This window comes from Gossypium hirsutum, chromosome A07, assembly GCF_007990345.1.
Source record: "Gossypium hirsutum isolate 1008001.06 chromosome A07, Gossypium_hirsutum_v2.1, whole genome shotgun sequence".
Lineage (NCBI taxonomy): Eukaryota > Viridiplantae > Streptophyta > Magnoliopsida > Malvales > Malvaceae > Gossypium > Gossypium hirsutum.
This window is the reverse complement of record NC_053430.1, coordinates 48,611,458-48,683,546: the sequence shown is the minus strand read 5'-3', so window position 1 is coordinate 48,683,546 and position 72,089 is coordinate 48,611,458. Positions and strand designations below refer to the sequence as shown.

Genomic DNA, 72,089 nt, shown 5'->3' with positions numbered 1-72,089 from the left:
TTGACCGAAGCTCCAATTCTAGTGCAGCCCGAATCAGGCAAAGAGTTTGTCATTTATAGTGATGCGTCCCTACTTGGGTTAGGTTGCGTATTGATGCAAGAAGGTCGAGTTGTGGCCTGTGCGTCGAGACAATTAAAGCCACATGAGAAAAATTATCCGACCCATGATCTCGAACTAGCTGCCATCGTATTCACTTTAAAAATATGGCGACATTACTTATTTGGTGAAAAGTGCCATGTATTTTCGGATCACAAAAGTCTCAAATATTTGATGACTCAAAGAGACTTAAATCTGCGACAAAGACGTTGGCTTGAGTTGTTGAAAGATTACGAGCTTGTCATTGATTACCACCCGGGAAAGGCTAATGTGGTTGCGGACGCCTTAAGCCAGAAATCATTGTTTGCTTTACGAGCGATGAATGTACACTTGTCTGTTCTACCCAACAATGTGTTAGTAGCTGAATTAAAGGCCAAACCATTATTGATTCATCAAATTCGTGAAGCTCAGAAAGTCGACGATGAATTGGTTGCAAAACAGGCTGAATGTGTTCCGAATATGGAATCCGAATTTCAAATTGATGATGACGATTGTTTGAGGTTCAGAAGTCGGTTGTGTGTTCCAAGAAATTCAGAACTCATTTCGATGATTCTGAACGAAGCCCATTGTAGCCGAATGTCAATTCACCCGGGGAGTACGAAAATGTACAACGACCTGAGACGCCAGTTTTGGTGGCATGGTATGAAACGAGACATTTCTGATTTTGTTTCGAAGTGTTTAATATGTCAGCAAGTAAAGGCGGAACATCAAGTGCCTACGGGTTTACTCCAACCAATCATGGTACCTGAATGGAAATGGGATCGAGTCACGATGGATTTCGTATCTGGGTTGCCAGTATCGGCAAGTAAGAAAGATGCGATTTGGGTTGTTGTGGATAGACTGACTAAGTTGGCTCACTTTATCCCCGTACGTACGGATTTTTCATTGGATAAACTAGCTGAATTGTATATTTCTCAGATTGTGAGATTACACGGGGTACCTATTTCTATCGTGTCGGATAGAGATCCGAGATTTACCTCGCGATTTTGGAAGAAATTGCAAGAAGCTTTGGGTACCAAGCTGCATTTTAGCACCGCTTTTCATCCACAAACCGATGGTCAATCCGAGCGGATAATTCAGATACTTGAGGATATGTTGAGATGTTGCATCCTCGAGTTTAGTGGTTCATGGGAACGGTATTTACCTTTGATTGAATTTGCTTACAACAATAGTTTTCAATCAAGTATTAAGATGGCACCTTACGAGACTTTATACGGTCGTAAATGCCGTACACCATTGTTTTGGACCGAGCTCGGTGAAAGTAAAATTTTCGGAGTTGATTTGATTAAAGATGCTGAACAGAAAGTAAAGGTAATCCGTGAAAGTCTGAAGGCAGCCACAGATCGTCAGAAATCGTATGCGGATTTGAAACGAAAAGACATTGAATATCAGGTGGGAGATAAAGTGTTTCTTAAAGTTTTGCCTTGGAAAAAGATACTCAGATTTGGCCGTAAGGGCAAGTTGAGCCCGAGATTCATTGGGCCGTAAATCTCCGAACGAGTTGGTCCGGTTGCATATAGATTGATTTTGCCCCCTGAACTTGAAAAGATTCACGACGTCTTTCATATTTCGATGCTTCGACGTTATAGATCCGATCCGTCACACGTGATTAATCCATCAGAAGTTGAAATTCAATCTAACTTGAGTTATGAAGAAGAACCGATTCGTATCCTAGCTCGTGAAGTGAAAGAGTTGCGAAACAAAAAGGTTCCATTAGTAAAGGTGTTATGGCTCAAACACGGAGTCGAAGAAGCTACTTGGGAAATCGAGAATACCATGAAAGAACGATACCCAAACTTATTTACCGGTAAGATTTTCGGGGACGAAAATTTCTTAAGTGGGGGAGAGTTGTGACAGCCCTAAAGCGACCCTAGTAGGAAAGCGGTTTCGGGACCGCTAAACCGAGTCACCAAATTATTTGAATATGATATTTATTGTCTAAAATAAATGTGTGAAAATTTTAAGCTTCGATTTAGTAAATTGCATGTGAATTTAGTCAATAGGACTTATGTGCGACACTTTTGAAATGTGATAGATCAAAACATAAGGACCTATTAGTGCATGTTGAAAAAGGGGGGACTTGCATGTCAATTTTTCCCCCCATCTAGTAGTGGCCGGCCATGACATTAGGGTGGACAAAGGGTGATGGCCAAAACATGTCATAGACATGTTGTGTTGGTGCATCATGGGAGGAAACAATAAAATAAAGTTAGTAATAAAGAAATGGAAAAAAAAAGAGAAAGAAAATGATGAAAACAAAAGAAAAAAAATGTGTCCATCCTTTTTTCATTCTTCTTGACCGAAAATTCAAAAGAAAGAAGGGAGGAAATGTTGAAGAGATTCGGCCATGCTTGTAGCCAGGTGAAGCTCAAGAGCTTAGAGGACCACAGTTGGATAAGGGGAAGGAAAAAGTGATCGAATAGATGTCGAAATCGCTCGACCACATCCGAGGTAAGTTCTTGAGTAATAGAGCTTAAATTATGATTTGATTAGATCATGTTTTAAACAAATCAAAATCATGCTCTTTGTGTGTGGCTATTGAGCCGAAATTGCAAGAGTGATAAGTGTCTTGTGTTTGAGTTTTGCTAATGAAAATGAAATACGAATGTGTCATGGTTTATTGTTAAATGTGCATGGTTATTCGAATGATGTCCGGGCTAAGTCCCGAAGGCTTTGTGCTAAGTGACCATATCCGGACTAAGATCCAAAGGCATTTGTGCGAGTTACTAAATCCGGGCTAAGCCCGAAGGCATTGGTGCGAGTTACTAAATCTGGGTTAAGTCCCGAAGGCATTTGTGCGAGTTACTATAACCGGGCTATGTCCCGAAGGCATTTGTGCGAGTTACTATAACCGGGCTATGTCCCGAAGGCATTTGAACGAGTAGCTATATCCGGTTAAATTCTAAAGGTACGTGATTCGGGAATGAATGATCTTGCTGTAAAAATTTCAGTTAATACGCTTGTAACATCCCAACATTGAGGTATGTTTCGTATGTGCTTTGAATTAGTTGAGCCCTTACAAATGAGTATTCGCTCAGTTGATAAATGAGCTACCGGTCTTTGGCTAAGTTGATCTTTGTGTATGAATAAAAGGGTTGGTAATGTGAAGTAAGTATGATATTGAAAATTTCTGCATATGAAATTATCCGTTTAGCTACATGAATGCTATACTTTGGTTGTGTCTAAATTCTTTGCTCAAAACTTACTAAGCATTTAGTGCTTACTCCGTTTCTTTGATTCTCTGTTTTATAGATTTTGGTTCTTCAGCTATCGGACTCGGGATTTTGAAGTCGAAGTCGCCCACACTATCAAAGCTCCTTTTGGTATACTTTTGGTTGAACTTTGAAATGGCATGTATAGGACTACCCTTTTTGTTGTTGGTCATGTACCCTTCGTTTTTGTGTAAATTTGGATAGCCATGCGAAAATGGCTTAAATATACTTTGATCATAGCATTACAATCGTTTTGTATGTTGTCCGTCGAGAGGTATGGAAATGTTGGTAACGGTTAGCCATGGGAATGGTTATTCATGATCACTTTTGGAATATGTATGACAAACTCTAGTTGATCCATGGAGGATCATGAAATAGGTAAAGTTTACCTTAAAAACAGATGCTGGCAGCAGCAGTGATGTGGATGTGAAAAATCACTAAAAATAGTAGGAATGGAATTAAATAGTGAATAAATTATGTAAACGAACCTTGATGAATCTATTTTCATAGGAAAGTAATGAAACGATCATATGAACAGTATGTTAAGAGATATTCAGGTTTTCATGAGACAGGGCTAGAACGGTTTTTGGATTCCCTGTTCCGAATTTGGAAATTCATTATAAATTAACCAGAGATAATTAGAAGTCATTCCATATATGAATAGATTCCTTTTTGAGTCTAGTTTCTATAGAAACAAACGGAATCAGTAGTGAAGCCCTGTACAGGGAGATATCCAAGTCGTAATGCGCAAAGGTCAGTGTAGTCGATCCCTGTAACATGGGAGACTTTGACTAATAAACTGTACTAATTGGCCCGACCAAAAATTCTAGAAAAAATTTGTAGATGCATATATGAGTCTAGTTTCAGGGAAAAATCACAAAACTGATTTTCGAGTTGTGAAACTCAAGATATGATTTTTAAGGTGACAGTTACGCAGTTAGCCAGCTTGCCTGGAAAATTTAAAATGGTTTGTGCAAAGAAGTGATTTAAGACTGCAAACCCCTCGTGTCCGACTCCGGCGACGGACTCGGGTACGGGGTGTTACATAAGTATTATAAGCTGGCTTGAACACAAAAGTGAGAGGTCAAGGTTTTGTTTACCTTTGTATGCTTTGGAAGTTGGCTTTCATTTACCAGCCTATGACTTTATTGGAGAGGAGTTGAATTTTTATGTGGTAGCACCTAGGCAACTTTCTAGGGCTTCGTGATGGATTCTTATAGCTTTTTTCTACTTTATCGCTAGAGGGATGGGATTCCCTTCCTCGATGTGTTCCAAAACTTATTGTACTTTTTGGCTAATGATCAAGGAAGGTTGTCTGGGTTGCTTAGTTTCAACAAAAGGCAAGGCACGAAAGTGTGACCATTTACTGCTTGAGAAAATAAGCAATCTTGGTCTAGATAGAGAGAAATACATTTTGGTGGAGCATAGATTTATTACAAGCTTTCTTTTCTCGATAACATGGTTTTTTACCTCCTTCTAAGTTGTGCCTAACCAAACCCAAGCTTATATATGACTTTAGGAAAAACTCGTAACAGCTCGTTTTTAGTGAAATTGGAATAGTAGATTTGGGACCACAAATATGATGAGTAAATTATTATTATTTTATTATTTTAATATTTATGGGATGTTAGTAAGGTTGTATTAAAATTTCATTAAGAAATTTTGATGTTTGCATGATTGATTAAGTGAAAAGGACTAAATCGTAAAAAGTGTAAAAGTAGAGTTCTATTAGTTAAAGGATCCAAATAGCTATGAAATTTTAATCTAAGGGACTTGAATGGTAATTAGACCAATTGAAGTGATGGTGGATGTTTATGGACATGGTTTTAATGAAATTATTAAATATTTTAAAGGTTAATTTGGTAATTAGGTAAATAAGGTTAAAACAAAAGAAAAAAATGGTATCATCTTTATTTTCCATGCCTTAAACGATTTTGAAAATGAAAAACCTCTATGGATAAGTGCTTGTTCGGCCAAGCTTAAATTTGGTGCATGGTAAGTGTTTTTCATCCCATTTTTAATGATTTTTATATTTTTAAGGTCATTTTAGCTTAATCTAGCTAGCCCGGGGATCAATTTGTAAAATTTTTAAATATTGAGGGTTATTCTATGAATGATTTTGTATGATTCTTGGTGTTTAATGATAGATTATTAGTACTTGTTGATAAAGAAACAAGTTTTGTAAAGTGAATTTTGATAAAAATTTCATTTAGAGATTAATTTGTAAAAATAGTAAAAGTTCATGTGAAATTTATGAAATGATGATTTTTATGGGTTGGTTTAAGTCCCTAGAGAAATCAGTTAGCTTGAAATGGGGATTAAAATTCTTAGATTTCAATTTATGAGCTTAAGGACTAAATTGTAAAAAGTTAAAATATTATGGGCAAAATAGTAATTTTTCATAAATATGAAATGTGGACTAAATTGAATACTAGGGATATTAAATGGATTGAATTTTTCTATTTAGATCAAGATAGACCACGCACGGATTTAGATTAAGGAAAAGCTAAAGCCTCGGATTAGTACGACTTCGTTTCTTCACCCCTAGTTATCAAGGTAAGTTCGTATGTACGTATTACTATATTCATGTTATTCAATTGTATGTTATTATGTATTTATAATGTTATTGATCGATATATAAATACATCAATGCCATGATGGTTATCGAGTCTCGTTGAGCCTTAGGAATTTGTAAGATACAAATGACATGTCACTAAGGATTTCATGAGGTCTTGAATGTCCTATTGATAGCTGAGGTCCTGCATTTTTGTGGATACTCCACAACTCGTGTGAGCAGCATCATGTAGCTTACATTCTAACCAACAGCTTGTGTGAGCAAGCCCGTTTCATAGCTCGTGTGAGCAACGATGTAAAAGAAAGGTTACGACTATATGTTTAAGCACACTTCGTGTGAGCTTTCTCAAGTATCTGACGATATTCTAGTTGGTTCAACAGGCAAGAATAGGGATTGAAATGGTAAGTTTCCAAATGGAATTATGCATATGCTCATGAAAATGATGTATGAATCAAATGATGTATTTTCTTACAAAAATGACTTATCATGTGGTTAATCCAAATGAGTTATGTATAAATGCTCTAACTTGTGTATTGATGATGATGTTAGGCTTGCGCCAAACTTGTGGTTTGGGTTACATTATGTTTATACTTGTTATCATGCAATGAAATGGTAAGTTGTGTCTCATTTTCTACGAACTTACTAAGCATTGTTTGTTTACATAGTTTTTTTCCTATGTTTTATAGATTATCAGAAGCTCGATTGGTTTGGAAGCTCGTCAGAGACCTATCACACTATCTAGCATAAATATCGGTAGTTTTTGAATGTTTTGGCCAAGGTTATAATGGCATGTATTGGTTGAATTGTAATATCATTATGATAGATGTTTAGGTAGTAGATTGGCTTGTAAAAGTTGTAAATGTTATCTTGGTTAGGTGCCCTTGATGCCTTGATGGTTTGTGTCATTGTGCTATTTCATGTTGCATGTTTTGCAATGGCTTATGTGGTATGTTCTGAAGTAGATTGAATATGGTAAAGTTATGGCATGTTTTGATAGGCATTTGAACTAATAGTTGATGAATGAAAACATGGTAAAATATGAATGTTTAGATAAGTCTTGATGTTTACATTTGAGGTGCTTGAATGGCATATTAGTTAGATGATTTTAGGACTTTTGAATTGGTCATTATGTGTACGTTTTGATAGGGTTTTGATGCCTTGATTTTTTTCACAAAAGGTATATGTTTAAGTTGATGTTGAAAATGGCTTGATTTTGGGCAAATTTATGTCCACACGACCTAAGACACGGGCGTGTGACTTAGCCGTGTATGACACACGACTTGGCGACATGACGTGTGTCTCCTGTAGGTTCCTTTGCATACAAGTCAGTCAGTTACACGACCTACCACACGGGCGTGTGACACAGCTATGTAACCCTACTCAGAGAGTTACAGGGTACGGACACGAGCTGGGACACTACCGTGTGTCCCTAGTTCGAAGGTTACACGGCCGTGTGACCCTTGTTTCTAAAATTTTGTGAATTTTTCTTAAACTTTTCAAATGTTTTCAATTTAGTCTCGAATCATTTCTAAGGTATTTTTAGGGCCTCAAGGGCTCGATTTAGGGTCGATATGTATATGAATGATTGTTTTATAATGTGTTTATGATAATATATGAAATGTATGTTTAAATGTTTCATTTGTTTGGTAATGCTTCGTAACCCTAATCTGGTGACATATTCAGGTTAGGGGTGTTCCATTTAGTGGTATCAAAGCTACAGTTTAGTCCGTTCTTAGACAACATAGCATGTATGGAGTCTAGATACATGCCATTATATAATTTGCGTGTAACAGCCCGATTTAGAGCGTAGTCGAAATAGTGGTTCGGGACCACAAATCCTGAGTTGAATAAATTATTTTATAATTTCTTAGATGTTATAGCATGTTTTTAAGAGTGCATGAAAATTTTGGTAAAGTGATTTTAGCGTTTGTAAGCTAAATTGCGAAAAAGGACTAAATCGCATAAAGTGCAAAAATCCTAATTTGATAGAAAAAGTGTCTAATAGCTAGAGAGCCTAAATTAGGGGCCTTTAAAGGGCAATTAGACCCTTAGAAATAGGGTGGCCGGCCATAAGGGACAATGAGTTGAAATTTTTCAATGTTAGGTAAGTGATTTTTGACTTTTGACTAAAATAAGAGTAAATAAAGGGCAATTAGACATGTCTGGGACATGCATCGGCCACATTATGAGAGCCAATGTAAGACCATGTTTGGGACATAACATCAGCATTGAGACGAGTGCTAGTGTAAGACATGTCTGGGACATGCATCGGCTACGAGAGGTGCCTATGTAAGACCATGTCTGGGATATGGCATCGACACAGATATGCTAAAGCTTGTGTAAGACCATGTTTGGGACATGGCATTGGCACCTGACCCCATGTTTTAGGCTAAATGAGTATCTGATTATGATCTGAATGGTTCAACGGTGAAAGTATGATTTAAAGTTAACCAGGAAAGTATAACCGTGTTGTGAGTGGTACATGTACCTATATGGTATGTATGAAATGTGAGCTCAGTATATGCTATATAAAGTGTATTGAATACTGATGAGTAAGTTTTGCTTATGCCACTTGTGTGTTATGATACTTGTTGATGAATGGTAAAGTTATGTTGTATATTTATTTATGTGCAACTTACTAAGCTTTATGCTTACTCCCTTTCCTTTTCCATTTTCTTATAGTGCCGCCTATCTAGCTCAAGGATCAACAAAAGTCAAAGATATCGATCACACTATCAATCGAAGCTTTCGGTATAGTTTGATTTATATTTTTGAATATGGTATGTATAGGGCTTAGACTTTACTTTGTTTACGTCATTGAGAATTGGCCAAATGTGTTGGCCTGGGTTGAGAACCCTTTATTTTGTATTAAGCCTTGAATGATGGCTATTATTCATTTTGATTTATATGCAAAGATGTTATTTCCATGGATGAGTAAAATGCATTTGGAATGTTATTTATTGTGGCTGATTTGGTTGTATGAGATAGTTTTATATTGGTTTTGGTTGCTATTGAGTAGGTTGTGTAAATAAAGGTGACTAAAAGGCTTGGTAAATAGACTTAAATTGTCCACACGGGTAGATCTATGGGTGTGTGTCTAGGCCATGTGTGACGCACGGTCTGGCCCATGGATGTGTGGTTCGGCCGTGTGTCCCTTGCACATAAAAATTTCAAGTCAGTATGCATGATAGTAAACACATGGGCAGAGACACGTCCATGTGTCTCAGCCGTGTAAGGGACACGGCCTAGCACACGAGCGTGTGCCTTGGCCGTGTGTCATTTTGGGGGTGCTGACGTAAAAAACAAAATGTTCATGTTTTTGCACACGGGCTAGGACACGGGCGTGTCATGGCTGTGTGAAAACCCCTATAGGTGTGCATTTAGAATGAATTCCATACGGGTGAAGGACACGGGCGTCTCCTTGTATTGCTTAGGTCGTGTGAGCCGTACGGGCCATCAACACGACCATGTTGAAATGGTCCACGGGCGTGTTGCCCTTCTACACGGGCGAGTGCCCTATTTCAAAGTTAAAACTTATATAGATGGTTTAGGAACCCAGGTTCATCTCGAATAGTTTTCAATGGTCAATTTGGGGCTCGTATGCCCATAATAAGAAGTTTAAAGTAGAAATTGAAAGAGTTCTAAAATTAGCCCAAGTCTTGGAGACTTGGGGAATGTTTGTGTGTAGGAGATCGAGTTAAGTAATGCCTCGTATTCTGCTCCAGCGTGGGTTACGGGTATAAGGTGTTACATTGCAATAGTGTGATAACTCTTGACTCAAATTAAACTATGTTTACATATGGATAAGATGTCATCCAACCGAGTTGATTCCGATAAAGTAGAAAGTAACATGCAATCCTCCATTCACGGAGCAACATCTAGCTGTAGTAGACTCGTATCTGAGGGCCAAGGAGGAAAGGCTAAAGAAGTCATCTTCCAGATGATGTTCGAGTGGTTTTCAGAGTTCGTGCGAATGAACCTAATGGCTCAACGATGTCAACCCCCATCGCACCCCAATCAGTCACCGTAATTCCTTAGGGTTTTGAACCAGTACAAGTGAACAAGCCTCCAGTTGATAAAATTCGAAAGTATGGGGCTGAAAATGATCTAGAAAGAGCCGAGTTCTGGTTAGAAAACACAGTGTGAGTTTTTGATGAATTATCGTGTACTCCAGTTGAATGCTTGAAATGTGATGTTTCTTTGTTGAAAGACTCGGCTTATCAGTGGTGGAACACCTTGGTTGCGGTTGTACCAAGAGACCTAGTAAACTGAGAATTCTTTCAGATAGAATTCAGAAAGAAATATGTGAGTCAGAGATTCCTATATAAGAAACTCGAAGAGTTTCTTGAATTGAAGCAAGGTTGTATGTCAGTAGCTAAGTATGAAATGGAATTTGTGTGACTCAGTAAGTATGCCCGGGAATGTATATTGATAGAGGTTTCTATGTGCACTCAGTTTGAAGACGAGTTAAATGAAGATATCAATCTATTAGTCGGGATTCTTGAGTTGAAAGAATTTGTAGTTCTGGTTAATATAGCACACAAAGCCAAGGAACTTAGCAAAGCAGAAAGAAAAGTTGATTCTGAGGCTTAGGACTCTGGAAAAAGGCCTATGGGAAAATCATTCTAACCGCCATCGAAGAAATCAAAAGAATATCATAGTCGTTCATCAACTTTTATGGGTTATTCTAGAAAAGATAGAGGAAAACAACATTCAAGCTCGAAACCTCAGGCTACATCTATAGCAAGCATGGGCAGTATCAGAAACAATAAGCCTAAATGTAACACCTTTAACCCGTCTCCGTCACTGGATTAGGATTATGGAGCATCACTGTAAAATAATAAGCATTTAAACATTCAACAATTTAAATCATATCATAAATCATTCATGGAAATGCATACTGTTCCTAAATCGATCCCTCGAGACCTTAAAAATAACTTAGAAGCAAATCGAGACTAATTTGAAACAATTCAGAAAGTTTAGGGAAAAAAGGCAAAATTTGTAAAGCAGGGGTCACACGACCGTGTGGCCAGGTTGTGTGCTCACACGCTGAGACACACACCCGTGTCTTAAGCCATGTAACCTTCGAACTAGGGACACATGGACGTGTCCCAGCCCATGTCCTCACCCATGTAACTTTCTAAGTAGGGTCACTTGGCCGTGTCACACACCCGTGTGCCAGGCCGTGTAACTCTCAAAATTGCCCCACTCGCTCGTATGCCAGGTCGTGTGCTAGGTCGTGCAACTCACTAACTTGCAACCTAGAGAAATCACCAGATGACACATGGTTGTGTCACCAAGCCGTGTGTCTCACACGACTAAGACACACGCTCGTGTCTCAGGCCTTGTGGTCCCAAATTTACCTAAAATCAAACCATTCTAAGTTCATATCATGCATGAACTTTCTACCCAAGTAAGTATACAAGCATACTTCAAGGGAACCTAAACATGGCCAAAACATACACCAAAATTCCATTTCAAGTCCTAATACAACTAACCATTATGCCATTCAAGGCACCTCAAACACATATAAATATCATCTACCTAAACATGTTCATATGCCTAATTCCTTGCATACAATTCTAGGTCATTTAGGTATTAAAACATACCTCCTTTAGTCATTTCCAAATCATAAAAATCATACCATAAAAGATCATTAACAAGCCATTACAAACTTACCAAATGAACCTTATATACATGTACTTATAAGTGACCAAAATGACGTACTTGGTAAGACATTTCAAATGACCAAACTACTATAAAGTTTATAACATAACTATCCACTTTACTATTACATAACATCTTATACATGTTAAGATTGCCATTTTCCATACATACTAACCTAACTCAAATATGAACTAAAACATGTCACAAGTATCCATTGTTGCACCGTTATCAACAAGCCAAGATATCCATATCAATAAGTAATTTAAAGTAACCAAATCATATACCTTGGTAAGACTTCAAGGTGTACCAAACCAGTAAAGCTTTCCAAAGCTTATACATACCAAAACACCATGAACACGTACATCATAATAACATTACAAAGCACCCTATACGTGCTATTATAAACCTTAGTCAAATTACTCAAAAACTATCGAATTGTCCACTGGATAGTGTGATAGATCTTCGACGAACTTCCAACCGATCGAGCTTCTGATAATCTATAAAGTAAAGGAAGATAACTACGTAAGCAATGAATGCTTAGTAAGCTCCTAAAAACTTTAAACTTAATATACCATTTGAATAATGAACCATATAGAATGAGTATAAACCTTTATCGATGTTATAAGCTTAATAAAAGCCTACATAGCACCATCAAACTCACAAGTTAGCATATTTGTTCATGATACATATTAAACCAACCATATATTTGTAAACATAACATTTAATTCATCATCCTTACCATACTATCATGTTTCATTCCATTTGGTTACTTATCGTTTCCAATACCATGAGTTTAATATAAGCCTATTCAAGCATCATCAAGCTCACACGTTAGTAGATTCATTGACCATCATATAAACTCATTTAAAACATAAATAGATTTCTTAGTCAGGAAGTCATTCTACTATAATATCGTGACTAAGCTCTCTCTAGTTACATATCATTATGAAAGTTACTCAATCAGTGCTCATCCAATGACCTTGTCATCAATGTGTTATCCTCATCAGATATCCTTAATCTCTTTGAGATAAATTTTTTCTCCAAATATGATCATATTTTATTTCATGGTAACCATTACATCTTCCTACATGAAAAGTCAATTACTATTAATAGTAATTAAGTCATTTATCACAAAGACAAATGACTCTCGGCATATTTACTTTTCATCTATCATGTAATGCCAATGAAAGTACACCATTTACCCATTAATTCGGTTATGAATTCCTCTATTGTGAATGATGCTACATACCATAAAAGTTGTATACCAAACACATTAGCTTTTGGTTCCTTATCTATTTGAACTTAGGCTTTTACTTACATCAAAGCATGGGAGTCATGCACACATAATCTATCATTCATTCAGGACTAAGGTATGCCACATTGTGAATGTCACAAGTGAATAAATCCATAAAAAGATAAAGAATTTATTGTACTTGTTCCTATTCGATGTATTGTCAATCTAGTCAATCACATCTATGTCTCTATCTTTTGGGAATCATCTGCTTTGATGCCCAAGACAAACCATCTCCCCAATTGGACTTGATAGGTCATTTGTTGCAAATCGTAGTGGCAGTTTAAGTACTTGTCGACTTAACGAGCTTGTTTTCTAAGCATTTTAACATATTTTATTGTATTTTCGTATTTCTTAACTTAGATTCATTTTATTGCAAAATAAACATTTTTACGCAATTTTTAGTATTTTGACGACTCGTTAGGCCAACTCAGACCTCAAGAATGACTAATGGGTTATTTGAATGTGTAGGGTACCAATTTAGGCTAAAGAATGCAAAAAACGACGGTTGTCTTGCGACACAGAAAGGATTGTGTCGCAATACAAAACTTTAGAACGTTTAGGGCTGAAACAGGACTGATGTCACAATGAAGAGGAACTCGATATCGTGATAACAAGACATCAGCCTGACGATGCTGACATCAGCAGTCGCTTGAATAGGTTTTGAAAATATACTTTACTTTATTAGTATCAAGGTATTTTAAGAATATTTTACCCTAATGGTTGCTCTAATGTTTGCCTATATAAACACTTTTATAATCCCATTAGGGGTGTAGGCGGAGTTAGACCTAGACAGATTTTCTTTAGTTTTAAGTTTTAATTTATTTTTATGTTCACTTAGTTGGAATTCTTCTTGTTCTAATGTGAAGACAATTGTGAGCAGAAATTGCTCCAGAATCGTGCTTATATTCATCAATGAGCAATTTCTTTATCTCTCTTTTATTATTTTATTTATATTTTGTTAGCCTAATCAACTAATGCTTATATGAATATTAGAATAAATTATGTGCTTAATTTATACATAGCATGTTTTGATTATGGAACTGATTAATCAATTAAGCAATTATTTATCGATGATATGTGCTTCAAGGGGTAGACCACACAAGAACCCGGGAAGTGGGGCTAGCAGTAGAGGTGCGCCTAGAGATGCTGCTGTGAGGTCCAAGGGCTGAGCGCCTGCCAGGACTTATGCTATACGTGCCTGTGAAGAGGTAAAGTCTCCCGATGTTATTATGGGTACCTTTTCTATCCATGATAGATCTATCGTTGCTTTGATTGACCCGGGGTCTACCCATTCCTATATTTGTATGAAATTGATACCACGTATGAATGTGATAATCAAGTCCACTGAATTTGTGGTAAAAGTGTCCAACCCTTTAGGCAAATATGTGTTGGTTAATTAAGTGTGTAGAAATTGTCCCTTGATGATTAGAGGTCATTGTTTTTTGGCTAACTTAATGTTATTGTCGTTTAATAAATTTGATGTAATCCTTGGGATGGATTGGTTAATGTAATCCTTGGGATGGATTGGTTAACTTCTCATGGTGTTGTAGTGGACTGCGGATGAAAAGTTATCGAGTTGAAATGTGGGAGCGGGGATGTTCTTCGGGTTGAAATGAATGAATTAGACAATTCACCTGTAGTAATATCGTCTATAACTGCATAGAGATATTTGAGAAAAGGGTGCGAAGCTTACCTCGCCTTTGTGTTTAATACTCAAACATTTGAATTGAAGATCGAGTCAGTACCAGTACTATGTGAGTTCTCAGATGTGTTTCCGAAGGAATTACCCAGATTGCCTCCAGTGAGGGAAGTTGAATTTGGAATTGAATTAGTCCCTGGCATGGTACTTATCTCGATTGTTTCGTATAGGATGGCACCAACAGAGTTAAATGAGTTGAAAGTTCAGCTACAAGAGTTAACAGATAAAGGTTTTGTGAGACCGAACTTTTTCTGTGGGGTGCTCCAGTACCTTTTGTGAAAAGAAAGACGGGTCAATGAGGTTATGTATAAACTATAGACAACTTAACAAGGTGACTGTAAAGAACAAGTATCCCTTGCCAAGGATAGATGATTTATTTGACCAATTGAAAGGAGCCACCGTGTTTTCCAAGATAGACTTGAGGTCCGGTTATTACTAGCTCAAAGTAAAGGAGCAAGATGTACTGAAAACTGCGTTTAGGACAAGGTATGGGCACTATGAGTTCCTTGTCATGCCCTTCGATTTAACAAATGCCCCTGCGGTATTTATGGATTTGATGAACCGCATTTTCTGGCCGTATTTGGATAAGTTCGTGGTGGTCTTTATCGATGATATATTGATTTATTCTCGAGATGTGAGTAAACATGAGGAGCACTTGAGAACTATTTTACAAATCTTGAAGGATAAGCAGTTGTATGCCAAGTTTAGTAAAAGTGAGTTTTGGCTCCGAGAGGTCGGATTCTTAGGACACATCGTGTCGGGTGATGGAATTAACGTTGACCCTAGTAAGATATCGGCCATTATTGAGTGGAAACTGCCGAGAAATATGTCAGAGATTAAAAGCTTTTTGGGCCTAACGGGTTACTACTGACGGTTTGTTAAAAGGTTCTCCATGATACCTACTCCAATGACGAGGTTGCTATAGAAAGAGGTCAAGTTTGAATGGACAGAAAAGTGCCAACAGAGTTTTGAAAAGCTAAATGCCTTGTTAACCGAAGCCCCAGTTTTAGTGCAACCGGAACTGGGAAAAGAGTTTGTGGCATATAGCGATGCCTCCTTGAATAGATTGGGTTACGTACTCATGCAAGAAGGTAAGGTCATAGCTTACACTTTGAGACAACTAAAGCCACATGAGAAAAACTACCCGACGCAGGATTTAGAGTTGGTCGTCATCGTGTTCACGTTAAAAATTTAGAGATATCATTTGAATGGTGAGAGATTTTGGGTATTTACTAACCATAAGAGTTTAAAGTATTTGATGACTCAAAATGAGCTGAATCTACGACAATGAAGACGGTTGGAGTTGATAAAGGATTCCGAGTTGGTGATTGATTACCACCTCGAGAAGGCGAATGTAGTCGTTGATGCATTGAGTAGGAAATCATTATTCGCTTTGAGAGCTATGAATACTCAATTGACTGTGATTGATGATGGTTCGATTCTAGCGGAGATAAGTGCTAGATCGATGTTCCTTCAAAAAATTTGTGAAGCTCAAAAAGATAATAAGGATTTGCAAGCTAAGATAGCTCGTGTGAGACAGGATGTAACACCCCGAACCCGAGACCGTCACCGGAGTCGAACACGAGGTGTTAACAGACTTTTAAAAATTTTCCAGACACTGCCAATCTGCGTAATAGTCGCTTTAAAAATCATATCTTGAGTTTCACAACTCGAAAATTTGTTTCGTGATTTTTCCCTAAAACTAGACTCATATGCCCATCTACATAATTTTTTTTTAGAATTTTTGGTCTGGCCAATTAGTACAGTTTATTAGTCAAAGTCTCCCATGTTACAGGGATCGACTACCCTGACCTTTGCGCATTACGACTTGGATATCTCCTTGTACAGGGATCCAATACTGATACCGTTTGTTTCTAATGAAACTAGACTCAAATGGGAATCCCCACATATAAGGCATGACTTCTAATTATCTCTGGATAATTTATGGTGAATTATCAAAGTCGAAACAGGAGATCCAGAAACCGTTCTGGCCCTGTTTCACGAGAACTTTAATATCTCTTAATATACTGTCCATATGATTTTTTTGTTACTTTCATATGAAAATAGATTCATCAAGGTTCGATTACAAAATTTATTCACTATTTAACTCCATTCCTACAAATTTTTGTGATTTTTCAAATCCACACCACTGCTGCTGTCAACATCTGTTTTCAAGGTAAACTTTACCTGTTCCGTGGTTACCATGGACCAACTAGGGATTCGTCATACATGGGTCCACATATGATCATATTTAGCCATTCCAATGGCTGATCATTTGCCCAACACTTCCATTCCAAACCATAGTCACATCATGAAACCATATAAACATACATAAACACAAATGGTCTAATGCCAATCTCCACTTCTACAAGCCATTTTCGCATGGCTGTACACACATGCATCACAAAAAGTACTTAAAACAACAAGGGGTAGTCCTATACATGCCATATCCAGAGTTCAACAAAAAGAGTACCAAAAGAGCTTTGATAGTGTGGATGACTTCGACTTCGTTGATCCCGAATCCGATAGCTAACGAACAAAATCTATAAAACAGAGAGCCAAAGCAACCGGGTAAGCAATTTAAGCTTAGTAAGTTTCAAGTAATGAAATCGGCTTTGACTAAAGTATTACATTCACATAGCTAACTGAATCACTTTATTGATACACATTCTCATAATCATACTTACTTCACACTTCATCAACATATATACACACAAGGTATCAACCTATCTAAAAGCCGAAAGTTCGTTAGCCGATTGCACGAATACTATTTAAAACGAATCGACTTTTCCGAAGCACATGCAAACATACCTTATCGTTCGGGTTAGTCGAGCGTATTAATTGAATTAGTTACAGCACAAAACGCTCACATTCAAACCCAAGTCTCTTCGAAATTTAGCCGGATATAACCGCAAGCACAATTGCCTTCGGGTCTTAACCCGGGTATAGCAACTCGCACGAATGCCTTCGGGTCTTAGCCCGGATATATCAACTTGCATAATTGCCTTCGGGTCTTAGCCCGGATATATCAACTCGCACAAATGCCTTCGGGTTTTAGCCCAGATATATCAACTCGCACAAATGCCTTCGGGTCTTAGCCCGGATATATCAAATGCTCATGCACACATATATCTATAATCTTAACACATCCATATCTTATTTTCGTTACTAAGGCTCAAACACAAATCATTTATTAAACCTTTCAAATTTCGGCTCAATAGCCACTCACAAAGAGCATGATTTCGATTGGCTTTATAACTTAGTCTCTATGCACATTCGACTATCCGTCATAGTATGACTAATCATTTCAATATAATTCAAGTAGGGTCATTCCTCGAAGTCTTACCTCGGATACTTTGAATAGTTGTGGATAGACTACTCGATCACTTTTTCCTTTCCTTTATCAGATTTTGACCCCCTTGGCTCTTGAGCTTGATTCAACAAGTAGATTTTATTAAATAACTTATCAAATTAGCGATTCGATTTAATACATGTATACCATACAACTAAGTACAAAAGATGTTATTAACTAGATATTAAACATCAAACATATGCTCTACTCATGTACCAACGAACATGATACTAGCTCAATACCATGCATAATCGAATTTATTTAGCATCATTTAGTTTTATATAAATACACATATCATCCCAACTCGACACAAGAGTCAAATTCATCACTCAAACATTCACACCAATCTATTTGAATATCTTGGCCGAAACCCTCAATTGGCTAACATAGCCTTAATATTTCAATATAAACATGTATACATCAAAGGCAATTTAAAACACTTAGCCCTTATACTCAATAATGAAACCAACCCGTATACCTAATTATTTAACACATCACCTCCAAATGCATATATTAACTAACATATATCCAATCCACATGCCAAGTTACCATGAATAAATTAAACTTATATATATATATATATATATAGATAACCTTTCACACCCTTGTATCTAGTGTCATGAGAATAGCCGAATGTCCAAATTAACCAAGCTTAAAGATTTAACCTTCAACACTTTAATGATCCACAACCTATTCTTCAAGGCTTCAATTATAAAGTAATTAACATTTATACTCTTGTGCCGAATTAGCTAACACTTATAGTCCATAGCCGAACCTCTTGATGATTAAGCCTCCAATTATTCATTTCAATTACCCTTACATTTTTACTTATCAAAGCCGAAACCCATACATGACATTACTCATATCATTCAAACTCACCTTCTAAAAAAAATCATGAACAATGCCGAATCCTTAAGTGTTCAAACCCCTAATTTACTCAACACATTCTTCATCAAAACTTAAAGGAAATAATCAAATTCCTTCTTTAATAACCATAGCCGAATGCTCCATCCATCCATCAAAAATTCCAAGTTTTCAAATGGGCTAATATGGAGCTAGCTAAATGACTTAAACTAAGCTTAAAATTTCAAAACTAACAAAATTTTACTAACCTTCTCAAGCTTCAAGTGACCGAATGCTACCCTCCTATCTTCCTCTCTACAATCGGCCAAGAAGAACAAGGTGATAACCTCCCTCTTTCTTTTTTTTTTCTTTTAGTATCCTTAGTATTTCTTTTATTATTTCTTTTCTTTTACTTAAAATAATGACCACTTCATGGAAATTTACCACATAGTCTAATATATGCTCCATCATGGCCGACCACTATGCACACAAAAGGAGTATTTGACATGCAAAGCCAATATATTCACTACATGCTTAAATAGGTCCTTATAAATTAACCTATCGCATTTCAAAAGTGTCACACATAAGTCCTATTAACTAGGTTCACATGCAATCGACTAAATCGAAGTTTAAAACTTTCACACATTCATATTCACATATTCTAGACAATAATTATCACATCCAAATACTTCGGTGACTCGGCTTAGCGGTCTCGAAACCACTTCCCGACTAGGGTCAATTTAGGGCTGTCACAACTCTCCCCCACTTAAGAAATTTTCGTCCCCGAAAATCTTACCGGTGAATAATTTTGGATATCGGTCCTTCATAGAGTTCTCAAGTTCCCAAGTGGCTTCTTCTATTCCGTGTTTATGCCATAACACCTTCACTAATGGGATTTTCTTATTTCGCAACTCTTTTACTTCACGCATCAAAATGCGAACCGGTTGTTCTTCATAACTCAAGTTAGGCTGAATCTCGATCTCAGATGGAGCGATTACATGCGACGGGTCGGATCTATATCGTCGAAGCATTGAGACATGGAAAACGTTGTGAATCTTTTCAAGTTCAGGGGGCAAAATCAATCTATACGCAACTGGACCAACTCGTGCAGAGATTTCGTACGGCCCAATGAATCTCGGACTCAATTTGCCCTTACGGCCAAATCTGATTATCTTTTTCCAAGGTGAAACCTTAAGGAACACTTTGTCTCCCACCTGATACTCGATGTCTTTTCGTTTCAAATCCGCGTACGACTTCTGACGATCTGTGGCTGCTTTCAGACTTTCACGGATTACTTTTACTTTCTGTTCGGCATCCTTAATCAAATCAACTCCGAAAATTTTACTTTCACCGAGCTCGGTCCAAAACAATGGTGTACGGCATTTACGACCGTACAAAGCCTCGTAAGGTGCCATCTTAATACTTGATTGAAAACTATTGTTGTAAGCGAATTCAATCAAAGGTAAATACCGTTCCCATGAACTACTGAACTCGAGGATGCAACATCTCAACATATCCTCAAGTATCTGAATTATCCGCTCGGATTGACCATCGGTTTGGGGGTGAAAAGCAGTGCTAAAATGCAGCTTGGTACCCAAAGCTTCTTGCAATTTCTTCCAAAATCGTGAGGTAAATCTCGGATCTCTATCCGACACGATAGAAATAGGTACCCCGTGTAATCTCACAATCTGAGAAACATACAATTCGGCTAGTTTATCCAATGAAAAATCCGTACGCACGGGGATAAAGTGAGCCGACTTAGTCAGTCTATCAACCACAACCCAAATCGCATCCTTCTTACTTGTTGACAATGGCAGTCCGGACACAAAGTCCATTGTGACTCGATCCCATTCCACTCGGGTATCATGATCGGCTGAAGTAATCCTGAAGGCACTTGATGTTCCGCTTTCACTTGTTGACATATTAAACATCTCGAAACAAAGTCGGAGATGTCTCGTTTCATACCATGCCACCAAAACCAACGTTTCAAATCGTTGTACATTTTCGTACTCCCCGGGTGAATTGACATTCGGCTACAATGGGCTTCGTTCAGAATCATCGAAATGGGTCCCGAATTCCTTGGAACACATAAACGACTTCTGAACCTCAAACAATCATCATCATCAATTTGAAACTCCGATTCCTTGTTCGGAACACACTCAGCCCGTTTTGCAACCAATTCATCATCGACTTTCTGAGCTTCACGAATTTGATGAGTCAATAATGGTTTGGCTTTTAATTCAGCTACTAACACATTGTCGGGTAGAACAGACAAATGCACATTCATCGCTCGTAAAGCAAACAATGACTTCCGGCTTAAGGCGTCCGCAACCACATTAGCCTTTCCCGGGTGGTAATCAATGACAAGCAAGTAATCTTTCAACAACTCAAGCCAACGTCTTTGTCGCAGATTCAAGTCTCGCTGAGTCATCAAATATTTGAGACTTTTGTGATCCGAAAATACATGGCACTTCTCACCAAACAAATAATGTCGCCATATTTTCAAAGCAAATACGATGGCAGCTAGTTCGAGATCATGGGTCGGATAATTTCTCTCGTGTGGCTTCAATTGCCTCGACGCATAGGCCACAACTCAACCTTCTTGCATCAATACGCAACCCAACCCAAGTAGGGATGCGTCACTATAAATGACAAACTCTTTGCCTGATTCGGGTTGCACTAAAATTGGAGCTTCAGTCAAATGAGTTTTTAGTTGATCGAAACTTTTCTGACATTTCTCCGTCCATTCGAACTTAACATCCTTTTGAAGTAGTTTCGTCATTGGTGTGGCTATCATCGAGAAACCTTTGACAAATCGTCGGTAATAACCGGCGAGCCCCAAAAAGCTCCGAACCTCAGTAATATTTCTTGGAGGCTTCCAGTTAAGTATGGCTGAAATTTTGCTCGGGTCAACTCGAATACCCGATGCGGATACCACATGACCCAAGAAGCTAACCTCTCTTAACCAGAACTCACACTTACTAAACTTAGCATATAACTGCTTATCCCGCAACATTTGCAACACTAGTCTCAGGTGCTCAGCATGTTCGGTCTCATCTCTTGAATAGACCAAGATGTCATCAATGAACACAACTACGAACCGATCCAAATATGGTCTGAAGATCCGATTCATCAAATCCATAAATACTGCAGGGGCATTAGTGAGCCCAAACGGCATCACTAAGAATTCGTAGTGACCGTACCTCGTTCTGAAAGCAGTTTTGGGTACGTCCGAATCTCGAATCCGCAACTGATAATAACCCGATCTCAAATCTATTTTTGAGAACACTGAGGCCCCCTTTAGTTGATCAAACAAATCATCATACGCGGTAACGGATATTTATTCTTTATCGTCACTTTATTCAGTTGACGATAGTCAATGCACAACCTCATGGTTCCGTCCTTCTTTTTCACGAACAATACTGGTGCACCCCAAGGTGAGAAACTTGGCCGAGCGAAACCTCTATCCGTCAATTCTTGCAACTGAGCTTTCAACTCTTTTAACTCGGTTGGTGCCATACGATACGGAGCTATCGAAATCGGTGTAGTCCCAGGTACAAGCTCAATACCAAACTCTATCTCCCGAACAGGTGGAAAACCCAGCAATTCTTCAGGAAAAACATCCGGGTATTCACAAACCACCGGCACAGATTCGGGTTTCCTTTCTAATTCTTGGTCATCCAGTACATACGCAAGGTATGCTTCGCACCCTTTTCTTACATATTTCTGGGCCAACATTGAGGATATTACAGCTGGCACCCCATCCAAGTCCGTAGACTCAACTCGGATTACTTCGTTATTCGCGCACCTCAAATCAATAGTCTTGCTTTTGCAATTCACAACAGCATCATGCACGGTCAACCAATCCAACCCGAGAATAACATCAAATTCATCAAACGGCAAAAGCATCAAGTCCGCCGGAAAACAGGAACCTCGGATTACTAGGGGACATTTCTTGCACACTTTGTCGACAAGCACGTAACGACCCAAGGGATTTGACACCCGAATTACGAACTCAGTAGACTCAATAGGTAAAGTCTTACTGGATGCTAAGGTTTCACATATGTAAGAATGAGTAGAACCGGGGTCAATCAAAGCAATTACATTAGTGTCAAAGAGAGTAAAAGTACTGGTAATAACATCAGGCGAAGAAGCATCCTCGCGGGCACGTATAGCATAAGCTCTAGCAGGCGCACGAGCCTCGGATCTGGTCGTAGCATCTCTAGATCCTCTCTGACCACCACTAACATTGCCCGTATTTCTAGATGGTCTACCTCGAGCAGTGGTAGCACCCGGTTTCCCACTCTGATTTATATTTTGTTCAGACAGCCTCGGGCAATCTTTAATGAAGTGGTCAACTGATCCACACTTGTAACAGGAGCGGTCATGGAATCTACAACTCCCCGAATGCCATTTACCGCAATATCGACATTCTGTTCTATCTTGACGTTCATTCCCAACACTAGCGATCGAAGTGCCTCGGGTACCCATAGGGGGTCGATCACGGTCTCGTCTAAAAAGGCCAGAAGTGCCTCTAGACCGGCCCATATCATCTCGAAATTTCTTCGATGCTTGTTGAAGAGACTTTCCCGAGGATCTTTTACGAAACTCCCCAGTTCCCACATCAACTTTTTGTTTTTCTTTTCTAAGCTCTTCGGCTTTACAAGCTCGCTCGACAAGTACTACGAACTCTCGTATTTCAAGAATGCCAACGAACATTTTTATATCTTCATTCAGCCCATCCTCGAAGCGTTTACACATGATAGCCTCAGACGAAACACATTCCCGAGTGTATCTACTAAGTCTAACAAATTTTTGCTCGTAATCAGTAACTGACATAGAACCTTGCTTAAGCTCAAGAAATTCCTTCCGTTTTTTATCAACAAATCTCTGACTGATATACTTTTTCCGAAACTCAGTTTGGAAAAACTCCCAAGTTACCTGCTCTCGGGGCACAACAGAAGTCAGAGTACTCCACCAATAGTAGGCAGAATCGCGTAGCAAGGAGATAGTACACTTTAGGCATTCATCGGGTGTACAAGATAGCTCATCGAGTACCCGGATAGTGTTGTCCAACCAAAATTCAGCTTGCTCGGCATCGTCGCTATCCGTAGCCTTAAATTCAGTGGCCCCATGTTTTCGGATTTTGTCAACTGGGGGCTTATTTGACCTTATTTGGTCAGTTACCGGAGGTATTGTAGGTGCGGGGGTTGTATTAGTCGGGAATGGAGGTTGTGGAACAGCCGTATTAGTTCGAATGTATTGGTTGAACCAATCATTCATCACACTATAGAAAGCTTGTCTAGCTTCATCATTCGGGTTACTAGCATTAGGTTGAGAGTCCACCGGCGCTGTCCCTTGTGCGGGAGCAGGCGCTACACTCTCAAGATCATCAGCTACCGCTCGGTCGGGATCGGGATCCATTACTATAAATAAACACATTTGCAAATGTCAGAAATCACCACACTATCAATTAATCACATAAAATGGCATGTATAGCTAGACCCCAACACATTACGGTAGTCCTAGAATCGACTAAACCGTAGCTCTGATACCAATCAAATGTAACACCCCGAACCCGAGACCGTCACCGGAGTCGAACACGAGGTGTTAACAGACTTTTAAAAATTTTCCAGACACTGCCAATCTGCGTAATAGTCGCTTTAAAAATCATATCTTGAGTTTCACAACTCGAAAATTTGTTTCGTGATTTTTCCCTGAAACTAGACTCATATGCCCATCTACATAATTTTTTTTAAGAATTTTTGGTCGGGCCAATTAGTACAGTTTATTAGTCAAAGTCTCCCATGTTACAGGGATCGACTACCCTGACCTTTGCGCATTACGACTTGGATATCTCCTTGTACAGGGCTCCAATACTGATACCGTTTGTTTCTAATGAAACTAGACTCAAAGGGGAATCCCCACATATAAGGCATGACTTCTAATTATCTCTGGATAATTTATGGTGAATTATCAAAGTCGAAACAGGAGATCCAGAAACCGTTCTGGCCCTGTTTCACGAGAACTTTAATATCTCTTAATATACTGTCCATATGATTTTTTTGTTACTTTCATATGAAAATAGATTCATCAAGGTTCGATTACACAATTTATTCACTATTTAACTCCATTCCTACAAATTTTTGTGATTTTTCAAATCCACACCACTGCTGCTGTCAGCATCTGTTTTCAAGGTAAACTTTACCTGTTCCGTGGTTACCATGGACCAACTAGGGATTCGTCATACATGGGTCCACATATGATCATATTTAACCATTCCAATGGCTGATCATTTGCCCAACACTTCCATTCCAAACCATAGTCACATCATGAAACCATATAAACATACATAAACACAAATGGTCTAATGCCAATCTCCACTTCTACAAGCCATTTTCGCATGGCTGTACACACATACATCACAAAAAGTACTTAAAACAACAAGGGGTAGTCCTATACATGCCATATCCAGAGTTCAACAAAAAGAGTACCAAAAGAGCTTTGATAGTGTGGATGACTTTGACTTCGTTGATCCCGAATCCGATAGCTAACGAACAAAATCTATAAAACAGAGAGCCAAAGCAACCGGGTAAGCAATTTAAGCTTAGTAAGTTTCAAGTAATGAAATCGGCTTTGACTAAAGTATTACATTCACATAGCTAACTGAATCACTTTATTGATACACATTCTCATAATCATACTTACTTCACACTTCATCAACATATATACACACAAGGTATCAACCTATCTAAAAGCCGAAAGTTCGTTAGCCGATTGCACGAATACTATTTAAAACGAATCGACTTTTCCGAAGCACATGCAAACATACCTTATCGTTCGGGTTAGTCGAGCGTATTAATTGAATTAGTTACAGCACAAAACGCTCACATTCAAACCCAAGTCTCTTCGAAATTTAGCCGGATATAACCGCAAGCACAATTGCCTTCGGGTCTTAACCCGGGTATAGCAACTCGCACGAATGCCTTCGGGTCTTAGCCCGGATATATCAACTTGCATAATTGCCTTCGGGTCTTAGCCTGGATATATCAACTCGCACAAATGCCTTCGGGTTTTAGCCCGGATATATCAACTCGCACAAATGCCTTCGGGTCTTATCCCGGATATATCAAATGCTCATGCACACATATATCTATAATCTTAACACATCCATATCTTATTTTCGTTACTAAGGCTCAAACACAAATCATTTATTAAACCTTTCAAATTTCGGCTCAATAGCCACTCACAAAGAGCATGATTTCGATTGGCTTTATAACTTAGTCTCTATGCACATTCGACTATCCGTCATAGTATGACTAATCATTTCAATATAATTCAAGTAGGGTCATTCCTCGAAGACTTACCTCGGATACTTTGAATAGTTGTGGATAGACTACTCGATCACTTTTTCCTTTCCTTTATCAGATTTTGACCCCCTTGGCTCTTGAGCTTGATTCAACAAGTAGATTTTATTAAATAACTTATCAAATTAGCGATTCGATTTAATACATGTATACCATACAACTAAGTACAAAAGATGTTATTAACTAGATATTAAACATCAAACATATGCTCTACTCATGTACCAACGAACATGATACTAGCTCAATACCATGCATAATCGAATTTATTTAGCATCATTTAGTTTTATATAAATACACATATCATCCCAACTCGACACAAGAGTCAAATTCATCACTCAAACATTCACACCAATCTATTTGAATATCTTGGCCGAAACCCTCAATTGGCTAACATAGCCTTAATATTTCAATATAAACATGTATACATCAAAGGCAATTTAAAACACTTAGCCCTTATACTCAATAATGAAACCAACCCGTATACCTAATTATTTAACACATCACCTCCAAATGCATATATTAACTAACATATATCCAATCCACATGCCAAGTTACCATGAATAAATTAAACTTATATATATATATAGATAACCTTTCACACCCTTGTATCTAGTGTCATGAGAATAGCCGAATGTCCAAATTAACCAAGCTTAAAGATTTAACCTTCAACACTTTAATGATCCACAACCTATTCTTCAAGGCTTCAATTATAAAGTAATTAACATTTATACTCTTGTGCCGAATTAGCTAACACTTATAGTCCATAGCCGAACCTCTTGATGATTAAGCCTCCAATTATTCATTTCAATTACCCTTACATTTTTACTTATCAAAGCCGAAACCCATACATGACATTACTTATATCATTCAAACTCACCTTCTAAAAAAATCATGGACAATGCCGAATCCTTAAGTGTTCAAACCCCTAATTTACTCAACACATTCTTCATCAAAACTTAAAGGAAATAATCAAATTCCTTCTTTAATAACCATAGCCGAATGCTCCATCCATCCATCAAAAATTCCAAGTTTTCAAATGGGCTAATATGGAGCTAGCTAAATGACTTAAACTAAGCTTAAAATTTCAAAACTAACAAAATTTTACTAACCTTCTCAAGCTTCAAGTGACCGAATGCTACCCTCCAATCTTCCTCTCTACAATCGGCCAAGAAGAACAAGGTGATAACCTCCCTCTTTCTTTTTTTTTCTTTTAGTATCCTTAGTATTTCTTTTATTATTTCTTTTCTTTTACTTAAAATAATGACCACTTCATGGAAATTTACCACATAGTCTAATATATGCTCCATCATGGTCGGCCACTATGCACACAAAAGGAGTATTTGACATGCAAAGCCAATATTTTCACTACATGCTTAAATAGGTCCTTATAAATTAACCTATCGCATTTCAAAAGTGTCACACATAAGTCCTATTAACTAGGTTCACATGCAATCGACTAAATCGAAGTTTAAAACTTTCACACATTCATATTCACATATTCTAGACAATAATTATCACATCCAAATACTTCGGTGACTCGGCTTAGCGGTCCCGAAACCACTTCCCGACTAGGGTCAATTTAGGGCTGTCACACAGGAAATGAATCAGAATTTTGTGTTGGTACCGACGGTTGTATGATGTACCGAGACAGGATTTGTGTGCCTAAGGACGATGAGATTATTCAAAAGATTTTTTGAGAAGCACATAGTGGTCGCTTATCTATCCATCTAAGTAGTGTGAAAATGTATAACGACTTGAAGAAAATGTACTAGTGGTCGGGAATGAAAAGAGACATTTCGGAGTTTGTTTCTAAGTGTCTAGTTTGTCAACAAGTAAAGGCCGAAAATCAAGTACCTTTAGGTTTACTTCAACACATAATGGTTCCCAAGTGGAAATAGGACCGTGTAATCATGGATTTTGTGTCAGGGTTGCCTTTGACGCCAAGGAAAAAGGATTATGTTTGGGTCATTGTTGATAGATTAATAAAGTCAGCACATTTTATACCAATGCGTACCGACTATTCCCTTGAGAACTTGGCTGAATTGTATGTTTCTGAGATCGTAAGACTTCATGGAGTACCCTTGTCGATTATTTCGGATAGGGATCTGAGATTTACCTTGCGGTTTTGGAAAAAGTTGCAAGAGGCATTGGGAACAAAACTGAATTTTAGTACGGCATTTCACCCACAAACTGACAGTCAGTCAGAAAGATTGATTCAGATCTTAGAAGACATGTTGTGGTTTTGCATTCTCAAGTTTCAAGGCAGTTGGAAAAAGTACCTATAGTTGGTAGCGTTTGCCTACAGTAATAGTTATTAGTCAAGTTTGAAAATGGCACCTTATGAGGCTTTATATGGACGCAAGTGTCAAACGCCCTTGTATTGGAAAGAACTTAAAGAGAATCAGATTCACGGGATCGATTTGGTCAAAGAGACCGAAGAGAAGGTTAAGGCGATTCGTGATTGCTTGAGAGTCGCTTCAGATAGACAAAAATCCTACGTGAATTTGAAATGAAAAGAGATCAAGTTTCAAGTCGGTGACAAGGTGTTTTTGAAAGTATCCCCGTGGAGGAAGGTCCTCAGATTCGGTAGAAAGGGCAAGTTGAGTCCTTGTTTTATAGAACCTTATGAAATTACCGAGAGAGTAGGGCCTGTTGCCTACCGATTGGCATTGCCCTTAGAGTTGGAAAAGATTCACGACGTGTTCCATGTGTCCATGTTGCGTCGATATAGATTGGATCCTTCGCATGTGATTGCGCCAACTGAGGTTGAGATTCAACTAGATATGACTTATGGTGAAGAGCCGGTTAAGACTTTGGCTCGGGAGGTTAAACAATTGAGGAATAAGAGTATAGCACTTGTTAAAGTTTTGTGGCATAGACATGGAGTCGAGAAAGCCACATGGGAACCCGAAGAGACCATAAGAGATCACTACCCGAACCTATTCACTGGTAAGATTTTTGGGGACGAAAATACCAAAGAAGGGGAGAATTGTAACAGCCCGATTTTGGGCTTAGTCGAAATAGTAGTTTTGGGACCATAAATCCAAAGTCAATAAAATTGTTTTTATTATTATTTTGGTGTCATAATATGATTGTATGAGTGTATGAAAATTTTGGTGAATTAATTTTAGCGTTTGTGAGCTTAATTGTGAAAAGGGACTAAATCGCATAAAGGGTAAAACTTTTATTTTACCTTATAGATATACCAAATGACTAGAGAACCATAATTGGAGGTCTTTAAAGAGCAAATAGAACCTTTAAAGGGGCAAGGCCGGTGATAGGGACAAGATAAATCAATTGGTCAAATGGTTAGGTGAGTTGATGACTTAATATTGCCTAGAAATAAAATAAAGAGAAAAATGTTGTCATCTTTTTACTCTTCTTTCTTCTACAAATTTTCCCTCCAAGAAATAACCATGGGAGCTTGAAACTTTCAACCATTTATTCCTCCCTCAAGTAAGTGATTTAGATGGTTATTTTTTATGATTTTGGTACTTTTGAAACCCTTGTAGCATGAGCTAACTAATGAAGGGACTATTTTGCAAAATGGTTGAGTCTAGGGTTTTTCCATGAAAGCATATATGTTGTTAACTAAAATTTTATGAAAGAATATGAGTTATGGTTCTGAAATAAACAACTTTTGTGAAAATATTTCTCAAGGAAACCCTAATAGGACTATTTTGTAAAAATTATAAAATAGATAGTAATGTGGTGAAATAATGGAAATTTTGGGTAACTATAAAAGTAAAATGGGTTCGTCTAGGCTTAAGGCATCAAGAAATTCGATAAAAAAAATTTGATTTTCGAGCCTAGGGGTAAAATGGTCATTTTGTGAAAGTCTAGGGGCAAAATGGTCATTTGCCAAAAATGTGAATTTTTTATTGTATAAATTTATCTAGTGATTAAATGGATGAATTTTTATTATTTTAGATCAAGAAATACAAAATCCAAACCTAGACTGGGGGAAGGCTAAGCAAGTAAATTAAAACCGACTAGTCGTCTACATTTTGTAATCCGAGGTAAGTTGTATGTTAATAATGCAACTATATTGTTATGATTTGTGATTGAATTGATATTGCATAAATTGTTATGACTGTGAATATGAGTATGCACATTGAGAAATTAAAGTAGTAAAGACTCCCGGTTGAACTTTAGGAATAGATTTGGACATTCATGCCATGACCTTAGGCGATATGTGTGCTAGTGTAAGACATGTCGGGACATGCATCGGCCACATTATGAGAGCCAGTGTAAGACATGTCTGGGACATGCATCAGCTTTGAAACGGGAGCTATTGTAAGACATGTCTGGGACATGCATCAGCCTCGAGATATACAAGCTAGTGTAAGAACATGTCTGAGACATGGCGTCAGTTTGTTGTGTGTCAGTGTAAGACCTGTCTGGGACATGGCATCGACACTGATAGATGAGAGCCAGTGTAAGACCTATCTGGGACACAATATCATCCTTGATGTATGAAAGTCAATGTAAGACCTGTCTGGGACATGGCATCGACTTTGATGTGCTAGCCAGTGTAAGACCATGTCTAGGACATGGCGTTGGCATCTTCTCCCATGTTTGGGGCTATTGAATATCCTATAGTATTTCAAATGGTTCAACAGGAGATTTATGGTTTACATCGAAATGAGAGAACTTATGACCATGTGGTGAGTGGTACAGGTACCCAAATGAGAATTATGACATACGAGCTTCATTTATGTTGTATGTTTAGTAAAGAAGGAAAGTGAGTAAGTTATGCATATGACTACTTTTATATTTTACACGAATTATGAATTGTGAATTCAAACCAATGTTGTATGATTGGTGAGAAACAAAAATGAGCAAGTAGTGTTTATGAATCATTACTTTCATGTGCAAATTGAGATATGTTGGGAGTATGATCCCTTATGGTAGCATAAAATTAATCATTATTTGCATGTGACTTACTAAGCTTTATGCTTACCTCTTTTCCTTTCCATTTTCTTATAGTGCCGCCAAAGTAGCTCATGGATCATCGCCTTACGTTGGAGAAGCCAGTCACACTATCCCTGAAGCAATTTGTATAACTAGTTTTATCATTTTAATTATGGCATGTATAGGAACTAGTCTTTTGTAATGGTCACATTGTTTTGGGCCAAATGAGTGGCTTGTCATAGCCCTTTAGTTATTTTGTATAATGCCATAGATGGTGGCTAATATTGGTTATTGATAAGTGCAAATGATGATGACTTCATAAATGAGTAAATCGCATGACTAATAAAGTTCTTTTGAAAATTTTAAAGTGTAATGTGGTTGTATTAGATATCTTGATGTGGTTGAATTGGCTTTGTGTTGCCGTGTGAATTGGTGGTATGTATTGCTTTGTAAGTTGGTGTAAGTAAGGGTGGCAAAGGCTTGGTAGATAGCCTATTTTTGTCCACACGGCTAGACACACGGGCGTGCACACACGGCCAACCCCATGAGTGTGTTGTCCGACCGTGTACCCTCTACACCATAAATTTGCAAGTCAATATGCATGGTGGTAAACACACAAGCAGAGACAAAGCCGCGTGTCTCAGCCGTGTGGAAAACACGGCCTATGGCCACGGGCGTGTGCCTTGGCCGCGTGTCCATAATTTTTTGTTGACGTCAGAAACAGAATGTCAAGGTTTTTACACATAGGCTGCAAAACGGGTGTGTCGTGGCCGTGTGAGGGACACGGGCTGTAGACACGGGCATGTGCTTGGTCGTGTGAAAATCTCTGTAGGTTCAAATTTGGAATTTAATTCACACGGGCTCGGGGCACGGGCGTGTTCCTTGTGCTTAGGCCGTATGAACCATACGGGCCTCTAGCACGGCCATGTCAAAATGGATACATGGGTGTGTACACCTGTTTCAAGTGACATTTTTTTTAGTTTTCGAAGGTATTCAGGTAAATCCTGAGTCATTTCTAATGTGTGTTTGGGCCTCGTAGGCCCATATTAAGAATTTCTAGACTAAGATTGAAAATTTTTAAATCCGATCGAGTTTTTATGATTTGAAATTATTGTATGCACGTGTTTAAGTCAGATAATACCTTGTACCCGGTGTTGGCCTCGGACTCGGGTAAAGGATGTTGCATTTAGTGGTATCAGAGCTATGGTTTAGTCAATTCTAGGACTAACCTAGCGTGAGTACGAGTCTAGCTATACATGCCATAATTGTATATTAATAGTATGACAACTCCTGACGAAATAAATTGTGTTTTTATATATAGTAAATGGATCATGACGTGGCTACAGCGGATGGCATAGAAAGTAATGCGCCGGCTCCCGCTAAAGGGACTGCACCAGTAGACAGTTGGCCCGTGACGATGAGTCAGGCGGAGGGGCTAGAGAAACTTACCTCCACATAATGGATGCATGGTACTCGGAGTTTATTCGTGCGAATCCGAATACTCCACCTCCCACACCTCCCTTAATTCCTCAACCCGTTCATATAGCTCCTCAAGGAGCAGAAATGGCTAGAAGAGAGAAACCTTTAATGGATAGAATTAGAAAGCATGGGGCCAAGGAATTTCGGGCAAACATAGATGACGAATCAAAGAGAGCAGAGTTTTGGTTGGAAAGTACCATTAGGGTATTTGACGAATTATCGTGCACGCCGAAGATTCGACTTATCAATGGTGGAATACCCTCGTGTCAGTGGTACCGAGAAAGAGAGTAACTTGGGATTTATTCTAGGAGGAGTTCCGTAAAAAGTACATCAGTCAAATGTTCATAGATCAAAAGAGGAAAGAATTCCTCGAACAAAAGCAAGGCCATATGATAGTGACGGAGTATGAGCGCAAGTTTATGAGACTCAGCAAGTATGCGCGAGAGTGCATATCCACAAAAGCCACGATGTGTAAAAGGTTTGAAGATGGATTGAATGAAGACATCCGTCTATTAGTTGCCATTTTAGAGTTAAGGGAGTTTGTGGTACTTGTCGAGAGAGCTTGCAAGGCCAAAGAATTGGCCAAAGAGAAGAGAAAAGATGACATTGAGTCTTGTGACTAAAAAAAATACAGATGGGGAAATCACATCAAACCTCATCCAAGAGATCAAGAGGGTTTCCTACTCGATCAAACGCGTCAGTTATAACACCGTTTACCCAACTTCTAGGCCGGGACTGGAAACGAGGCATTACCATACTTAACCACATGCATATATTCATTTTCGAGTCACCAAGACTTGATTAAATTTAAAACTCTTTCGAACTCTGTTTAAACTCCTTAAAGTGGGCCTACAAGGCCTCAAACTTTCCTTGGAAACCTTTGAAACCAACTCGGGTCCTTAAACCGACTAAATAAAAATGATTCTGGAAACAGGGCACACGCCTGTGTAGAAAGGCAACACGCCCATGCGGTCGTTATAACATGGTCCTACTGATGGCCCGTGTGATACACACGGCCTAAGCATCTTGGGACACGCCCGTGTCCCATACCTGTGTGAATTTAATTCCAAATTCGAACCTACAAAGGTTTTCACACAGCCTGACACATGCCCGTGTCCATGGCTCGTGTCCCTCACACGACCGTGACACGCCCGTGTCCTAGCCCGCGTCTAAAAACCTTGACATTCTGTTTCTGACGTTAGCATCCAATAAGGGGCACACAGTCAAGGCACATGCCTGTGTCCAGCGGCCGTGTCTTCTGCATGGCTGAGACACACGGTCGTGTCTCTACCTGTGTGTTTACTACCATGCATACTAACTTGCAATTTTTACGTGCAGGGGACACACGGCTGGACAACATGCTCATGGGGCTAGCCGTGTGTGCATGCCCATGTGTCTACATGTGTGGACAACATAGGGCTATCTACCAAGCCCTTTGCCACCCTAAAACACAACATAACAACAACTAACATAATCAAAGTCTAAATTAGCATGATTTCACAACCAAACAACTATAGATAAGGCCTATATACGATTCATATATTTCAACCATACTAACAATTTCTCATTCAAGAAAGACTACTTTACATTCATAAAATGAGTCAAATGTTAAAGCAAGCCAACACATTTGGCCCCAAAATAATGTGACACTAAAACAAAAACCAAAGAGTCCTATACATGTCATAATCAAAATAAAAATATCTAACTATACCAAGTGTTTCGATTGATAGTGTGACCAATACTTTTGATGCCCGTTGATCCACGAGTTAACTAGGCGACACTATAAGAAAATGGAAAGAAGATAGGGTAAGCTTAAAGCTTAGTGAGTTGCATGAAAATAAGCAACAACTACTTATCATAAGGCAATATGCTCGTAACCTTTCATAGCTTATTCATGAACACTATAAGTAGACGTAAATACAACTTACTCATCACCATCCAATACAACTTGTATTTCATACATTGAACCCATGTCTTATACATTTCAATTAGGTACCTATACCACTCATCATATGATCATAACTCTTCTCGTTTCAAGTGTCGCCTTTCACACGGGCATGTGCTCCTATTTCAAGTGACATTTTTTTTTAGTTTTCAAAGGTATTCGGTGTAAATCCCGAGTTGTTTCTAATGTATTTTTGGGCCTCATAAGCCATATTAAGAATTTCTATACTAAGATTGAGAATTTTTAAATCCAATCGAGTTTTAATGATTTGAAATGATTGTATGCACGTGTTTAAGTCAGGCAATGCCTCGTACCTAGGCTCGGCCTTGGAATCGGGTAAGGGGTGTTACAGGAAGTGACACTCCTAATAGAATATCGAGATAGGTAAGACCGAGAGGGGGTAGCCTATCGAGTATAATTTGTGCCAAGCGGTGAGACCGAGAGGGTATCCACACCTAAGAAAAGACTGAGAGGGTGACTTAGGTGGTAATCCTTAGTGAATATGAAACTGAGAGGGTATTCGTAACCCTCTCACCAAGATGTTAAAGAAAAATCTGTCGGGTGGTAAACAACTCAGTTGAAGGTAATTAATAACTTAGTTGATAATTAGGGATTTAATCGATTATAGGCCGAGAGCTTGCATCGTTGACACTAGGAATAGGAAATTCCATTAGGTTAATTTAGGGTAATTAATTTAATTAATATTTTAATTTAGATTCACACTATTAATTCGTGACTCGATTATATTAGTAATTATTTCCTGTAATTAATTTAATAATAAATTTCTTCAATTTGCAATCCCTTAGATTCAATATATTTACCAGTGTTCTATTGTATCACAAAACTATATTACAATTTGACTTGTTCGCTTGTAGATACCAAACTTAATTATATATATTATTTACACGATTTTTATTCTAAATGTTCATAGGTTTGGAGATGATTAATAGATGACATATTAGTATTTCAATATATTTGGTCATTTCCAAGTAGACTAAGTACATGTTTAGGTTCATTTACTAATGCAAATTGTTTTTTCGTATTACAATTTGACCACGTAATATAACTTAGTATTAATTAAGCATTAGATAACAAGTGAGCCAATATTTGCTTCCATTTTGCTTTGCGTGCAAAATCATTGATGACAATATGTAAAGGATATTAATGTAATTAATGAATGTTATTATTAAATCAATTTGTTCAAAATATATAAGTATAAAAAACAAATATACTACACTTAAGGCATCAGATCCAACACAATCCTAATGAGTTTCTTTAAGAGGATCGCTTTGAAGAGTGGTTTTGAGGAATGTGTGTCCAAAATGAGTGTTCGAGGAGTGGAGGTATAATAAATTATAAGTAAAACAAAATTTAAACACATAAATGCGTCATATTAGAATACTAAATGAATACAATTGTTTATAATAGTGTTATCATCAATACTAAGATAGTGTTGAGTTAATTTGTGATACCAACTTAATTAACAATATTATTTATTTATATACATTTAATGAAAGATGCATTAAAGTACGCATAATAAAATTAAAATATATAAAAGAATTAAAATAAAATTTTGGTTGAAAAAAAAATTAATATTTTACAATACAATTGGTGTGGCCTTAAATCTTTCAATATGTAATTTTTTATTATTTTTAAAATAAAAAAATAAAAAAATTATCTTATAATATAATTTATTTTATAAAAAATTGCATTAATATATGAGCTTAAATAATAATAATATAAGATATAATAGAAAAAAATCAAATCTATCCACTGTTAGAAGTGAAAAGTTTTTAATCATAATGGAGAAATTAACAGCAGAAAGCAGACGCGCCATCACGTCATTATCTCGCGATCGCCACTTCATCCCCGTGATTAGCGCGTGTAAATCAGAAATCTGGATTTAAGTTGTACAAAATCGCACATGGCCTGCTTCTTATCTACAACTCTCCAAAATAAAACTAAAAATTTATACAAAAATTGGTTACACTCTTACTAAATTTAGCTTTCTTCTCCCTTCCTCTTCCTCCAAGCACAACAACAGCAAGGGAAAAAAACCAGAAGGAAAGGGAAAAGAAAAAAGAAAAAAAACAGTAAGATCTTCTTGTTTCTCGACGTTTAATTTATTCACGTTTATTTGTTTGTTTGTCAAAAAATATATTTTGTAATTTGGTGATTTATGTCTCGAGAGCCGAATTATGAGTTTTAAGAATGGTGGAACAAACAAAGGGAGAAGAACCACGACTTTTTCACCAATGATAGTAACAATGCTAACGAAGGATTCCTGACCGTCGAGATCAGGAGTCTCAATCCTGATCTGACGACCGGAAAAGATCGTTCTAGAAGCGCACGACAGCTATCCTGGATTTGTCTCTTGAGATTCCAGCAACTCGCTAACTCCCTCGCGTGGATCACAAACTCCTTCCTTCTCCTCCTCCGTACTGCCAACCGCCGAATCTCAGCTGCCGATTCCCCATCTGATTCCTCCGCTTCGAGGCTCTACCGTATAATTAAGTTCTTTCTGTTTCTCGTTGTCCTCTTACTTTGCGTCGAGTTAGTTGCCTATTTCAAGGGATGGCATTTCAGTCCCCCGTCGGCCGCGTCGGCAGAGGCGGCGGTCGAGCTTTTCTACGCCTTATGGCTCGAAATCCGAGCCGATTACTTGGCGCCGCCACTGCAGAGCTTGGCGAAAGTGTGTATAGTGCTCTTCTTGATTCAGTCGATGGATCGTGTGCTGTTGATGCTAGGATGTCTCTGGATTAAAATTAGGAGAATCAAACCGACGGCAAGTATGGAGTATCCGATTGGGAGAGTAGAAATAGGGAATGTAGATGACTATCCCATGGTGTTAGTGCAAATTCCCATGTGCAATGAGAAGGAGGTAAGCAGATGTAGGTTTCACATATTCCTAACGAAAAATAAAATGTCACTTTTCTTTTTTTGTCGGTTCGTGGCTCAAATTTACTAATTGTGTTCTACGCCTTCATGGATGTACTATTTAGTTAAGGGAAGATTGAATATTGAGTCTTATATCTTTTACTTTGTTTGGTTGTTTAAACGTTTGTTCTTACTAACGTTTAGATTATAGTTAAAACCAACAGAAAGAGGGAAAAAGAAAATGCTCTAACATTGGATAGGTAGCGTAGCAGGATCTGGCTTATACTTACTGTCTATTCCCTTCTGGAGCGTGCAGGTTTACCAACAATCTATCGCAGCAGTTTGTATTATGGACTGGCCAAAGGAGAGAATGCTAGTACAGGTTTTGGATGATTCTGATGAATTAGATGCTCAGAACCTTATCCAGGCAGAAGTACAGAAATGGCATCAAAGGGGTGTGCATATATTATATAGACATGGCTTATTCGTTCTGGCTACAAGGCAGGAAACCTCAAATCTGCAATGAGCTGTGATTATGTAAAAAATTATGAGTTTGTTGCAATTTTTGATGCAGATTTCCAGCCAGCACCAGATTTCTTGAAGAAAACCATTCCTCATTTCAAGGTATCGTAACTGTTACAGCTCTATGGGGTTAAGAAAGTTTTCACTGTTCCGTTTTGTCTTTTTCAGTCTTTAGCCATTTCCTTTGAATATAATCTTGGTGTGCTGTGCTAGAAATCCCTTTCTTTTTGTCATTGGTTTGAGATAAAGCTAACCTGAACATGATTCGGATTGATGCAGGGAAGTGAGTAGTTACCATGGGTTCAAGATAAGAATCACCATAATGGTTAAAATTTAATAATGTTGCAGTTCTATGGTTTACAGTTGTAAGCAATTCCCATTCTGTGGCCGATGTGGTCTTTGTTTACAGTCTGGTTATGTGGATAAATCTTGTTGGCAGATAACTGCTATTTTGTTACAAGAAAAATTAGTCTTCAACATTAACATGCATTCCAGTGATTTGGCACATATGATAACTTTAACCTTCAATGAATATCAAACCCATGGTGATCCTTGTGTATGTATTTGTTTCTTTCATTGAATCAAACCAGTAAGGGCCCTGTCATAGATAACAATGTGGATGCTACTAGAGATCAAGCAGGTTTCTAATCTTGCATTTTCACTTCTTCCTAGGGCCCAATTTAACTTTGATATTGATCTGCACTTTGGGGGGAATATGCAAAGATGAATTTAATTCTCTGTTGCTGTAAGATTTTTTCATGTTAGTACATGGATTTTAAAATGCTAAACATTCCTCAGCTGCTACTCTATTTATCATGGTAATGGTAATAGTAATAGTAGTAAATCTGTTTTCACTTAATTGATTGAGCAAGAACTAAACCTTCTTTTCCGACACAAGGAAGTTGACTGCTTGCCCCCAAAATAAGCTAATTGGATGATGCAACTTCAGTGTTTTAGGCATTTCTAATATGCATAGGTGCTGGTTGATTTCTCTATAAAAGACTTATATTTCCTTCCATTTTTCACTTTTGATTTGTTAATTTACCTATCATTTCTTCTGATCAGCGTTTGTTTGTCTTTATTTTTAGGGAAATGATGACTTAGCATTAGTCCAAGCAAGGTGGGCATTTGTAAATAAGGATGAGAACTTGCTTACAAGATTACAGAACATAAATTTATCATTTCATTTTGAGGTTGAACAGCAGGTCAATGGTGTGTTTATTAACTTCTTTGGTTTCAATGGAACTGCTGGTGTGTGGAGAATTAAGGCCCTCAAGGACTGTGGTGGATGGTTGGAACGAACAACTGTTGAGGACATGGATATCGCTGTTCGAGCACACCTTTGCGGATGGAAGTTTGTATATCTGAATGACGTTAAGGTGTGTGACATCTGATCATATACAAATTTCCTTTCTCACTTGAGAGCAAAAGGAAAGTGATCTAACTTTTATCTCTCTGCAGTGCTACTGTGAACTTCCTGAGTCATATGAGGCATATAAGAAACAGCAGTACCGCTGGCATTCTGGTCCTATGCAGCTGTTCCGCTTGTGCTTTCTTGACATACTTCACTCAAAGGTATGGAAGCTTATTAAAACTCTTTTAGGTAATCTTGAGAATGAACTTTATTCTCACGTGCAAGGGTTTTATGAAATGAGGTCTCTCAAATATCTGTTTGATTTTAACAAGAACATAGTGCAAGAGTTTCCATCAGACCTTTCATTTCTCTCAGGGTTCAAAATATTTGTTGTCCTTGCTGTGCATTCTCTTGATTGTTTTCATCTTCTAAAACATGATTTCTAAGTTTTAGAAATAGTGCTGCATAAAAATATTATGTTCTTTGTTTAGCACCTGGGTGGCTGTCCTCTTCTGAGATCAGATTTCGAACTTTATATTCTCTTTTGAAGTGTATAAGATCTCACTTCCAGACTGGAAGGTACTAGTGCCGCATTCTTGATCCTTGTGTGGAAGCTGACTGCTATCTTCTTTAGAATACAAATTTTCTTTTTCTTGTCTTGTTCTTGTGAAGAGCTGTAGGCCTTACTAAATCTTAACGATTGGTCCGATCCTCTTCTCCAAAAGTTGTTTTCCATTGGATTAATTTATATTTCAAAACCTGTGTAAATATCCCCTTTCTACTTTTATTATTGAAAACTTGTTTAGGTTTTCTTTATATTTCCCCCTAGCTAAATGTATATTGTTCTGTTCCTGATGCCTCCTTTTCGCATACGCTTCTCTGGTTGTCATAAATATTTTAGTGTCTAAAATAAATAAGAAAGTGTGGTTTCTTATGTAAGAAATTAATTCTGTCAACTAAGCATGTTGATTTCAAATTTATAGCTGACACCTAGGTTCTCTGGTTCAAACCTTGGACAAACCCTTCCACTCCCTTAGCTCTATATAGCAATATGGCATGCTGAAGCCTGAAATGGAAGGATTGAAAACGGATGGAATGAACTACCTAAGTAGGAATTCTTGAACAGAAAACAAATTATTTTTAACAATATAAGTTGCCGGAAAAGCTAAATTAGGGTTTTGTCTTACTCTTCTTGGCTCTTCATCCCAGATAAGGAACTGATTGCTTTCATTTGTTACTTTGCTAGTCCCTATTGTTGTATCTTAACCTTATTATTTCTCAACTGTTATGGATTTAATAGGGGAGATTAGTGAACGTTTGTAGTCCTTTTAACAAACAGGACTTGGAATGACCGAACATTTAGTTGGAATGGAAGAGGGTCAATCTAACTTGGAAATCATGCCTCCTTTTGAAAGTCAAAATGGAATTTCAAAGAAAAAAAAAAGAGGATAAAAGGGTATTAAGATAGACACAAAGCAACATGGGCTGCTTGTTTGTCATTACATCATCCAATAGTCCAAGCTTTAAACTGTGGGGTTGTTCAGGATGTGGGTTGTTGAACTGTTCTTAGAAACGGGAAACAAAAGACCACCAGTGTAAGCTTTAACCCTTCAACAAGATTCTGAATGTTGAATATTTCTCGAACTGACCAATGTGTTAAATAAATTAAAGGCCCATTTTTTTCTCTTTATCTTTTCTTTTTTTCCCCTTCATTTTTGATTGGGGAAAGAGAGATTCACTCGGTTCTTCGAATATGGGGGAACACATGAAACTATCTTTGAGCTAAATGCTTAAGTTTAAGAATGGAACTCTTAATCAATTTTATTGTGGAATTTTTTGCTGTTATGGTAAAAGTTCCCTTACATCATTTAGTTATAACCCTGTGTTACCTTTTATAAGAATATTTAGGCAAGCTAAATTGATTTTTCAGGTAAATAAGGCCAAGAAAGCCAATTTGATTTTTCTGTTCTTCCTCCTAAGGAAGCTTATTCTGCCCTTCTACTCGTTCACCCTGTTCTGCATCATTCTCCCATTGACGATATTCCTGCCAGAAGCTGAGCTACCAGCTTGGGTAGTTTGCTATGTTCCTGGAATTATGTCTGTGTTGAATATCCTTCCAGCACCACGATCATTCCTTTTCATTGTCCCATACCTTCTATTTGAGAACACCATGTCAGTGACAAAGTTCAATGCGATGATATCTGGTCTGTTTCGGCTTGGAAATTCTTATGAGTGGATAGTAACGAAAAAGTTGGGCAGATCATCAGAGGCTGATCTTGTTGCCTTCGAGAACGGATCAGATTCTTCAGTAACTGAAACCACTAGTTTCCTCAGGTCATCCTCAGATTCTGGCCTTGAAGAGCTAAGCAAACTAGAAGTAACCTCCAGGAGAAGTGTGAAAACCAAAAGAAATCGTCTCTACAGGATGGAACTGACCCTTGCTTTTATCTTGCTGTCTGCTGCCGGGAGAAGCTTGTTGTCCGCCCAAGGTATTCACTTCTACTTCCTATTATTTCAAGGTATCAGTTTCCTTGTGGTTGGTCTTGATTTGATCGGAGAACAGGTGAGTTGACCATAGGACACTATAGGTGCCATCTAGAGTTCGAAGTGCAGGTCACATTGACCCAGCATCTTTTAACCAATATCAGCAATTTTGGTGTTACTGGTTCTGGTCTGAACCAGTTCTCCATTGGTCATTCGTTGTATGGTTGTCAATGCCAATTGTGAAGCCACGTGCCATTGGTTAAAATATAAAGTCTGTACCAAACAAAAAGGGGTTTTTGAAGAAGGTTAGGAAAAATAGTGGTTGGATGTTTGAAGCTGGAGTTAGAGTGGGAGGGTGATGGAATTATTTGTGTAAAGTACCACTGTACACTTTGCCAATTTTGATATTACAAATTTGAGAAGCGAGGCAGGCAAGGCAAGGCAAGGTGTGTCATTCTTTTTTTCTTTTCAATTTTATTGGACAGATTGATTGATTTGTGTACGATTACATATATATGTCGCCTCTAAGAGGGATCTATTCTTTTTCTAAAGATCAATATAATCTTGTCAGAACAAATGTATAAATCTAAGTCTTCTTAATCACAATCATTCTTTGTCACATTTGTTACAGTATTTCACAAGTTTATTGTTAAATTAATTTGTTTTACAAAATTACAGGTTAAGAAAATAATGTAACAAAATATATTAAAAAATCACAATAATTTTTTAAAGTTGCGTATTAAAAAAATAATATAAATACTACCCCTTCCTTTAATAGTATAAATTTAATAAAATTAATTATGTTCTTATGTGAAATAAAAACAATAAATTTTAATTAAAATATTATTTATTTTAGTATAAAATTATGTTAATAATACTTTCTTAAATAAAAATAATATTGTAATTTTAAGATATAATCAAAATCACTAATTAATAAATTCTAAATTTTTTAATTTAAAATTAAAAAATCAAATATTATCTAAATATCAAATTTTACCGTTGTAAATGTATAACAATCACTTTTATAACATTCAAAATTAGGTGAGGGTAATATTTTCACATAACTAGGACGGTAATAACACCAGATAATAGAAAATTGAGATTGAGCCTAGCCCAAACTGATAAGATCCATGAACGTGTCTAATCAAAATCAGGTCCGATCCATATAAATATGCAATCGAATTCATTCATCCATACACAACTTGGTGCAAAAATTCAATCGAATCCTGGAAAGAAGAAGCCGCATATAACAATAATTCTTTTTTCTTTAACTTTTGATTAAAAGAACAGCACAATTTAACGGACTTGAACAAATGCCTAAAGAGTTCACAATAAAAATGTACCATATCCTCAATTGTAGGAAAATAAAGAGAACACAATTTAAAGGCAACAAAAACCACATTGATGAGAGAGTAGACCATTTGAAATACTGCATCTAAGCAGCTCCAGCGCCCTTGCCCTTCTTCCTTTGGATTTTCTTCATATAGAATTCTAGCTCTTTACCCTCCAATATGTATCTAATAATATATTAAATTGAATAATATTAGACATAACCGCATCAAAATGATAGAAAAAAACCTTATGAGCTTTATGATTCCCACAAACATACCCATCAGCTCTGCCACATTGACCTGGCCGGGAAGAAATGCATGCCAACAATCTACCAGAGCCAAATTGTTCTTCAATGTGAGCATCAAGTGTACGTTCCTTCTGGCGCTTCTCATGCTTCCTTTGCACATGGTTACTCTTCTTAGTTTCCTCGACAGCAACTTCTCCCTCCTACAGTTTATGATGTAGAATCAGTTAGAATACTCAAAACCAACCACAAGAATTACATTGACAAAAGTTGCTTAGTACACAAAAATTACACGCTGAAAGATGGAACAGCAACTCTCACACCACCTGATTAAACGGCAATACTCTTCTATACCAGTTTTGTAACAGGTATGGTTATGGACAAGACCAGAGAATGCTTTCATAGAATTACTGAATATGCAAAGACTACCCTTTCACAAATTGAATGCACTTTTCAAAGCCAAACTAAAAGACAAACAAACATCCCTACTGAAGAAATAAAAGAACAATATTTAAACAAACCCATGCAGGGTTTAAACAGTTGGAACTTAAACTGCAACCAATAATTTTGAGAAGAAAAAGGAATCATTTGAAATCTTCCTACCTCAGTAGCTTCCTTCTTAGCTGCTGTCTTCTTCTTCCTCCCAATATCAACACCATAGTGTTGAAGGTACCATTGCTTAAAGGGAGCAGCATCCACTTGAACAATAGCACTCTTTACGAGGGTCTGTGTCCTGACAAGCTCATTGTTTGAGGCATTATATACCACATCAAGAATACGGGTCTTGCGGGTGACGGCTTCGCTACCCCATGAATAGTTGCCTGTATCCAATCTCAATGCCCTCCACTTCACATTGCCTCCTCTAACACGGATTCTCCTTACAGTCTTGTTGCTAGAGAGCTTAGTATTTGCTGGCTGACGACCAAGTTCATACCTTTCAAAAGCCACCAAAAACATAAAAATTAGCAACTTAGATAAAAGCAAATCAACAAAATACAAACTGAATGAGACTATTCCCAAAAGAATTCAACCCTATGCACTCCCCAACAAACTCAAACAACAGACCTCTCAGTTCCACCTTCAAGAAAGAGGTCAAACATTAGACCCTCCATGATGACCATTGCAACACCCAAGACACGCACATAAACCTTCCATGTATAAACATATACCTGTATCAATTTGGAGTCCAATGTAACCTAAGGTCTATCTAATTACACCACACCCCTGAGAAAGGGCAAGCAACCCTGCCTAACACTATCATTTAGAAATAAATCTCATAAATTAGCTTATACAGCTCCTGAATGAAGACGCTCTTTACAGTTTCTAATAACGAACTGAACTTAAAGCTAACTCCATATTTCTTTTCTATACCCACTCAATCTATAATACCCATGATCAAAAACTTTTGAATGACCTAATACCCAAAACTAAAACAAATCTAACTAATTCAGCATTCAATATCCATAAGAAAGACCAAAAATTCCATCCATCTTATCTCATTTGCATAAAGTTTAAGGAAAGGGTATTCTCATTGTAATTCATTTAGCAGATTAACTTTTAAGAAAACAAGAACAAAAAAGAAACAAAAGAGAACAAATCGAGCAAAAACAAACGAAAATGTAAAAAAAGGAAAAAGGAAATGGGTAGAGAAGTTAAGAAGAAAATACTTTCGCTTCTTCCTCCAAGCCTTCTTCTTGCCACCAGTGGCACGCCTCTTGTGCATGGAATCCCTGGAAATACCTGAGTCAAAGATTAAAAAGAACTCATATTGAGGAGATGATAGTAAAGAGAAAATGAAGGCACAAGTTTTTAGAGTTAGGAAGTAAGAAAAGGAAGGAGGTAAAGATCGAAGTTACCCATGTTGGCTGAGCGGCGCAAAGAACTGTTTCAATTGCTCTCTTTCGTCTTACGCTCACAGCCACTGCACCAGCTAAAACCCTACCTCTGCCCGTTTTATATGCTGCGTTTCCATAAGTTGTAATTAAATGGATTTATTGTTGTGTTCGGTCCGGTCCGGTCCGGTCCTAGTCAATTTTTATTCTTTACAGGCTAAGATTCTACTTCTAGTCAAATTTATGCATGTATCGTATTAAATTATGATTTTCTTAGGCCAAATCACTGATATGGGTAAAAAGATACTGATATTAATTTATTTTAAAAAATTAAATAATGAATTTGAGCTCAATGTTTTAAATAAAAATAATTATTTTGAGAATCTTAATTTGATGATTTATATGAGACAAAATTCCGAGTTTCTTTTTAAGTTTTAGTTAATTAATGAAAAATTTAAAATAGTGAAATGATTTACAATAAAGCATTTGTACTATTGAAGAGAATTCAGTGAAAGCATTGTGAATAAGTAAATAGAACGTATCGGGAAAAGATAAAAAAAAATTTGTAGCAAATTTTGTAACACTAAGCTCAACAAAAGGTAGTATTTTGTAAGGTGGAGAAAAAGTAAGTCTGACTTGAATTAGAATGAGTAAATGTAACACTTCTTACCCGATTCAACAACTAATATATATAGGTGATGTCATGTTAACAATCTTTTTGTTTTTACAATTTTTTTTATAATACATCAATTTCACAACTTAATAAAATATCTTAAAACAATTTTAAACATATGCAAAGCTTTAAACACATTTTTAAAATAATTTGGATCATTTCCTAATTCCAAAACATAAAACTAGGTTTTGGAGCCTAAAATGATTAGAAACACAAGTTGTGCAAGTATAGTAGAGCAAGTCTTGATAGTTGGCTTGCAATTTCTTAACTATTGGCTTGCAAGTACCAATACCAAACCCCTAAGTATCAATACATGGGTGTAGAGGACCTAAAAATTAGTTTGAAAACACTTTATAACATCCCCAAACATCAAGAAATCATACCATTAAGTTCCAATTCATTTTAAAACATTACAAGCACTAATTTGAACACAAATTCATTTTAAAAATATAGTCAAATTAAATCAACGCCATAACTTATCTTGAAAATGTTAAAAGCATGATACATATAATGAAAACTTTTCAAAACTTACAAACTTAATATAAATACACTTAGTATATGTACATAATATTTCAAACTCTTTTAATAGGAATACAAAACTAAATTCTCTAAGTCCTTCAAACCTTACTCAAGAATGTGATCCTTCAAAGACATGATCTCTAGCTTCACAGAAAAAGGTCTTCCACCTACACATTTAAATCACTAGTGCGTTAAGCTCGAAAAACTTAGTGAGTACACTAAAATTTCTTACTTAACCATATATCATATTAATGCCAAGTCATTTTATGAATTATGGAGTTCAAAATTAATTTTGCTACTTACTAATGAGAATTTAGTCCCTTCACTTATTGATTCATTCACTAAGACTTAAGGAATACAATTACTGTTTCAATTAATTAACCACTTAACACACTTAAGGTGATTACCATTTGTTAGTTAGTTACTCACCTATTAAGTATTCACTTAGATTACCAAATCATTAGTTTCATTATTCATACTGTCGAAACCTCTTTTAAAATTGAGAGGGTATTTTGAAAATGGGAGTTGCCACCAACCTTTTTAGGTGTGATTGGATCACCTTATAAAATATTTTGGTCTACGAAATTATGAGAAAACGGGCTCGAGAGTCGGTTACGTGCGAGGAAGGGTTAGCACCCTCGCAACGCCCAAAATTGGTACCAAATTAAATAGTTGTGTCTTAATGTCAAAAACTTGAAAGAATTTAGAAATAAGATCTCTTTTAAAGCCGAAATAATTTGAGTTGAAAATCGAAATTCTTTTGTTCCAAAAGAATGTGAACATCACATCCAGCATGCTTGGACACGATTTCTTAAACTTTTGTAACTAAAATCATCTCGTAATTTGCAAAATCTATTAAAAAGGATACTTTAGATATTTAGACAAACAGGAAATTGCAACCTAGCCTGCTAGGGCACTATTTCCCGTATTCCTAAATAGAAAAGACATTGCCTTGTTTTTAAGATTCCTTCGGATTAAATGAAATATAAAATTTTCTAAAAAAACGATGAGGCATTTTACCTATTACAAAAGATCAATATTAGATTAATTAAACTACATACTTTAACAATTTCATGCAAAATACAAAAAGGCAGAATAGTGAATATATCAATACAAATTAAACATATATAATATTTCATGCGAATATAGTAAAGAAAATGTTAAATAATGACAAAAATCACGTAATACACATTAGTATTTCATGCAAGTATAATCACAGAAAAACAATAACACATAATAATATCTCATGCAAATATAACCTGAAGTAACATAAATAATCAATTTCTATGCAAATATGATAAACAAATAATATATAAAAATAACAAATAATTTATGAAATAAAAATTAACCTACTAAACAATAATAAATAAAAATAAACAAATTTTGAGTATATAAAATATAAGTCAAAGAAATAAAACATAGATGAAGTATAAAAATGGTTAAAACAATAAATGAGAAATGAGAAATTTTTAAAATGATTAATATATAAAACATACTATATGATATGATGACTTAATATATTTATAATAATAATATGTTAAATAGGAACAATATTTTATAACAAATTTAAAAACGTTAGATATTAAACATTATATATTTTATAAATATGCATATATTATTTAATAATAATTTTAAAAGTTTCTTAAAATATACATAATTTATAATAAAAATATAAAAAAATATAAGGAATAATATGGAATAAGATATATAACATATAATAGAATTTATAAAGAAAAAATATATAATAATATAATTAATATAATGAATAAAAATAAGATATATACTATTTATATATAACTAATATTTATAAAAATAAATAATATACACAGTACTTAAAATAAATTAAATATATAAAAAGGATTAAGATCGAATTTAAATTAAAAATCTTGGGTTAATTGCAAATAAATAAAAAAATGGGCTTAATTGAAATGCACTTTAAAAACTGAGGGACTCACTGGGCAATTAGTCCTAATTCCCAAAAACGACGTCGTTCTTCAGAATGGATTTTAATGGCCATTAGGATTAAATTGAAACAAATATAAAAGATTAGGGCCGAATTAAAATAAAAATAAAATAAAATTGTAAAGATTAAAAATGCGGAAGGACCAATTGGGCAATTAGCCCATTTACCAAAAACACGCAGATCCTCCCCGGGTCATGGGTCAACACGCGGATCCTCAGCATTAAAACGACGCTGTTTTGAAGCTTATTGTTTTAAGCTAAACCACATCGTTTTAATAAGACTATATAAGCCAAAATTTAACCTAAAATTTCATTTCCAACCCGATTTTTGAAAAAAAACAGAAAAATTCTCTGAAGGAGAGTTGAGATCTGGCCCTCGAAGCTCTGTCGAGCCTCCGTCCTGGGGCTTGCACGCGCTTACGCGCTTTCGTCAACACAGCCTCTTACGACGGCTGGAAGTTGGAAAGTCTCATTTTTCAAAGGAAATCCGTTGGTAAACTTTTCCTTTTCTTATTTAAGTACTATTTCATACGTTCATAACGAAATATATATATATAAAGTAAAAGATCACCTCTATTTTCCTCGATAGTCTGTTGGTATATTTTGTGTATGTAAACTGCCTGTATTCTATTATATGTGTATCTATCAAAAAAACGTACTTTACATCATTTTGATTTGGGCTTTTATAGCCACTGAAAATAATATTCTACATGTTTGATTTTATTCCCTACCATATTTGTATCTCCTCTGTTGTTCTTCTTTCCTTTTTTGCAGGTACCAGTGTGAAATCCGGCGACGACAGGGTGTTGATTCGTGCGCAGATTAGGGTAATCACGGCGCCGATGGAGGCGTCGATAAGGGGTCACTGAAACGTCGCAAGACGAAGGGCGTAACGTTTGGAGTTTGCGGCGCGAAGCTTCTGGAAACCCTAGGGTTTCCTGTTTTAGTTTAGGGTTTGAGCCTTATTGGGCTTTACTGATTTGGGTTTAATTGTTGGGTTTTAGTATTTGGGCTAAGGGTTTTGGGGTGTAACCGAGCATAGGCTTTGTAAATGGACTGTAAATGGACTTTATTATTTAATGAATTTTTGTTTTTTGTTTTTTATCTATTTATTTTACAGGCCCGGGCAATTTTGGGCTATTACAGCTGCCCCTCTTTGCTTATTACCGTGTAACAGGAATAGAGCAAAGATTATAAAAGGACCAAATTTGCCCGGCCTAGCCAAGTCTCGAAATCTTGATCCTCATCTTCCTCAAAGGTATTCTAATAGCTTCAAACTTGCTTCACTGTAACTCAGGAATGTTCAATCTGCTATCTTCAACCTGCTACCTGCAAAACTCAGGAACGCCAAGCCGAAATCTTTGATCTACTCCTTGCCTAATGCGGAGAGGCCAAATCTATCCTCTTCGATCTGCTCTCTGTCAAAACAGAGATGCCAAATCTGTCATCTTCGATCTGCTCTCTGTCAATACAGAGATGCCAAATCTGTCATCTTCGATCTGCTTTCTGTCAATACAGAGATGCCAAATCTGCTATCTTCGATCTGCTTTCTGTCAATACAGAGATGCCAAATCTGCTATCTTTGATCTGCTCTCTGTCAATACAGAGATGTCAAATCTGTCATCTTCGATCTGCTCTCTGTCAATACAGAGATGTCAAATCTGTCATCTTCGATCTGCTCTCTGTCAATACAGAGATGCCAAATCTATCATCTTCGATCTGCTCTCTGTCAATACAGAGATGCCAAATCTGCTATCTTTGATCTGCTCTCTGACAATACAGAGACGTCAAATCTGTCATCTTCGATCTGCTCTCTGTCAATACAGAGATGCCAAATTTGTCATCTTCGATTTGCTCTCTGTCAATACAGAGATGCCAAATCTGTCATCTTCGATCTGCTCTCTGTCAATACAGAGAAGCCAAATCTGTCATCTTTGATTTGCTCTCTGTCAATACAGAGATGCCAAATCTGCTATCGGTAATCTACATTATCCCTTAAAGGATATAACCTGTAGGATGTGTATATGCTCATGCCTGATGATTAAGATGCCATGCTCGAAGTGAGTCAAATTTTCCTACCTAGAAATATTATGATGCAAAATGTTATGAAAATGACCCCTATTTCGGACGCCCTTTATCCATTCATCCATTCGAGTTTCATCTTAAAGAATTAGTCATGCCCTACTCCTGTGTTTTGAATCCAATTGGTCATGTTGTACCATTCTTCGAATGTTACGACCTGCCGGAGACAATCCTCTCCTAGGATTGAATCATTCGAATTTCGATCATCCTTTTGTCTAAAAAAGAAATTTCCTCGTGTACCTCCGACCTTTACTCATGGGAATTCTTCAAACAATTGTTCTGTTTTAGTTTCTCGTATTATCTAGAGATTTCCGGAGTAATATGCAAATCATCATTTGTAAAAATATCTAGTTCATCAATCATTATTTCAATGCAACACACTTTATGAATAATGGAAGATAAATGATTTAATCTTGAGAATAGTTAGACAAATCATCAAAATACAACAGGAAATTAATCCAAGAATATATCTTTGAGAAGAAAAAGAATCCAAAGATAATAAATAGAACAAAAATTCGATGTCCAATCATATCACAGCTTGGACTTCTGTGTACAAATTCCATGAAGACTATTTTGAGTTTAACATGTGTTTAGAAGATCCAAAGTACTTTGTTGATGCCCCAGTATGTAACACATTCCATTTCTCATTAAATCCGGTATAGCAAAGTCACCGCATGTTTCTCAAATATTTGAGCAGCCCTTTTGGGTTTTTAACTCAAAACCCCTTTGGTCTCAAGGTGCCCTTTGCTGGTTTTCACATTGGCCTCTCCATTTTTCTTTTTTTTTTAGAAGTCTCAAAGCGCCCTTTATGGGTTTTCACTTTGTCTTCCCTTCTCTTTAGACATAATACTTCTTGACTGAGTCTAAATTCACTGGATTGGGTAAACTTTTCCCATCCATTTCTGTCAAAATCAAAGCACAACCAGAGAAAGCTTTCTTCACAACATACGGCCCTTCCCCATTCGGCATCCATTTTCCTTTGAAGTCTTTCTGTATGGGAAGGATATTTTTCAATACAAGGTCCCCTTTGTGGAATTCTCTTGGACGAACCTTCTTGTCATAGGCTCGCATCATTCGCTTCTGATATATCTGACCATGGCAAATAGCTTTTAGCCTATTTTCTTCGATCAAGTTCAATTGGTCATACCGCGATTGAATCCATTCTGCTTCATCTAGCTTTATTTCTAACAAAATTCGAAGAGAAGGTATTTCAACTTCAATGGGTAACACTGCTCCATCCCATAAACCAACAAGAAAGGAGTTGCCCCAGTAGAGGTTCTGATGGACGTTCGGTAGGCTAAGAGTGCAAATGGTAATTTCTCATGCCAATCGCTGTAGGTTTCAGTCATTTTCCCCACTATCTTCTTGATGTTTTTGTTAGCAGCTTACACTGCCCCATTCATCTTTGGGCGATATGGGGATGAATTATGATGTTTAATCTTGAATTGGCTGCAGACTTCCGCAATTGTGCTGTTGTTCAAGTTTAATGCATTGTCTGATATGATCCTCTCAGGCATTCCATACCGACGAATGATCTCTTTTTTCAAGAATCGCCCTACTGCTGACTTGGTGACACTAGCATAAGAAGCCGCCTCAACCCATTTCATGAAGTAGTCAATGACCAAAAAAATGAAACGATGCCCATTCGAAGCTTTTAGCGATATTGGCCTAATGACATCCATGCCCCACATGGAAAAGGGCCATGGAGAGGTCATAACATGTAAGGGTGAAGGTGGTACATGAATCTTGTCTCCATATATCTGGCATTTATGACATTTCTTAGCATAACTGATACAATCTCCTTCCGTAGTAGACCAATAGTATCCAAACCTCATGATTTGTCTTGCCATCGTTAATCCATTAGCATGTGTACCACAAACTCCTTCATGTACTTCTTCCAGGATTTGTTTAGCTTCTACAGCATCAACGCATCTCAAAAGTACCTGATCTTTCCTTCTTTTATAAAGGATATCCCCATCTAGCACATATTCGCAGACTAACCTTCTCAAAGTTCTTTTAACATTCTCAGTTTCCTTCTCAGGATATCTACGGTTTCTCACATACCGTAATATATCTTGATACCAAGGATGGTCATCCTTTTCCTCTTCTTCTATGTTACAGCAATGAGCTGGAACCTCCGAAATACTCATCTGAATTGGTTTCATATCCTCCTGTTTATTTGCTTTAATCATAGAAGCCAATGTCGCCAAAGCGTTCGCCATCTGATTTTCATCCTGTGGAAGATAACTGAAAGTGACGTTATCAAACTCTTCAAATATCTCCAAAACTACCTTTTGATAATTAATCAATTTGGGGTCTCTTGTCTCCCATTCACCCCTAAGCTGGTAAAATTACCAAGGCAGAATCTCCATATACTTCCAAAGTTCTAATTCCCGCTCTTTGGCCGCTCTAATCCCCATGATGCATGCTTCATATTCGGCCATGTTGTTCATACAGTCAAAATCTAATTTACATGTCAATGGATAATGATCACCATTTGGGGATGCCAAGACTGCCCCAATTCTATTGCCTACCGCATTGGATGTGCCGTCAAAGTTTATCTTCCATGGACATTTTTCAATAGTTGCCACATACATCAACTCCTCATTAGGGAAATCAAAGTTTAATGGCTCATAATCTTCTAGAGCTCTGCTCGCTAGAAATTCTGCTATCGCGCTCCCTTTTATAGCCTTTTGACTTACATAGACTATGTCAAATTCTGAAAGCAGTACCTGCCATCTTGCCATTCTTCCATTTAGGGCTGTTGACTCCATCATGTACTTTAATGGATCAAGTTTTGAAATTAGCCAAGTTGTATGATATAACATATATTGCCTCAACCTTCGAGTCATCCAGATTAAAGCACAACACAATTTCTCAATTGGTGAATATCTCATCTCACACTCTGTGAATTTCTTGCTGAGGTAATATATCGCCTTATCTTTTCTTCCTGACTCGTCATGTTGGCCAAGCACACATCCCATAGAATTACTAAACACTGATAAGTATAGAATTAATGGTCTATTTGGACTAGGCGGAGATAACACTAAAGCGTTTAACAAGTATTGCTTAACCTTATCAAAAGCATTCTGGCATTTCTCGTCCCAAGTACCTTGGTTGTGTTTTCTAAGGAGGCGAAATATAGGATCACATTTCTCGGTTAATAGTGAAATAAACCGAGCTATATAATTCAATCTTCCAAGAAAACCCCAAACTTCTTTCTGAGTACGTGGTGGAGGCAATTCTCGTATGGCTCTTACCTTGTCTGACTCAACTTCAATTCCTTTTTTACTGACCACAAAACCTAATAACTTTCCCGACCTAGCTCCGAAGATGCACTTTGCCGGATTAAGCTTCAACTGAAATTTCCTTAATCTCAGGAACAACTTCCTCAAAACTTCAATATGTTCCTTCTCTGTTCGAGATTTAGCAATCATGTCATCAACATACACCTCAATCTCCTTATGCATCATATCGTGAAATAAAGTCACCATAGCCCTTTGGTATGTTGCCCCTACATTCTTCAACCCAAAGGGCATTACCTTGTAACAAAAGGTGCCCCACAATGTTATGAAGGTGGTTTTATCCATGTCTTTAGAATGCATCTTTATCTGATTGTACCCCGAGAAACCATCCATAAAGGAGAACAACAAATATCCCACTGTATTATCCACCAAAGTGTCGATGTGCGATAAAGGAAAGTTGTCATTTGGGCTGGCTTTATTCAGATCTCTATAATCAACACACATTCGTACCTTCCCATCCTTCTTAGGGACAGACACAATGTTGGCCACCCATTCTGAATACTTAACCTCTTGTAAGAATCCAACATCAAACTGTTTTTTGACTTCATCTTTTATTTTCAACACAATATCAGGCCTCATCCTTCGCAATTTTTGTTGGACTGGCTTGCAATCTTGTCTTATAGAGAGACGATATACCACGATATCAGTATTCAAACCCGGTATATCCTCATATGACTATGCAAAGATATCTTTGAATTCTCGTAGTAGCTCAACAAGACATTGTCTTGTTTCCTTAGCAATATGTATGCTAATTTTCACCTCCTTCCCTTCTTCCAAGGCTACATTCTCTATTGCCTCTTTCTCACAGGGTAGGATTTGTTTCTCCTCTTGTTTCACCATTATCAACAGATCTGGAGACATATCACAATCCCTGTCATCTTCAAAATCCTAAAGTTCTTCTAAACACATGTCTTGCTTAAAAGAGAATCTAGGATTCGTAGTATCAGTGCTCATGTCATTGATATCTAGGGGCCTGCAGCGTACGAAAGAATGTACAAAGAATGAATGAATTTATTTATGTTGTGAATGAATGGAAAATATTTGAAAGAATTTAAGTGTCAAAAGAATATTGAACGATATAAAAGAATATTCACTTGAATCGATAACCAAAGTTGCGTTTTATTGAAATGTAAATATCCGAACATGAGCCTATTTTACAAATGAAATCTTATTACCCCTAGGCTTTAGAGTAATAAAAGTGTTCTGAAAATTACTCTGAAGAATCTTTAAAAACTACAGGAAGTTCTTCTGAAACTTAATTGTTTAAAGAGCTTCCCAGTTCGTAAGGGCGAATGCCCTCAAGGTTTCCTCGTTCAGACTCTTCATTATACACAGCATTAATATGATAACCTCCTTTTTCGAGCAATCCTCTCTCAGGGTGAATGATCCCTCCTGATATAAAGGTTTGAGATATATGGGGGAATGTCATCAGTTCCCACTCTACCTCTCTTCCATCTAAACGCGCCCTTCTTCTCTCTTGGCGCTTCTCTATTTCTTTCCTCCTCTGCTTGTAATCTGGCCTGAAACCCAAGCCAAAACGGTCTCTCTTCTTCTTTAGCTCAGGACCTTGAATCCCTCATTGGAGATATCTTCCCAATCCTTTTCCTGGCAAGGCTCCTTTCCCCACTGTCATCTGCAAACTCATTCTTGTGGTTCTGGATATCCTGGGCACCGGCACCTCATTCCCCTCTGAGATGAATGTTGCATTGACGAATTCTAATGAACGAAAAGAGCATTCAGTGGCCTCCCTATTTGCTTTCACATAAGGTGCATCACTGGTAACTGTCGCTATAATGTCTTCCTTCGCATTTATGGTGACCAGCCGTCCATCGGCTACTAACTTCAATTTTTGGTGTAAAAATAAGGGCACCGCTCCTGCCGAATGTATCCAAGGTCTCCCTAAGAGGAAATTGTAAGAGGGCTTGATGTCCACTACTAAAAAGTCCACCTCATACGTGTTTGGCCCAATCATCAAAGGAATATCAATTCTTCCCATGACCTTTCTCTCCGTGCTATCAAATGCTCTCACTACATTATGGCATGTTTTCATGTGAGAACTGTCAATGGGTAATCTGTTCAATGTGGAAAGCAGCATGACATTTAAGGCTGACCCATTATCAATAAGCACACTCGGCAATGTATATCATTTGCAACGAGTGGTAATGTGCAAAGCCTTAGCTGATCCCATACCTCTAGGTGGAATTTCATCGTCGTTGAAATAAATAAAATTGTCAGCACTTATGTTACTAACCAATCGATCCAACTTGTTGATAGATATATCATTAGTAACATAAGTCTCGTTGAGCACATTCATTAATGCCTCACGATGTACCTCTGAACTCAGAAGCAAAGCCAATACTAATATACGAGCTGGTTGTTTGCACAATTGCTTAACTATGCTGTACTCACTGTGTTTCAAGAATTTTAGAAATTCTCTGGCTTCTTCTTCCTTCACTGGCTCATTAACCAATATTTCAGTCCCCTTTTCTTTGTCAAAAGCTTTTGCTTTTACGGGCTCAACTCTAACGCCTTCTGCATCATAACGCTTTCCACTTCGTGTATAAGAACCCTCACTTTGAGCCTCCTTAGAAGCACTAGCTATATTCTCTTTCTCCGGCATTGTCACATTGCAGTTATAATTCCAAGGCACCCTCTTGTTATCCTTATAAGGAAAGGAAGCAGGTTTATGAATAATGACTTTCGGTACCATTGGTACTTCAACTTCATTATTTCTTGGTTAATGATCCTTGGCCAATTTTGATTCTTCGGTCCATCTTCTAATGTACATATACATCCCTTGTATGAGCCAGCTTCATAAAATTCCAGCTCCTTGTTATCCTTAAGGCTTTGTACCAAGGCCTTAAACTCGTCACACTCCTGGATCTCGTGCCCTTCTTTAGCATGGAACTCGCAGTAGTTCCTCATTCCTTTATTCCTTTCTTTAGAGATTATCATCTCTCTGTTCACCATTTCCTCCCAAAATTGTTTTTATCGGCGTTCTCAGCTTGATCACATCCTCTTTGATCTTTCTCATGTCAGTGTTCCCAATTGCATTTACCCCTTGATCACCATGATTTGGCAACGCGTTCTCTGTACTAGGGGTGTCATCAACTTTTACGACCCCCATCTTGATTAGTATTTCCACTGCCTTTTTAAAACCAGTGCAATTTTCAATTGAATGCCCCGATATTCCCATATGGTATTCACATTTGGCGTTTGCATCATACCATTTGGGATATGGGGGTTGTAACAGTTTCAAATGAAAAGGAGCTATTGCATGCACATTGAATAAACTTTGATAAAGCTCCCGATACGTCACTAGGATAGGCGTAAATGAGACCTTTTCAGAATTTTGTCTCAAACCAGATCCCTGTTTTTGAGAATCTTGTTGCCCATCTGTAGTTACTCTGGGCTGACTAACCGTAACTGCTTTTGGATTATAACTACTCGTATTGTTCACCTCATTATCTTTCCTCCGTGGGGTCGATCTTTTGGCAATTTCCCCCTCTATCTTGCCACCCCTTATGGTATTCTCAATCATTTCTACTACCATAACTATATCAGCAAAACTCTTGGTGGTACTTCCAATCATGTGAGTAATGAATGGGGCCTTCAAAGTGTTGATAAACAACATGGTAGTTTCTTTCTCCAAGAGCTGTGGTTGAACTTGCATGGCAACCTCCCTCCACCTCTGTGCATATTGCCTAAAGCTCTCATTAGGCTTCTTTTCCATATTTTGCAAAGTGATCCTATCAGGAGTCATGTCAGTCACGTGATTATATTGCTGCATAAAGGCTTGCGCTAAGTCTCTCCAAGAACCGATCCTTGCGTGACTTAGTTAATTATACCACCTAGCCCCTGCCCCAACCAAACTATCTTGAAAACAATGGATCAATAATTGATCATTGTTTACATAGCCAGTCATCCGTCTATAGAACATGGTGATATGGGCTTCAAGGCAAGTAGTCCCATTGTACTTCTCCAATTCCGGCATTTTGAACTTGTGGGGAAGTACCAAATCTGGGACCACACTCAAGTCCTTAGGATCAATTCCCTGACGATTATCAGCATTTTCTAGTACCTTAAATTTTTCCTGTAACCATCTGCAACGTTCCTCTAATTGCCTTAATGATTTGAGTCTCATCTCTTCCTTCTTCGCTACATCTAAATCAGGGATGACTGGATTGGCAGGGTTATCTCCTGGGTTAAATCCCGAACCAGTTTGAAAATTTATGGGTATTCCAACGTCAACTTGCCCATGTTGAGATCTTATTGTGATGGACGGCCTTCGGGGATACGCCTCAGGTTGAGTTTGTGCATGGGGTGGAGTAAAACCCGAAGGATGGTCCTCATTATCCTCTTCAGTGATAGTCATAGGGGCTTTTCCTTTATCTATTGCCCCTTTTAGTAACTGAGCCATTTTAGCCATCATATTCCTTTGGGCTTCAAACATTTGATCTTTCATCTCCTGTTGAATTTTCACCAAATTTTCTTGTAACTGCTCTTTCATTTCTTTCTGGATCTACTCAAGTCTTTTATCCATATTCTTTGTCTTAGTGCGTGTACCGTAAGGATGTGTTGCTTCCAAATTTTTTTTTCTCACTCTCTTTTTCTCCTTAATAATTTTAACTTAATTAGGGTCTTTCTATAAATTTGAATGCATATGATACAATGAGATGCAAATGCAAGAATGTAAAAAGATATCGATTCTAATTCAGTTTCTTTTAGAAAACGTTATTTAAGAAACAAAAATCTTTACACAAAACGGATTATAAATACGCCTTTGCCCTCAGGCCCAAAGTTTTAACCCTATCCAATAACAAAGCTAACTCTAGACCTCTATCTGACACTAACTCATACTTTGTACTAAATACATTAGCTTGCACTGGCAAGTCTTGCAAATGATCAGCAACCTCTTGAATCTGTACTATAGCTTCTCCCATGAGGTAGTCCCTATCTCTGACTTGATCCTGAAAATGGTGAAGCTCTCCCTTCCAATGTTCTTCTCTTGCCTCTAGCTGCTCAATCCGTAGCTCACAGTCCTATAGTGCTGCTTCCAGCCCTCCAATACTGTGCTTCATTTCCTCGATCTTATCCAGGCTTACCTTTAACTCGATCGCAGAGTTACGACTTCGGTAATGATGAAGAGATCGTCCAAGCTCAGTCACCTTAGCTTTTAATCCTTGATTCTCCTTCTCTAAGGCCTGATTATGCGCTTGCATCTTTTGGAACATCTTCTCCCAATATTCGAATTTGGCTCTTTCTTCTTGAACCTCTTGTTGCCACTGCTCTGAAGACTTCCCCAATCTAGCTCTCTTCAATGATAGCTGTGTCTTCTTATACTACATCTTCAAGTCATCTCGGTCTTCCTCAATCTTCCTCTTTTCTCTCCTTACTTTTTCGACCTCGATTTTTTGAATGTCGACGTCTAAGCTTAGGTACATCTTTTCCTCATCGAGCCTCTCTATCTTTCTTCCAAGCTCCAAACTCTTCCTTTCAAACTTTTGCTTTATGACCTCTAACTCTGATGGAATCACTCGTAAATTCTCCTCCATTGATCGAGCAGCTTCTAAACTTGGTCTAGGGATGTTATCGTTGACCCTCTTACTAAAGCACCCTTTGTATTCGAAAGTTTTCATCGGTCTTTTAGTCAGAATCTTCAATAGCAGACCTTCTTCCAAGCCTTGGAAATTTCTCGCATCTTCTTCTTATAATGATCCGTTTTATATGAGAAGTCACTTTGAGCTAGCCCTTGTATTGCCGGTATAAACTGCTCTGCCTTGTATTACCTTAGGACAAGTAATGGTGCATAACCAACAACCCCCTAAATTCCAAGAAGAGCTACCCAATCAAAGTTCCCACAACGATAAAGGATTTCACTAGGAGTCATCCAAGGGGCTTTCCATATAACATCTTCTTCTCGGAGGTTCTGAAGTATTTCTATCCACCTTTCCTCTATAATGTCATCCGTTCTCGGTGTAGCTGCTGCATCCTTTAGCAAAGAATAGTCTTTAAAGAACACTCGAAAGGAACCTTATCAACCTTCTAAAAGTGACTGTGGAACCAAACTAACAACAACTGTGCACATCCAATAATCTACCTTCCCCGACTCTTCGACATACATTCAAGGATTTAAATGTTTCTGCTAGGATCACAGGCACAGGTGTATTCTACTTACCTAATCGATCGAATAAATCCGCGACTGCTTCATCTACGTGTCCCATAGCCTTTGGGAAAATCACCAAACCATAAATACTTAAGGCCAAGACATCAACCCTCATCTTCACATCTGGGTGTGCCAATATTAAATCCTTCAAACTTGCCCACGGAATGTATTTACCATTACCTTTTTGTTGGATTCGAGCTGCGGCCCACTGTTCACTCATCCCTGTGATCATCATCAATTTCTTTATGAAAGTCAGGAGATTAGCAGCCCTGACATAAGCTTTATTACCTTGAATTTTCGGACAAAGAAGCAAAGTTGTATACTCCTCCAAAGTTGGCACTAAGTCTACCTCTCCAAATGTAAAACAACTATAAGCAGGGTTCCAAAATTGTACAATAGCTCGAAATAAAAGCTTATCCACCTTGATGTCCAACAAATAGGGAAGATCTCCATAAGTCTGATAGAAAAGTTGCTTAGCCTCATCATCCCATTGGGCCCAAATGTCTCTCAACTCCTGAAACTCATTCTGTGTTGAATTAATACGAGTGAAGTCTCATAACTCTGATGTATACCCTTCAGTGACACTATCTCCCTTCTCTAACTGGATTTTCTTTGACCACGCACAAATAGAAGCGTTGTCCTCCACTTTATCAAGATATTCGTTCCTCATTACAAAACTTTCTAACCCAGAAATCGAACCGTGAATCGATACCTTTAAATGTTGAATTACATGCAATGGTAGCCAAAATAAAATAAGTTAGTATCGTATAAAAGTATAACAAACAAGAACTTATAAGGGTAGCTTACTAAAGGTTATCACTATACTCCCTAGGGTAAGCGCTTGAAGTTCACTATATGAGTTTTAGTTCTAAAGCAAGGGTACCTGAACTAGCAGATTCCTCGGTCCTCACCCATTATAGGCTTATACGGACCAAGTTCGGTTCAGGGGGACACATTTCCCTATGGCCATACGGAGATGAAAATCTCATGAAGACATAGGTACGGATGTATCCCGAAAGTAATCCACTAGCCCATACGGAGGTGAAAACCTCATGAAAGCGTAGCTTCTCACTCTCACTTAAAGGTGCGACCACAGCGGTCATGCAAATGCAATGTGTGTGAGAACAAAATAACAAACATATGCAACAAACACATGTAAAAAGATCAATATGTTAAAATTTTTCCAAACTTCCGACATTAAGACAAAAAATAATCAATTTCTTGGCTTGACTCTCTTATTGTCTCCAGCGGAGTCGCCAAGCTGTCCAAACCTCTTTTCAAATTGAGAGGGTATTTTGAAAACGGGAGTCGCCACCAACCTTTTTAGGTGTGAATGGATCACCTTATAACATAGTTTGGTCTACGAAATTATGAGAAAACGGGCTCGGGAGTCGGTTACGTGCGAGGAAGGGTTAGCACCCTCGCAACGCCCCAAAATTGGTACCAAATTAAATAGTTGTGTCTTAATGTCAAAAACTTGAAAGAATTTAGAAATAAGATCTCTTTTAAAGCCGAAATAAATTGAGTTGAAAATCGAAATTCTTTCGTTCCAAAAGAATGTGAACATCACATCCAGCATGATTGGACACGATATTCTTAAACTTTTGTAACTAAAATCATCTCGTAACTTACAAAATCTATTAAAAAGGATACTTTAGATATTTAGACAAACGGAAAATCGCAACCCAGCATGTTAGGGCACTATTTCCCGAATTCCTAAATACAAAAGACATTGCCTTGTTTTTAAGATTCCTTCGAATTAAATGAAATATAAAATTTTCTAAAAAAACGATGAGGCATTTTACCTATTACAAAAGATCAATATTAGATTAATTAAACTACATACTTTAACAATTTCATGAAAAATACAAAATGACTGAATAGTGAATATATCAATACAAATTAAACATATATAATAATATTTCATGCGAATATAGTATAGAAAATGTTAAATAATGACAAAAATCACGTAATACACATTAGTATTTCATGCAAGTATAATCACAGAAAAATAATGAGCATAATATAGATTTCATAACACATACATAATAATATCTCATAATAATTTCTATGCAAATATGATAAACAAATAATATATAAAAATAACAAATAATTTATGAAATAAAAATTAACCTACTAAACAATAATAAATAAAAATAAACAAATTTTGAGTATATAAAATATAAGTCAAAGAAATAAAACATAGATGAACTATAAAAATGGTTAAAATAATAAATGAGAAATGAGAAATTTTTAAAATGATTAATATATAAAACATACTATATGATATGATTACTTAATATATTTATAATAATAATATGTTAAATAGGAACAAGATTTTATAACAAATTTAAAAACGTTAGATATTAAACATTATATATTTTATAAATATGCATATATTATTTAATAATAATTTTAAAGGTTTCTTAAAATATACATAATTTATAATAAAAATATAAAAAAATATAAGGAATAATATGCAATAAGATATATAACATATAATAGAATTTATAAAGAAAAAATATATAATAATATAATTAATATAATGAATAAAAATAAGATATATACTATTTATATATAACTAATATTTATAAAAATAAATAATATACACAGTATTTAAAATAAATTAAATATATAAAAAGGATTAAGATCGAATTTAAATTAAAAATCTTGGGTTAATTGCAAATAAATAAAAAAAGGGCTTAATTGAAATGCACTTTAAAAACTGAGGGACTCACTAGGCAATTAGCCCTAATTCCCCAAAACTACGTCGTTCTTCAGAATGGATTTTAATGGCCATTAGGATTAAATTGAATCAAATATAAAAGATTAGGGCCGAATTAAAATAAAAATAAAATGAAATTGTAAAGATTAAAAATGCGGAAGGACCAATTGGGAATTAGCCCATTTACCAAAAACACGCAGATCCTCCCCCGGGTCATGGGTCAACACGCGGATCCTCAGCATTAAAACGATGCTGTTTTGAAGCTTATTGTTTTAAGCTAAACGACATAGTTTTAATAAGGCTATATAAGCCAAATTTTAACCTAAAATTTCATTTCTAACCCGATTTTTGAAAAAAAACAGAAAAATTCTCTGAAGGAGAGTTGAGATCTGGCCCTCGGAGCTCTGTCGAGCCTTTTCCTTTCCTTTATCGGATTTAGTTCCCCTTTGCTCTTGAGCTTAATTTAACAAATAAATTGATTTAATCATTTTGAACATCAAAGAGAAATTTAAGGTACTTAGCCCATATATATTAGGCATTAGAGTCATATATGTATGAAATCATGAATCAAATTCAACATATTAGCCAATATTCTCCTTTAGCCGATTTTCTAAGTCAAGATAAAGCCATCAATATGCTTACCTATAGCCGAACGTACAACATCAATCTATGTATTCATTCATGTGGCCGAATATGCATGTCTATGTTGAGGCCGATTATATACTTAATACATTCTACAAATATTGTTACTTGTATTGACTAAATACCATTTTGTTTCAAGTTCAAAACTCGGCTAATACACATATATACACTAGTAATCAAATACTAACATTTGCACTTCACCTTAATAGCTAGCTTAGCAAACCTTAATTTAACATATAATTGTTCATAACACAATTAAAGCATCCTCTCCATTCCATCAATTCAAAACACATACATTACTCAACAATATTCAAAATCATATTCGGCCTTAGTACACACTTGTTAGCCGATTTTTCTCCATTTAGCAACTAATGCACATATGTGCTCATTTGTTAGACTCTACTTCACCTAACTACCATTTCTCATCCAAATAACATGAACAACAACCATTTCTTGAACATTATCTCATGACCGATTACTCATGTTACCAACAAGATCCAAAATTTGGACATGGGCTAACTAAGGGACTTAGTAACTAGCTTAATACATTCAACAATTTCAAAAGCTACCATGAATTACATACCTTATTCAAGACTAGAAGGAGTGGCCGAATATTTGCTTCCCCTTCCCCTTTCTTCTTAGCATTTTCGGCCAAGGATGTTAAAAGATGAACACTTTTTTTTTCTTTTCTTTGTTTTATTCACTTAATTAGTTTAACACCCCTTTTTCTTTATTTTTTTTATAATTTATGCCATTAATACATTATTTTATTGTTATTACCCATCACATTTTGTCTATCCTCATTGTCATGGCCGGCCACTACTATCAAAGTGGGGCAATTGACATGCAAGTCCACCCTTTTGATTACATGTACTAATAGATCCTTATAGATTAACCTATCACATTTCAAAAGTGTCACACATAAGTCCTATTAACTAAATTCACATGCAATTAATTAAATCGAAGCTTAAAACTTTCACACACTCATATTCACATATTTTAGACAATAAATATTATACTCAAATACTTCGGTGACTCGGTTTAGCGGCCCCGAAACCACTTTCCGACTAGGGTCAATTTAGGGCTGTCACAAAAATTCACATTCAGGTTTCCTAATTCAAATAACATTTAATACAAAGTTTACTTCCTTAAGCCATTGTCTCTCAATATGTTGACATTTAAGCTCAACTCATGGCCATTACCTCATTATGTAAGTCATATTTCTTATTACCCATTTCTTTTTTGGAGTTATACGCATTCATAAGTTTTTCTCTCCAATTAAGTATTATGTCTTATAGTTTAACTTAATGTCAAACACATAATCATTTAGCTTGTTGGAAAAATACAGTTTAGAAAACATTTTTAAAACACAATGAAATTTTTAATTTTTTTTCTAAATTTGAACATTTTTTATATTTATAGCAATAAAACCTTTTACTCGAATTATACTTGTGTGTTTTGAATAGGTGGAATAGGTTGTTCTCAGGTTTCAAGTTGTAATATCCCTGAAACCCCATTGGTCATAAACAACATAATTTTGGAAAATATACATGTTAAAATTTTTTAAAGGAATAAAAAAGGAATTATTAGTGATAGAAGAGAAAGTGGAGGGATACTAGAGAAAACTTAAAAGACTTGTGTGTTAAGAGAAATAAATATGAGGTAACGATTAAATAGTAAGAAAGTGAAAAGTATTGAGGAAAAAGTGAAAAAAAAAGTATACAAGAATTAAATTGAAATAAATGAAAAAAAGGAAGGATTAAAAGTGTAATTATACCCAAGTGTGTCATGAATTATGTATAGAATTGTGAAGAAAGTACAAAGCTAAAATGATCATTTCATAAATAGATAATTATGATAAATATATCATAATTGTTAGAAGTTTTTCCACCATTGGATTGGTTGAAAATTGAGAAAAAGTATGAGTTGTTGGATGGAAATGATGTTGCAAATTTTATATTATACTAGCGTGTTTACTATTTATATAATTATATGGAATATAATATATTTGTCATATTTTGAATATATTACATGCATAAATTTTACGAATAATATTAAAATTTAAATATTATAAAAAAACTATTTTACATGGTATGATCATGTGTTAATTAAAATATGTTTTATTTTTATTAATATTGTAATAAAAATATAAACATATATTAAACAAAATAATTTTAAAAAAAATATAATATTCTTTATTTTCATGTAAAATTTCTGAAACACTAAAATTTAAATAGTATTAAGTGATTGTTTGTACTAAAAAAATGTATAAGTTACAAAATAAGTAAATTTATGTAAGGGTTTTCATCAAACTATATTAGAAACTATTTTATCTTAACAAAACAATGCTTAAATAAATTCAAACTATAGAGAATTGAGCAAATGGAGTAGTTTAAGATTGAATTCAAGTTGTTTGACTTGAGAAAAAAAGATTTAAATGTGACCTAAAAAGAAGAAATAAACAAATTTAAAAATTAAAGAAAACGGAAACATTAAAGGAAGAAATTTAAGAAATAAGAATAAATATTAAAAATAATAAATAAATAAATTAACAAAATTTAAAAGTGGAAGATGAATCGAATAAACCAATGGATGTGATAGATAAATAAGTGTTCAATTGTACCGTTTGAGATATAAACCCCAACAAATTTAATTAATGACTCTAATTAACCCTCCAAGAAATAATTAATAGCTTGGTTGTATTGATTTAATAAATTTTACCCATTCTATGCATGTATCATTCCTTGTTCCCTCGAAAAGATTCATCCTCACATATTGTCTTTAATCGAATCTTGATTTGATTTGCTTGGCCTTTGATCTTTTTGTTGGGCCTTGAGATAGTGTAAATTTATCACATCCATGGGTCATAAATTGGACCTTGAGACTCGCATCACTATATAAAATATAAAATTTAGACACTATAATGTTAAAATAATTCAAACAACCATTATCCTTTTTAATAAATTTTTTAAAAATAATGTATGAGAAAAAACTTAAATAATGTATGAGAAAAAATTTACTTTATTAATATTTAAATAAATATAATTTATTATATTTAAAAAAATATTTGTATTCATTCGTATGTAATTTTTTTAAAAAATGATAAATATTAAAACAATTATTTAGTTCATAAAAATGTGATATTAGAAATTAAAAGTGGAAATTAATTGTTCAAAAAATGGAAACTAAATAAGATTAAATTCCTTCTCCTAAGTAATATAAAACTTATAGGGACTAACATAGTTAATAATATTAATATATTTCTAAAATTAGATAATATTTTAAATTATGGAGACAAAATGAGAAAATTGGAAAGGTGAAAGCCCTTTATAAAATAAATTAAGAACATTGAGGGGTTTCTGTTGCAAATAACCCCTCCGCATTTCTTATATATAAAGGGCATTTTCTTTCTTTTTTTTAGTGTGTAATGAAATAGGTAGTTGGAAATAAAAAGGGTAAACTATACAAATAGTCACCCAATTATACTCGCGTTTTTGTTTTGATCATTCAATTTTAAAAATTTTCAATCTAGGCACTAATATTTGAATTTGTTCATGTTTTGGTCACTCGTTGTTAAATTGATAACGAAAAACCTTTTTTCAAGTGGTATAATAACACATTTAGTCCTCAATACTTACATATCCTATAAATTTGATCTTAATTCTAAATAATTCAATAAAGTTAATCCTTCACATTTATAACTTTTATATATTTGATTCTTAAATTTCCTAACCAAAGCTTTTTTTAAGGTTTTACAAATTTATAGAAGTGGATTGCTTCTATTTTAGACTCATTTAGACTTAGGCCTTAAATACATATTTTCCATTTCATATTAAGTGGTCGTTAGCCCTCATATGTTTCAAGGTTTTCCACTCCGCATGTAGGCAATATAAGTGCTTTGTATATACATACACATTTTCACATTTCTTTAGGCTTTATACTTATGTCTATTTTCATGTAATGGTCCCAAATAGAGAGACGTCACAATTTCATTTATTCCTTACCTCTTGTATAATAAATTTCTATGTTTTAACATGTTGTCGACTCTATCGACAATTTTGCAAAATTAACACATATTTACCAAGATGCCACATTTAAGAATTTTCTTATAGTAATACTATATTGGACCAATTTACACATATTTCAAATCTCTTTACAGAGTTATTCATGGAAACCAAGTTCACATGTGACATTGTTTGTTAATTAGTACTTTATAACCAAGGCTTTTTAACCACATAATGCCAACACTAAAATCATAAAAGCTTACTCTCATATATTCACATCTAACATTTATGCATAATCCACAATTTAGTCAATTTCCTTAACATGTTATCATAGGTAGCTAAGAGTATTCAAGGGCACTTACCTTAATAGATGCTCTACAACATTTGATCATGCCTCCATAAGCTTTAATCCTTCACCAATCAAGCTTGTAATTTGTTAAATCACTATTCCCTCATTTTCCATACGTAAAAATTTAAAAAAAATGTAAAATATAATCTTTTCATGCTTTCTCAAAGCAACCTATTGTTGGAAAAATCGATTAAAAAATAGTTTTTACAATTATAGAGAACGTTTAAAATTTTTTCAAAATTGAGCCCTTTTGTGATATTTATAGTAATAAACCCTAAATCAGAGTTATACTTGTGCATTGTGCGAGATGGACTCAATTTGATTGTACCTATTAACCAAATAAACTTATCTGATATGTAACACCCCTTACCCGTACCTGAGGCCGGGATAGGGTACGAGGCACTACCGAACTTAAACATACACATACATGTAAAACTAGGCCACAAAATTTCAACCAATTTAAAAACATTCAAACACATGCATATCGTCCCTTATACGGGCCTATGAGGCCCAAAACATATATCAGGGGTGGTTCGGGACTAAACCGAGAACTTACGAACTCTTTACAACACTTAGAAAATTTTCTAGATTTGGAGAGTCACACGCCTGTGTGGGTAGGCCTTGTAGCCACACACGCCTATGTGGCTTGGGACACACCCGTGTCCTCAGCCTGCGTAACTCTCTGTTTATGACGTTAGCAATGAAATGGGGTCACATGGCCAAGTCACACGCCCGTGTTCCCCACATGGCTAAGACACACGGCCGTGTCTCTGTCCGTGTGGCCAACACTTAGGAGATTTTCAAAGCGTTGGTCAACCTTAATCCTTCACACACTTATACAACATCAAAGGCATATAACATGATATCCAATTAAAGATTAAACATCCTCAATTAATTTACAAACATAACATTTGCATGTCATCATACTTATGTTTCTCATACTCATTTTATATCAAGTCTAGACATACCAAAACATATTCATTTGGCCTTGTCATCTTCATTAACATCATTAACTTATTCTAAATTTACACTTTTATACTAAGATTTTGGTCACATCTCTTGATCAAAGTTCATCCATCAAATATACATACCATATCATACATCCATCGATATCAAGCCATCACAACATGCACATTATCAAGACATTAGAACAGTCAAGCAAAATCAATTAGGTTTACAACCCAATGATCAAATATAAGCCCTATCTCATGGATCTATACAAATGAATCATTATAAGCCAGCTCAATTGGCCAAATCATGAAACACATATCATAAAGTACTAAGTCTGTATACATGCCACTCATTTGAAAATGCTTAAGATTTATTAATACCCCTGCCTCCGACGATCTCCAACCTCGAGCTAACCTAACAACACTAAAAGAAATGAGAAAGAGAGGGGTAAGCTTTATAGCTTAGTAAGTCCATATGAAAATAATAAACAATTTATTAACATGCTTCTACCAATTCTCACATCATGGTCTTAAGGTAAAACAATCATAATTGCACTTTTTACTTATGTTCATGTCAGGTTGTTTACTTGTGTCATAGTCACTAAATTATTAATATCTTGAGCTAAAGAATTCTAAATTAAGATCCGTTAAAAGCATTTGAAACCATATATCTTCATACCATAAAATTTATAGAATTTATGGATTAGCCAATAAGTACAGTTTATTCTTCCAAGTTACCCTTGTTCTACTATTTTCCAGCTTCGACCTTCCTTTACTAAAACTTAATTATCTCATAGTGCGAAATTCGGATAATGTTCCTATCTATTTATCTTGAAAATAGACTCATTAAGAATTTAGTCATATGAATTCTAACCCATAATTATTCTTTTAAAATTTTTAGTAATTTTCCAAAGTTAAAATAGGGGAGCACGAAATCACTCTAACCCTGCCTCACAAAAATTCAAATATCTCATAATATGAAATTTTTTTTTGCTTACACCGTTTTCTTTATATGAAATTAAACTCAATAAGCTTTAATTTCATATCTTATTCAGTCTATAATTCAATTTTCACAATTTTTGGTTGATTTTCAAAGTTGGACTACTGCTGCTGTCCAAAGCTATTTTAGTGCAATATGATGATAACTATCATAAGTTCATTCTCGACTAATCATGAACTTACCATTTCATGGATTCCATGTTCAATTACACAAAAACATAATAACATAACCATAAAGATTATTCTTCATTCAAGCCTTTTTGCATACTTATCATATGTTCATATATATACATATACATAAACTTTCTCACCATAAGTCATTCTTCATCAAAACATTGCTAATGAGTTTAGTATACTAACTAGTACTCACTCGTAGTATATCACATAACCATATCTTCTTTAACATGCCCTCCTTGGGCCTTTCATCACATTATCCATTGCATTACTCGTTGAACACTCGAAATACTATTGGATACGTGGAAACTTGCACATAAGTGCCACATAAGCATACATAGCCAAGCTACCTCATAACATGTAATGCTCGCAATGGAGCTACTCATGGGCTTGCTCATATAAGCTATCAATAAAGGTGTAACTACACAGGCTACTCACAAAAGTTGTCAGGTATCTGACCACTGAAGGATTACCTAGCCACTGGTAGGACACACAAGACCATTGCCCGAAACTCAATCACATGTATCACATCCATTATGAACTCGGACCACTCAACGAGCTCAGATGCCACATATATCACAAACCTGGACCACTCAAAGAATTCGAACTTCTTAATTCCTAGTGACATGTCACTTGTATCATAAACTATTCCGAAGGTTCAAACGGGGTTTTTCTCACTTGCACATTGCACCTCTATTGCACTTGCTCATGGCGTCGTGGATAGCGGCCATAATATCATTCATGCTTACAATAGTACCAATTGCCCATTCATATCATAATAAGGCATAACTCAAATAGCAAAGAAGCTTTTAAGAATTTACATAACATATATCACTTGTCATGCATAATCATTTTCTTGCATTTCATGTAATATTCTTCCAATCATATTTCCACATCATAAGCACCATTCCGTCAACTTTTCCAATGTATTAAATCATATAATATATGCAATAATAGCAAGGAATATAATTCAAACATAACATTGCATTATTATTATCATACGAACTTACCTCGAATTCGAGCATGGCTAATTATTTCATTTTAGTCAACAATCTCGTAATTTCTCGATTTAAGCCCGAATCTCAGTTTTCTTGATCTAACATATCAAATATAGCTTATTTAGGACTCACATTATTCATATAGACCCAAAAATCATATTATGGCAAAAATACCTTTGCCCTTAAACTTTGTCATATTTACACTTTTGCCCCAAGGCTCGTAAAATGATTTTCATTCAATTTCTTTGTTATTTAAGCCTAGCCAAATCATTTTCATAACTATAGCAGCCCACAATTCCCATTAAATCACACTTTTATGACAAATTTTCTAACTTTTATAATCTAGTCCTTTTAAGCATTTTCACTGAAAATCACTTAGCAAAAGTTGTTTATTTAACACCCAACATTCATTTTCTACCATTAGAATCAAAACACATGCATATGACTCATTGGTAAATTTTTAAACATGAACCCTAGCTCAAAATAATGGTAGAAATAGGTAAATCAAGTTACCGGGACTTCAAAAATGTAAAGAACATTAAAAACGGGGTTTGAGATCACTTACAAATGTGCTTGGAAGCTTGAGCCAAACCCTAGCCACGGCTTCCATGGTAGATTCGGCTGGTACATGAAGAAGGTGGACAAATTTGGCTTATTTTGGCTTTTTAATTCTTTTAATTATTAGATTACCAAAATTCCCCTAACTTAAAAATATTTTATTTCACCCATTTCGTGTCTATTTTTGTCCAACAATTAACCAATGGTCTAACTACCATCTAAGGACCTCAAATTTAAAATTTCAAAACAATTTGACACCTCTAACATGTAGAACTTAACTTTTGCACTTTTTTTTACAATTTAGTTCTTTTGACTAAATTAAGTGCCCAAACATCAAAATTTTTGAATAGAATTTTCACGAAATCATCCCATGAAATTGTAGACCATAAAAATATAATAAAAATAAGTTTTCTTACATCAGATTTGTGGTTCGAAACCACTATTTTGACTAGGCCTTAATTCAGGATGTTACAACTCTCCCCCCTTTAGGAATTTTCGTCCCCAAAAATCTTACCAGAAGAGTGGTTTAGCTTACACATAAACTCCACTATCACATAATCATTGCTAAAGAAATTTTACTCAGTCTATGCTTAACACTCCACTCTTTAATTTCTCCTACTAGAGTCATGAGCAATTATTCACCATATGACACATCAACTGAATTCTTTGCCATATGACACATCAACTGAATTTTGATTTCTATCCGCTTAAAGAGAGCTAGCATACTGATAAATCTGAGAATCTCGGAGATACATGATTCCATTGATCCGTTAAGCGAAAATTCAACACATACTGAAATGATTTGCAGATTTCATCAAACATTTAGCAACAAGCTACAAAACATTTTTCTCTTTCAAGATAAGAATAATCATGATAACAATCCATGTATTCAAAC

At 36.2% G+C, this 72,089-nt stretch overlaps 2 protein-coding genes across 2 annotated transcripts; one reads left to right on the top strand and one right to left on the bottom strand.

The window, feature by feature from the left end:
- The first annotated feature begins 36,339 nt into the window (after positions 1-36,339).
- On the top strand, positions 36,340-42,299 carry LOC107952711 (probable xyloglucan glycosyltransferase 6). Its single transcript, XM_041116979.1, is given in 6 exon segments — positions 36,340-37,324; positions 37,637-37,796; positions 37,799-37,944; positions 38,931-39,221; positions 39,304-39,417; positions 41,127-42,299. Coding segments are annotated over 6 exon segments (1,512 nt in total). The 5' UTR covers positions 36,340-37,165; the 3' UTR covers positions 41,769-42,299.
- Positions 42,300-42,927: 628 nt separating this feature from the next.
- On the bottom strand, positions 42,928-45,320 carry LOC107952710 (40S ribosomal protein S8). The gene is made up of 5 exons (XM_016887872.2): positions 45,113-45,320; positions 44,924-44,996; positions 43,860-44,190; positions 43,290-43,459; positions 42,928-43,197 (listed from the first exon to the last, which is right to left on the bottom strand). Exons 1-5 carry the CDS (start codon positions 45,114-45,116, stop codon positions 43,116-43,118), a joined length of 660 nt encoding a protein of 219 aa, XP_016743361.1. The 5' UTR covers positions 45,117-45,320; the 3' UTR covers positions 42,928-43,115.
- Positions 45,321-72,089: the final 26,769 nt, after the last annotated feature.

Coding starts and splice junctions, on each gene's coding strand:
- LOC107952710 (XM_016887872.2), bottom strand. Junction 43,460..43,859: donor CTAAGAAGGAAGCTACTGAG/GTAGGAAGATTT, acceptor CATAAACTGTAG/GAGGGAGAAGTTGCTGTCGA. Junction 43,198..43,289: donor CAATGTGGCAGAGCTGATGG/GTATGTTTGTGG, acceptor ATATATTATTAG/ATACATATTGGAGGGTAAAG.